Below are 72089 nucleotides of genomic sequence, written 5' to 3' on the forward strand. Positions count from 1 at the left end.
GTAAACTTTAGGTTTACTTTGTCAAAATACCAGGGACTCAAAGATACCTGCAACACTACGCACTAGTGAACTCACTTAGTAACCTAGTAAGTTGTATACAGACAGGCCTAAAAACTTCAGTACCATCTGTTTGAAAACACTGTGACAAACCTGTTGTCAGTCTAAGTTCTACACATATATTGTAACAGAGAAGTAAAAATTACTTTCTGAACCGGTATTATTAAAAAAATAGCACACATCACACTTTTTAGGCATTATTTATTGTTCATTGAAGTATTCATACATAAGTAACTAGATTTTTTTTTGTAAACATCATAGGGAATTAAAAACATTGCTTACTTAAAAGCAGCAGAATCCAGCCTGTAATTTTAATACAATTATATAGTACTTAAAAATATTTACTTCAGTTATATGCACATATATAACATACATAAATAGACACACGTGCACACACACGATATATATTCATGTAAGTAAATGCATCTCTGCCCCAGCCAGGTAGGGTATTAAAAGAAATATATGTTTTTAAATTCATTTTCATGACACAGCAAAGATACACTATCCATTCACCACAAAATCATACCTATACAATACCAAATTCATATCGGGCTTTTCTACAGTGCCAATAATCTTGTAGAGTCCCTTCACTGAGTATTGTAACTATGAAGTCTTAGAAATACAAACACTTTAGAAGTTTATGCAACATTTAACATGCTGGTCAAAAGTAAAATAATGAAATACTGACACTATTTTAGAGCAAGTAGAAAGATGAGGACCAATACTCATAAAATACCTTAAGACTGGGAGAGAATTTCAGCTTAAGTGGTAAATAATTTGCCTGCAAATACTTTATTTCCTCTTTTTAGATACACAAGATTCACCAAAAAAGTGCTCTAAATTACAGTACATCCTTGTTCATGTGCTCAGAGATACATTCTCCTACTAGCAACAGTGCTGAAAACGTTCTTGTGAAATGTTTTCAAGAGAACCCAAGAGCCATGTGTAAAACATCTTAATTCAAACTATGCAGAATGTATACATATCACGTTTTATACTAAAATTGAGTTCACTAAAGACCCTTCTGCTTCAACAACCTCTTAAGAGACAAATCATTGGCACCTCAAAAGAAAGGCACTAGACAAAAAATGAACATCAGTACAGAAACTACATTCACAATAATCTATAGCTTGCCACTACAACAGTAACAGCATATGCATGTATTCTTCCCTCAAAATTCAGTACAAGTTTATAGATCTGAGAAACATGCACTACTATACATGATTTGATATAAATTCTTATTTCAGAGAAGATGTATTAAGCTTCAGTTCTGAGACAGCTCACAGAACTGAAACAATTTACTTGATCATAACCGAGAGAAACAGAAATGAACCTATAGCTTTTCTTTTACAAAGAAGTTTTCTTTTACCACAAAGACTTGCTAATTGTCTCAAAACCCATTTCCCCTTTGAGGATACTCAGTCAGTAGTACGTGATCAATAACTTCAGATATTTCTATATTTGCAGAGGCGTAGCATGGCATGATCTCTAGTAAAACTCCCCATAGTGTTTCTTGCCTCATCTATATAAATGTAGTATGTCAGTCTAAGTACTGTAACATACTATAACAAGTTGAGTCAAATGCAATTAATTAAAAGTAATAATTACATATTTTTTTCAACTAGTCAAGAAATAATAGTGAAGCCAAAATGAAATAGTATCTGATTATTCCTTAAATTCCATTTCAGATCTGAAATTAATAATAAATATTCTTCCCTACCTCCCAATTTTGCTTGCACATTGGAGATGATTTTTTTTTCTTCCTTGAACTGTAACTGTAAAGTTTGAGGCAATCACCTTCCCCCCTCCTTCACCCCAAAAACTGTGCACTTGCAACAACCTTACTCTTTTGCATTCGTACAAATCCTCACCCACAGACCTGGTTTTGCTCAGATTTCCAAAAAGTTTCATGACTGCAGCAGCAGCCTACCAGTAAAATTCTCCATCCCCTGTAACAAGAAGTAGCACTAATATTTGCCCCAAGTATAGACAGAGCATTGGCTGGGCAGGTGCGGTAGTTCTAGTAGCTGCTCTTTCATCAGCTCTCAGGATTATCAAATTAAATTCTAAACTCCATCAGACTGCGTATTTGTATTTTAAAACACATCAAGCACATAAAATACAGCAAGTACTCAGGGGCAATTAATTTCTAGGCACTTAATTTTCATTCTTTTCTACAGAAATTCTGTAAATTCTTCTGAAGATCCCATTACCAGTGTGTCATGGTCCATACCACTTCAAGGCAAGGGCTAAATGATTCCTTTATTGCAATTACAGAAGTCTTTCAGAGTAATGAAGATCCATTACATTGTTACCATAAATGATATTTTACACAAGATAGATCACCTCAGTTGTACAACACTCTACCCCAAATGCTTCTATAAACAGTAACAAAATAAGCAACTCTTATAGTCACAGAGAAAACAAACTGCCACCAGGTGAAAGTAAGGAGCTGAAAGGTAAGTGCAAGGTTGTCAAGACTAATAAAGTGCTCAGACAGTTCTACAGTTTTGGATGACAAAAGTTTAAGCAAAGGGAAAACAGAGAGACTTGTCCTTTCAAAAGATTTGATTTCAGAAGATTTTTTATTAACATATGGGATATTGGTATGTAAAAATGTAATAATTCCCTCACATTTAAAATAAAGATATGAGCTCTTTGGGCTGTAAAAGCCTAATCATGTAACAAATTATAAACCCAAATTATGTATAGCTATTTAAGGGATTTATAGTAAAAATATATAAATCAGTTTCCTTAATAAAGAGAGTGGTTAACTTGGAAGTGGTAAAGTCTAGCAAGTGCTTCATACATCTCAGACACCATGGTGTGACTGGTCACACCTGTTATCTACTTCAGCTTATTCACCTGAGCATAAGTAAAACAAAATAAGCGTTAGCAAACATCTCTTTCAGAAGCACTTAAAAGTTTGCAGAAATGCAGTAGGAAAATGAAAAAATAATACAAAAATATATTAATAAGATTCCAATAGCTCTAGAGGCGCACTTCAGCATGCCAGGTTACGTATCTGTCAACCCAATTTCTGCAGTTTTTTCAAGCAGTTCAGGGCATTATATGACACCATCTCTTAACAACTGCAGAGACATGGCAAGAGAATTAAACTGTAAATAAGTGAAAGAAACATAAACAAACCTTCTTCATAACAGAAGGACTCCAGAAAATATTTGTAGCAGCTGGCTTATGTTTATTTGGAATGACAAAGGTTTCTGGAAAAAACATACTGGTTTGATTTGTTTTCTTTTTTAACCAGAAGTCCTCACATCTACCTTACAACTTCATGGACAGATTAGTGTGAGAACCAAGTAAGGAGTGTAATTTCCATGAAATCAATGGAATTCTAGTGGTCACAACAGTTCCAGCATATGAGCTAAACCACAGGATCAGCACCTCGCATACAAATAATAAATACAAAAAAAAAAACAAAGAAAGAAAAAAAAAAAAACACACACACACACACACTTTGCCACAGATTAAACACTTTGCTCCCAATAAACAGAACACTGCAATTTCTACAACTCCAAAGTTCAGGAATTTTCTATGAAGTTGTATGAAAACACCAAAAAAAAAAAGGATTGCTGAGGAAATAGGTCCATGTGACTTGATCCCTTCAAGAAAAAGTTAATAATCACAGTTTTTGACAGGTGAGATTACTAAGTCTGAAAGTACTTACTTCCAGCCACACCACAGTATTACAGTAGTGGTGGTAGGGAGCTGAATGATATCTGAATGGTAACATTTTAGTATCTACTCTACTGAATCCTGGAAAAAATGTATGAACTATATGAAAAATAGAAATCTTAGATTTCAAGTTAAACTAATGGAGAGTTGCTGTGATTGCCACCAAGCCAAACTGCTCCTAAATCTGAAAGAAAAAAGCATTTCCTAAAATTATAGTTACTGCAGGATTAGTAAGATATTAGGTCTAGGTTCTTTAAACATTTTGAGTAACACACGAGATCTGTGCCTGCAGTGAATTAGCAGACAAGATATCACAATGCAAGTGGGTTTTTTTTCGTGACTAGGGTTTTTTTTCCCCTGAAAAATATCTTTTCTACTCTCAGTTTCAAGGAATATTTTTTCAAAATTCAAAGTAACATAGAAAAAACTATGTTACTGGTCAGTATCCAGTAACATGCAAAAGTCTGTACCATGTACCAAACAGAAAAAATGGAAGTAAACTAGAAATCTTTCAGCAGTTCTTTGGAACTCAATCTTTCAAATACTGTTGGGTTTGTTTGTTTTTTTTTTAAAACAAAACCCACTAGTGTTGCATCACACATACCTCTTCAAAGTTTTTACCACAAGCTAGTCATATGTCAAGAACTCCCTGTGTGCAAAGCATTAAAAATAGTAGAAGTAGATTATTCCACACATTACAGACATGCATCCTGCAAGAAGCTATCAGGATAAAAAATTAGATTACAGCATCACTTTGATTAGAAACACAACTACAAGAATAAAGGAAGTAAGTATAACTATGCCAAGTTTTCGTTCTACTTTGGTCACGTAGAGTTATCCCACGCAGATGTTCCGGAAGCTCAGCATGCAAATTACGAGGTTTAAAAAAAACACAAAACCCAAATAAAACCCCAGCATCTTCCCTGAATATTCTTGAACTAAAATATCCAATAAGACAGAAATGTCAATATTCTTATCTTTTTACTCTTCAAAATGCAAATTCAGTAGTAGAGCATATACATTCAAGAGACATAATAATTTGAACTTATCTGTAATAAAGACATTTAATAAAAGATTTTTCAGCTCTCAACTTCTTTCTCAGTGTAGTCAACGTGTTAGGAAACAACTGAAGCAGCAACAGCTCACATAAGCCACTGTTCTTGTTCTTTTCTGTACTTCTCAGACCACTTCTGAGTAAGGTCTAGGTAAACATTTGGTTTATGGGGCTTATAATCAAGGTAAACCACCTGCCCAGTCCGTTTGGGGATAGCTTTTTCAATCTGAGTTCCCTCATGCCATTCATTAAAAGATGTAATAGAAATAATTTCTGGTCGCACCAAAAGGGCTGCACTGAAGGCAGTTTCATAGTATTTCCCGTTGACACGATTACGGGTGTTGTGGTTGTTCCATGGTCGGATACTAGTATCAATATACCCTGGCCCCACACTTGGAATAAACATTAAGTTGTTACTATCACAAAAGGCTTTTAAACTTGCCCAGTTATGATGAGAAGAGCCATAGGAGAAGCCATTGGTGGCAAAGTACGTGTACATACCATCAAAGCCACTTCTGTGAATGTCATGCTTATGTCTTTCTTCTACAAGGAGTCCAATGAATAATGCATCATATGGAGTATTTCGAATAGTCTGGGATCCAGAAACAGTTAACAGATTTGCCCATATTTCAGGAATTGTTACATAAGAATCATAAACATAAAACATGGGAAGAAATCTGCCTGTGCTGGTCTTATGTCTGTAAAAGGCTGGATGGCCTCCATATCTATAAAGCAAACAAGTATCATTAAGATAAAATTCGCCGTTTGGAAAATACTGGTTTACAATCCAAGCTGCAGACTTTTCCTAAAAGCTTATTTAAAAAGACAGTGCATGCGCTTCAAAACATAGCAATTCATATCCATTTTCAGTCCAATGAAGTATTAAATACATACTGAAGTATTAAATAACGAATTTTAAATTACTAGGACTTAGTAACTTAGTGTCAAACTGCACTATAGGTATTAGTTTTCTCTGAAGGGCAATTCGCTAATTCAGTATGAAGTAAGACAGTTAAAGTAACATTAATAAACAAAGCAACTAGTAGATGTAAAAAAAATTGTCAAGCTGAATTAAAATCATTAAAGGTCATTAAAGCCCTTGCTGCTTGTTTGTCACTATAAAAATATACGTTTAATTTATATATCATGTAGCTAATACTTTAACTGTTTTAATCTGAAGTATCATGACTTGTGATACTAATGAATAATGAAAGCAATTTACATTTGAGTATCTAGGTAAAGTCAACTTCAATATTTCTAAAACAGACTGAGTTTTGTACCACTGAAATACGAACAGTTTCTTACTCCTTCCTTCTCTCTCAGTGCACATTCTTATATATTCTTCCAAGCTTTAGGTAATACACAGAAGTACCCTAAACCAGCGTGTAACAAAGCACAAAGAAAACCAATCTAAGAGCACTCACTTGTCAATGATGTATTTGACATTGTGGTACATACTGCGATCATCTCTATCTTTGTAAGGTTCAATATGAAAAGTGACCTGAAAGATGAAAACAAAGTAAGAGCAACACTAACATAAAATACTATTAAATACATGGGCAGCGCATATTATATGAAGCAAGTACCAGTCACATTAAATGTTGTTCTTTACAAATCAACCATTTTTGCTAGGTTGAGAATAATCCAACCGTAGTTCATCTCCTGCACTGCTAGGATTGAAGCTTCAGATCCAAGGAAGTTTGGTAACAGCGTAAATATTTAGGTTTTTTACATTAAAACAAAACACTTTCTGTTTTCCTGAGGTTACAGCAAGCAAATATGCTTCAGAAAACTTAAAATACAGCAGAAACTAAAAAAATACAGTATCATCTATTCAAATGTGAAACAACTGATTAACCAATAAAGAATTTTAATATTAGATTTCTAAACAATGTATTAAATTTGCTACAGATAATTCTCCAAGGAGAGTTTTCAGTGTCAAAATAGATTTTAAGATACGGGATATGAAAACTTCAATTTAAAATGTTACAAATTTATCATCAGCAATAAACTCTTGAACTAAATCTAATATAATGTACTGCTGCTCTGAATTTCAAGCTTGGAGCTTATGGAATTATTCAAGCTATACATGTGAAGTAATTTCAATGTAGAAATGCCATTGTTTTCACATATACAAATGAATGAAAGAATATATTACGTTAATCGAAGCAATTAGTTTTTCAGAAGCAATTTTAGAGCAGAATGCATTTAATAAAGTCTTCAAGAACTCTGCGGCAGTAGCAGATTTCCACTGTAGAGCTAGTATCTATCTCTAGTAGGTACAAATTAAAAGAAAAATATAGTGTTAGACTAAATTGCTAGGACTGACAGGACAGGTTGAAGAGCACCGTAGTTTCCTATTTCATGTCCAACTATCAAAACCAGGCAAATCAAAAGGATGTATCTTTTAGATTTGTATTTAGCAGACACAATAGGAAAGTATTTCATATGTAGGTTTTGGTCTACTGACATTCCTAACACTCCACTGTAATAACTTACTCGTATAAGAACATTTAAAAACATTAGTGAAGGTAGTATTGCCTGGAAGCATCCATACATAATATCTGTATTTCAGTAATTATTCCAAGCAATAATAGCAGTTCCATCCAGATTCCAATCATTACCATAGTATTACATGTGGTTTTTTAGGTAGCTTATTTCATTTTGCCTTGGCTCCTTTGAGAGACTTGAATGTTAGCAAGTTATTTTGGGCAAGAGCAAGTTCCACCAGATGATTTGAAAATTTGGGGGAATAGAAACTTTTTTTTTGGTTAATAATTTACTATTACATATGTGCAACTTACATCACATAATGGAATTCACCCAGCATTTTTAACAGTTTCAAAATTACTTCTGTATCTGATGCAACCTTCCTATTTTCCTCCTGCTTGTCAAAAAACTACAGTCACAACCAGCAACAGGAAACTACTCTGGGAATCTGCAACATGCCTGAAAAACTGAAACCACAGCAAACGAACAGGCTGTATTTTTAGCCCCCTGTACAGACAACACCCTTCAGAGATGAAACATATACAGCTATTTATATAATTGAAAAACTCAAATTTATTACTTAGCAAGACTAAAGGCAATGCATGTTTTCTTTATCCCAAGGTAAAATACAGTTTTACTCTAAAAATAAACAAAATCAAACCATGATTTTACATTCTACTGCTCAATCTACCTAATCTTTAATTGATTTGATATTTCACCTATTTCAGGAAGCCAGTGATTTAGCCTTTCTATCCTGTCATGCCTGGAGTAACCTAAAGTCAGAACAGCACCTCTCTGACCTTAATGTCCAAGGCAAGTATTCCTGATGCCTTCTGGAGTAAAGACATACATTCAAACCAGAATTTCTGAATCTTTATTACTCATAGATACTATTCTCCTGACCTCAATGATCAGGGACAGCATGTTACGCTGTTAACGTAAAAAATCAGGTTAGTCTTCTCAAAGTTACTTAGTTTATAGATCACTGTATTCCACAATATTTTGAAATATGTAATACTTTCCTCAACTCCCAAGACACATTTGAAAACAACATGGTCTAATTTTAAAAACTGTTTGTAAAAATTAAAATAAATTAAAAAATCCACCACACCATACCTTAAAAGTCTTTAAGCTTTAGATCTGAACCAAAACAGAGAAAAAGGAAGATTATGGTATTTATTCTAGTCATAAGGCAATGTTGCTTAGGTCTGAATTACACTGAAATGTGATAAAAGGGCACTTACACCTGATTCTATGACCCAAAGGAAGTGCAGCATAACAGGAGACAGAAAGAAGCCACCGCTACATGACGAGCCTCCCTGCTCTACACCACAAGTCAAATGCAGTAAACTCTTAGCAAGGTTTACTCTCCTAAGTAGTCTTATTTTATGCACCTTAAAAATAGTTTACCTTTAGATTATATTTGTGTGCATAATCCAAAATAACAGGCACCAAATCATCAGTTGGTTCTCCATTTTCATCAGCCATACCCGGTGGGTACCATGAAAGCACTATTACACCTGAAAATACAAAACTTAAGTTTTAAAACATGTTTTTTAACATAGAACATGTATGTTAAAACAATAATTATAACTCATGAGAATGTTATATGCAAAAGCTACATCGTATAAATAAATGTGCACATAATATAAATAAGAATTTCAAATTACTTTTTAAGCAATTACAAGATCTCAGTGTTCTCAGAATGCATTTTAACTTCTCTCTCTGTTTAAAAGACAACAAACAGTGGTAAGTTCATCCCTCAAAGGAACAGATCCATACTCAGTGTCCCAAGCCTAACACTTAAAGCCATTCCCTCCCGCTTTTCAAGCGGTGTCCTCCTAACCTCCAGGTTGTACCAAGAATAGAAGAATGCTCCCAACTAAGGCATTATAGCTATGCCACAGCAGAGCCAGAGAATATCAAGATACATAGGGTTAGAACATACTCAAAAAGATGACGACTGTGCATGCAATGAAAGAGGTTCTTTATTTTATGAAACTTTATTCCCCACCATATTACTGCATTGCACCTTTGGCTCTACTATAATACAACCATTTCATACTAACAACAGTGACTGTATTTCCGCAACCTCCTTCTTGCTAAAAGAAGTTACTATGGTGTAAACTACCCTTCCAGTCACGTGAAATTAGTTTTTAAATTTATTACCTAAAAAAATGCTTGAGTAACTCAATAATTTAAGGATGTTACTATTTCTGTCAAAGACAATGACAACAAATAAAATGTCCCTGTACTGTAAATTTTCCTGATGCTCTCCATGAAAGCAAAAGAACACATAGCTTCCTCAGAAATGCCAAACCCTTTCCTTCTGAAATAAAATGCTGTGAGATAAGTAAGTTAGTCCTTTTAAGTGTGTAGCTGGAAACGGTATCAGGAAGAAGATAAGACAGAAAGAAATACACGAAATATCAATGTAAGAATATTTTCCTAACAATACTATTTAAAACATATGGAAGACTAAGTCAATGAGATTCTTTTTAACTAGGTAAAGATTTAAGTACACGGATCAGGTCACCGAAATAGGGAAGTATATATTTTAAATGCCATCTATGTTACTAACACTGTAACATTTCTGACTAACAATTTCCAAACAAACAAATCCAAAATTATGACAAAGAAAGCATAAATTAGAGTGAATACACAATCATCTTCTAACTTCAAAATCAGAAATTTGAGCTCACTACATAAAGTAGTTCAACTACCCTCAGCATATACTTCACATTTTTATCAAAAAGAGAATCAAGTCTGCTAAAGCACAAGAAAAATGCAGTATTTTATATTTTATAACCCTATATTCTATCTCACACAAAAGAAAAGGACAACATTCAAATGAGTAAGTTGTAAAGGACAAGTAGAACAGCAGCAACAAACTCAAGGTACACTCAAGGTATCCTGAACACAACATCTGTCAAGACCCTCTTCTACACGTTTAGGAAACATGGAAAAGTTCAGGAGACCAAACTGTTTGTTCAAGGAACCTAAACTCATGTTTGCATTGGTCTTCTTCTGAGAAAGACTACTTAATATTTGCTTCCCTATAGTTAAAATATAATGTACCACTTCAGGAGTCTAAAAAGGATGGATTCGATGCCAAAAACAATAGCATAAACATGGTTGAAACCAAAGTTGTCATTCAAGAAAAATGGAGAACTTCAAATTGGACTACCACAAATATAGGCTGGTGCAAAAACCATATATTTCTCCAAGCAATGTGAGGAATAGTAACTGTTGTATTAATTTGTTAAAAATCAGGAAATTAATAAAGAATTGTAAAATATAAGAAGAAAACAATGAAGCACTGTATGAGACTTCTGCTGCTCCAATCTCTTATATACCTTTGATCATTACACAATATTGGCTGAAAGAACCACTTACATTTTTCTCCTGTTGTAAGATCCTTGACAATGCCTCAAAAATGGCTAGAAGAAAAATTATTATTTTACAGAATGTAAAATCCAGTCATGGATTAGACATTGGCTAAGAGAAAAAAAGAAGAAACTGTAAATAGTCAACCTCACAGTACACAAAAAAACAAACAAAGCATAATTCTTATTAAAAAAAGATATACAATATTTGAAACAATGACCTGAGGGGGAAAAAAGCTCATTATTTATGTTGGTCAAATCTAGACAGAAGAGAACAAACTCAAGTGCACTTAAATCCATAGGTTAGAATAACAGCAGAAAAAAAAATCACTTTTGATTTTGATTTGAAGAAATGTGTTACAAAGACTACGTCATAGGAAGCAAGAACTACTCATTCTCATTGCTGAGTTTTGAATGGAAAACTAACTCAAGCTACTAAAAAAAAAACCAACCACCTAATTTTGCAAAGCATTTTTCCTACTATTTGGCACCTTTTCCACCAGCAGTTCAGCTTTATCAGACATTTGTATTAACAGGATGAGAAACACCACAGATTCTTCTGCTTTCATCACATGCATTATTTTGCTTTAGGTAAGACTAAAAAAGTGCTTACTGGTCACTAATACCTGAGATTTCTCTGCAACCGTCTTCCCACTGGCTGGTGTTCCTGTTAATAGTTATTGTATTACTGAAAAGGGTGAGAAATTTCCTATGTTTGTGTTAACCCTTGTACAAACAGGTTAAGTTAAAAACCAGGAGAAAAGTATAAGCAAGAAGTAAACACTATACAAGTAAACACCACTATTGGGAACAATTACATAAAACCTTAATGATTAGGTGAACCAAAGTGATTAAATTCAAAGTGAACAGCACTCTAAAAAATTCTATGAGCTCTGGTCACTTTGCTCCAACTACATTTACAGAAGTTGTTCAGAGCTTCGTATTAGCCTATATGTCTGCTTATTTTAAAGATAATGAACATCGTTAAAAGTTGACCAGAAAGCCCAACATCAAAGAATGAGACCCAAAATATATTGAATATTCTTATGTTTCTCATTTAAGGAAGGTAACATCAATTTGTTTTAGAAAAAATATAGTTTTGGACAAAGAAACAAACTATAATTAGGTACGCTGAAACTATCATACCTGAGTTCAAGAAGGTTTGGATTAGACATTTCCATAGCTAATGAGAACACCTATAAATACACTGCATAAAACATATATTGTATAAAAGCTATAATTCTACATGCTCTTTGACATATGAATTAATACAAATTATTACACACACAGAATTCAGGGGAAAAAAAACCCCACAAAACCCACTCCTATTTCAACAGCCATAACCATGTTAACATGATTTTCTGAAACCTGTTCTTAAAACTGAAGGATTCATTCCCAAAGATAAAATACATAGGCAACGTATCTAGTAATGGTTTCTCTATTTTCTACGTATGTTGTCAGTGCTTAACAGTAAGTCATAGAACATGTGCACCTACAGGATAACAAATACGGTTCTTATGTTTCTGTGCTGTTACACTCATCAGACAGCTCTGAAGATGCAGGTTTCAGTTGGGGGTTAAAACTCAGAAATACAAACACATTTCTTTGTTTCAGACATTTCCAGAATTACATAGAAAAATGGAAGAATGGGTCAGTTGTGTTCATTCACATATTTAAGGCTGGATAAATGAACAACATGCTGAAATGTTAACATTCATTACCAGTTGAAGCTGAACGCATTTGTTTCATGTGGGCTTCTATGACAGAAGGGTCTTTGGAACTGTAAGATCCAAGTTCAGGATAAAAGTTGGCCCCAATGTCCTCAGGAGGATTATGCCGTCCCTTTGGATAATTGTTCGCAATTTTGGGATCCCAGTGTGGCAACAACGGATGGTTCCAGTGAATATATTTACCATCAAACTGTGGATTCCCGAACCAACTATAGTAGAATATGTGAAAGTTATAATTAGGAGAAGACAGTTCTTCTTCTAGCTTGTTTATAGGAGGCATAGATGCTTTCACAGTATTGACTGTGATACTATGCAAATTACTGACACGCGTTACAGTATCTCCTTGAACCCTATTTAGTGAATTCTGTTTATTGTCTAAGAGCACCGTCCGTTGTTGAAGCTCAGGCAACAAACCAAGTCCAAATGGATCCCCAAAGCCAGCTCTGTCAGGTCTCAGAGTCTTCAAAGCCATCATTATGGAGCAAATAAACAAAATAAAAAGCAACAAAATGATGCATGTTCTTCTGCGAAATCTTGCCATGATGTCATAGTTCAGAATCCGAACAGAAGGAATCCGGCCGCAACTGATCAAAAGATAAATAACTTGAAGTCAGAATTTTTATTACTTAATTCAACAGTATGAAATGCTTCACAAAGTTTCTACGTAACAGAATTAATATGGAGACAAATGCATCTCATACACTGACTGCGTAACTAACCACCTTTGGCAGGGTGGGGACGGACATGGACAAAAACCCATTTCTGCAGTTGAGGCTGTGTCAGGTTCTGAGGCTCTACCACCAAGGACTCGCATGTTTTAGAAAACATTTTAGTTTTGAAATTCATTGTATTCCTAATGCAAATAAAACCCATGAAATGGAAATTCTGGTTACATTATTTCAGAACTACAACATTTTGACAAGTCTAATAGAAATAGCACAGAAAACAGAAGAAAAAAAGCTGAAGTCATGAAAGGAGAGTAACGTAGCAGAACTAAAGGACAAAATGGGATATGACAGAAGTACAGCTTATGTTCAGAATACAGGTTTCATTTACTAAGCTATTTACTGGCTTTGGACCAACCACTTTGTGTTTAGTTAACCAATACAGTGACTAAATACTCTGGCAAATTAAACTTAAAACAATGATGCTTTGCCACTTCACAAATCTAAAATTCTGATTTGTTTGCTGAATTATGCAAACAAAACCCAGCACAGCATTAAGGATGTACCTCAACCAAAAAGCCTGGAAGTTAGCTGCTGGCAGCCCATTAGTACAATGTCACGGCTGTGTGACACCATGTAGAATTCTAGGGCTATGTTCAAAACACCACCAATAGTATACAGGAAGATTTGAGCCCTGAAAGTAGGCGGAAGAAAGTCAGTATAACAGAATGCCTGATTACTGTATCTATTACTTTAATTCTTGTTCAACATTAAACACAAGGGAGCCAGAGAACAGGATTAACAAAATTTAGGTTACCACAGAATTATGTGGAAAAAGCATAAAACTGACAACACTAAACTGACTGAAAAATCTTAGAATAAATTTCTAATTCAATAGCCATTAGATGTAGTACAGTTGTGATTTTGTATTTCTGTCACTGACCTCCAAATTTTAGAATCTTACTTTATAAAATGACCTGTGTATATCTCAGTAAATCAAAATATCTCAACTTAATTTCCAAGAACCAAGGTCTTTACTACTGTTAAAGTGCATTAACACATTGATCAGTTGTCACAACATTATTTGTTACAACTGTAATAATTTTAGATAAGGAATTTTAAAACGTGCTTTTTAACAATACAGCCTGAATTAGATTAGCATTATGGCACAGCCAAAAAGTGAGATTCCACTTCCATTTCCAACCTTAATCTGTTCATACTGCTGTCTACTTTTAGTTACCTCCAGGATACATCTGGTTTTCACAGCAAGGTCACTTGTACACTTCCAACAGCAAAACCCTGTTAACACCTCAAAAATAAACAACAAAAAAAACCCGCTCTATGAACTTTTATCTTGTTAGAGAGCTGACTCAGCTGAGTGAATATCACAGCACTAATGCCAAAAGAGACAATAGCACAGATGGGGGAAGGAAAGAGCACAAAAATTATGCTGCTCATTTTGCCCAGCTGGATTGTGAAATGACACCTTTAGCTACTGTCAGGGGAAAATGATTTTACATCATATATGTTTATAGTACTTCACTGAAGACTTTTCATTAACAGTTCTCACATCAGTTTACATCAAATTACAGGTTTTTTGTCTGTAGCTCACAATTCATCCAAGATCCTAGAAGTCTGTCAAAGAGATTTTTTGGAGTCCAGAACATTTTTCTTCTAATAAGAAATTAACTTCAAATACACTCAAACTACTTCTACTATTTTTCCTGACTTTTTCAGTCTTCTTTCTAGTCTATCATGCTACCCATCCCTGGGAGTTTAACTCCGTTTTCAGATCAGAAAAACTGAAGTTTTTCTAAAGGGTCACGATTATTATTTTTTTAAAAGGAAACAGTATTATACACCTGGCTAATGCATTCATGCGTTCAGTTTTCTTTAACCCAGATTCTACCTATGTTGATCACACAACATACAGGACTGCCAGGGATAAATTACTTCTGCAAGTATTATTTTATCTCATCTCTTCTGTAAAAAAGAATTTATGACTGTAATGTCTATAATTGGAATGTTCATAAGGTTTTCCATTCAGGCTTTCCTGTAAGGAACTGTTGCTTTTTATTCTTTGCTTGACATATCTGCTACTAAATTCCTCCTCTATTACATCAAGATTTCATTATCATAAAGTGCTTTTTCTGAAGCGTCAAAAATTGACCTTAGTCCTCTATGCTTTTGTTTCAAAAGTATTTTTTAATGGAGCATTTATCATAAAAGTATACTAAAAAATGAGCCACGTGCTTACTAAAATTTGACTAGCATCAGGACAGACGCCTGTCTACCACAGCATATTATGAACCTCTAGTATGCTTGTAGAGAGACTCAGCATCAAAGGAAAAGATTTTTAGAACAAGTAAATGATACCTATGGTAAAGGCTTGTGTTTTGAGGAGACAGTCTCGATGATTACATAATTAGGCCCTGGCATTGATACCTATACTGTAAAAGCTGCATTGAAGAGATACAGGTTGGCAATGCCTGCATTATGTCATTTAATCTTGCTCAGAGCTACTCTTCAGAGACAGTGACAGATAAATTACTCTCATCAGTGCTAGTGCCATAGCAGAATGGTAATACTGGGGAAACAGACTGAGCAAACATGCCATGTGAAACAGCCACCTGAAGTTATGTCTATCCTTGGAACTGGAAAAAAATCTTAGAATACGTTTCCGATTCAAAAGCCATTAGAAATAGCACAGCTGTGATTTGCATTTCTATCATGGACATCCAAATTTTAGAATTTGACTTCAATTTACTGAAGTACACTGGTCATTCCTACACGCTTACGCAGTATCTTGCCCTGGACTGTTGGGTGCATTTCTATCTAACAGCAATTCCCTTTCTCAGTAGGAAAAAGCCTGATTAACTTCAGCTTTACACAGATTAAAACCCCACACACAGTTCCTCTGACTCGTATGATGTCCTGTTAACTAGTAGCAGCTTTTGGATTCTAACGCCAAGTTTGTTGACCCATGTTAGTGTACCAGCTAAAAATCTAAGTAGTTCAAACTCTTTCTCTTGCCTAGTGAATACATTTTAAAAGATAAAAAAAAATCTGTCTGTAACAGGTCAGAAGGAACAACAAGTTAGTTCAGATCACCAGTCTCTGCCTATGGGCAAAGAACAGGTCCAATGTACAGCAACGCTCTACCAGAATAGTTACGCTTCTTCAGCCATTTGTGGATCAGAGCTCCTGAACAAAAGGCCATTTCTTTGTAAAATATGAAAGGACACCTTCCATTTAGACATCACCTGCTACTTTAATTTGATGCCCCTAGTTCCTGAATTAGAAGGGATAGTAAGCAAGCATTTGTTTTCATTTATATATTATTATTTACATTTTCTACTTCATTAACGATTTAATTGCTTCTATCAGATGCTCTGAGTTTTCCTTTGGTGAAATTTCCAGTCTGTCTAGTCTGCATATTGCATCACTATCACGGGATACATTTAAACATTTTTGAGGTGTTTCTTTTCTGTACAGTTTCAGCTCTACTACATCCTTCCTTTCTGAGACTGAGGGAACACATTTGAATCCAGTGTCTTTCAATATGCATCCAGGACATAAAGTTACCCTTTTACCCTTTTTTTTTTTTTTTCCCGGTAGCTTTTGCCCACTATCCCTTTTCCAAAGATTTCTGCTATCAATTCAGCCCACCCGACTACAGAATTATCATCACCATCCCTAAATCTAGTTCCAGAGTGGTAAATATGTGCTCATAGTTCATTACTGTAAAATCAACATTGTTTTCTTCGTGCATTACACTTGGGATTTTTTAATCACCCAGTCACTCTATACTGGAAAGTTCTTCGGCAAATTTTCCACTGAAAGGTGCTTGAAGACGCCAGTATCTTCAGGTAGCTCTGTCAATGTACTCTTCACTACCACATGCAATTCTCCAGATGATCAATTGTTACCTTCAGGTCCAGACTGAAAGCACAGAAGTTAATTGGTATCTTTTGGTTTCTCCTTTTATCATTACAGACACTACAATTTCCTTCATCACACATCAGAAAAGCATGAAGCTTTACCATGAAAGGGTAGAACCTATATTTCTAGAACATTCAGTCCCCTTCAACAGGAAAACCTTACACAGCTATTTTACTTTTTGTTTACAAGCTGCTGTATAGGCTTAATGGCACATTCATCCCTCTATGACTATCCCTGTTCCAAATTAATTTGTTTCTAAACTGTTCCCCAATCTTAACAGCACGAGACTGGATAACCTCTCCCATTCAAGCTCATACTTTGATGTGGGTTTTTTTCATCCCTCACTGCTGCTTTTTATAGCTTTAACTTATCCTGCAGGCAAATCTGCTTGTCGTTTCCACTATGTGAGGAAAAAAGCATACAGATGGACAGATGACAACAGAGCTTTTCCTCCCATCCCATTTCCCAGAATATGGATGTTTCTTTAGCTAGGGAAAAACAAAAGGAGTTTATTTACTCTGGATCATTTTGGTGATATGGTAGCTCTATTTTCAACACCCTGACCCATCGGTTGTTTTTTTCCAGTTTTACTGATCCCGAAAGAGAAATACTCAACGCAAAAAAAGTATGTTCAGATAAAACAGATGTATCTATTTTAGTAAGAACCAGCAAAAATTGTAATTTATGTTTTGATGTTCCTTAAACATAAGAAATGAAAGCGCAATACAGAAGAGAACTCTGAAAACCTGACTATTGATGCAAGGGTAAACGCCATCCTAAAGTCACTGAGGTTGACAGCTCATGGCTAGTATCAAAGCTTCTCAGCTAAGTTTTCTAAGCTTAGCTTCTCTTAAGATTTCCCACCTCAAAGAAACTGAAAACCCTGAAGTAACAGATCAGCTCTAAACAGAGCGGAAGCTTCTAGCTAGGTCCTCGTTCTAGAGCTGCAGTGCACATGTGCACCCGGAAACACTGCTTTGGTTCCCAAGGGACTGACCAGGTGAGATTTTAGTAAACTTCCCTAAGGGCTGACAGGAGTCTGTCCAAACCACCACATTTATATAGCACATTCTGGCCCGGGGAACACAAATAATAATAATAAAAGTAACTGCAGCTGACCACCTTGGTGAGTGCCTCAGGAGTGTTTCTAGTATTAGAAAAACTGGGAAATTTCTCAAAACTTGCCTGAATAAGAAAGGTCTTTTTCTGAAGACTTTTTAAAAAAGCCTTGAAAATCATTAAAGATGGAAGAAGACATTACATATGGCACGCAGACACTTTAAAGCTGCGCTTACATGCTAAATACACACATTTTTAAGCACTTCCAGTAATACAGAGCTTCTTTTCGGTCCATCCAATTTAGGAAGGGGTACTGGAATCTGACCATTCTAACATGGGTAACTATCACCCACAAAACAGGGAACATGAATTTCTCACTAATCGGGTTTGAACTTAAGAAAGATAGCAGCAAGAACAAAACCCAACCCTGCTGCAACTTCTTTGTTCTAAACGTGGTGAGCCAGCCTCCAGCATTAAATTATATTTAATGTAGAAGAGTATTTGATTTCAACGTGCCAGCGTCCTCCTGCTTGGGAAGGCCACCGGCACACACACCTAACCCTGCGGGGCTGCCGGCCCTGACCCGAGCGCGGCCTCCCGCAGCCGCCCCGGCCAACCCTCCCGCCCTCCGGGCTGCGCGGCGCGGGGCCGGGCGGCCTGACAACAGCCCGACGGCAGCGCAGGGAGCCCCGGCCCGAGCCAGCCACGCTGCCAGCGCCCACGCGTTCCTCCGAGCCTGGCGAGCCAAGCGCCGGAGCTCTCAGCCCAGCCGCAGCCCCTGCCGCAAGCCGAGCCCCTCCGCGGGCGGGCGGCGCAGCGAGAGCCCTTCGAGGGGGCACGGCCCGAGGGGCGCGTCCGCACCCTCCGGCAACGGCAACGGCCGCGGGCGGGCGCCCTCCCCTCCTCTCTCGGCCCCGCGGAGCGCCCCAGCAGCGCCCACACCCGAGGGGCCCGGGGGCTACGTCACGGCGCCCGTCCCGACCCGTCTCCTCGCTGCCCCTTCCCCAGCCGCCGGGGCCGGCAGCGGCGCTCGGGGCGCAGCCGAGGCCCGGGGAGGGCCGCCAGGCCCGGCGCTCCGCGGGCCGCTGCCGTTACTCACCCGCCCGAAGCAGGGGCGCTGCCCGGCAGCCGGCAAGGGGGACAGGGCGGCGGGGCGGACGGGCAGGCCGGGGCAGGGCGCCGGGGCGCTCTCGCACCGCTCCGCCGAGGCGCGGGGCACACGCGCATGCGCCGGCAGGCGCGCAGGCGCGGGGCGGGGGCGGTGCCCGGTGCCCGTTACCCGCTACCGCCGGGTGCGGCCCGGCCCGTGCGCGGGGGTGCTGCTGCCGCGGGGGTGGGGGCCGGCGGGCCGGGGGCCCGGGCTCAGCCTCAGCCTCAGCCTGCCTGCGGCCGGGCGCTCGCCGCGGCTCCCTGGCTGTGCCCTCTGAGGGCAAGGGGCGTGAGCAGCAGCGTCTCGGGCCTCCTTGGCCTTTGGAACAGCTTTTTTACTCGAAAGGCCTAAAAGCTCTTCAGCTCTTCGCTGTTTCAGCAAGTTCTTTGCTGGATTGTTGGTTGCATTTCAGCTGGGGAAGAAGCTGCTCGATGGTAGTGGCTGGGTACAGCCTGGGGCTTAAATGTGTGGGCAGTGCAGGATCCTGTGTGCGAACCGCTGGGGTGGCGGTTGTCAGCCTGTATTAAGAGAGTGCGGTGCTCCAGGCGGCCGCGCCTTTAGATGAGCTCAGTGCATTGGGGAAATTGCCTATCTTTATACTATATACATATATATATGTATATACTATATAAATATACAGCTATATGGGAGTAAATCAGGAAAAAAATAACACGGATAGAAGCACGCCAAGTCTCATTTTGTAATTGCATATAATTGCAGTAATGTAAAAATGTTTTTGCTGACGTTTCATATGCTAATGCTTCTGTGTGCACCGCTCTCTTTTTTTGCAAAGCGATGAAAATGGGCTATGAGTAGCTGCCATAATGAGATTAGTAAGTGAAACAATGAAAAAACTACCCGTTTTCTACTGTAACATCAGAAATCTGTCAAGAAGAACACTTGTTGATGAGTGCTTCAGATTGACTTGATGCAAATTCTTGCACTAGGTAAACAGCACTCTTTTCCCACAGAATGAAAACATTTCTTCCCTTTGCCACATGAAAATCGATTGCAGCCCTGTGGTGTAGTTTGCCTGATTAGGTGGTGCTTTTTTTTTGAAGAATCTCTCTAAGCCCTGAGAGAAACTGAGTACAGTGTTCAGAATTGTGGTTTCATTGAAATCAATAGCAAAATTATTATTATTTTAAACAGAGACAGTATCTCACCTCATATGTGGACAAAAAGACTTGGATGAGTGTCTCATACTGTAGATACAAACAAGTAATTTCAACAAGTCCCGTAGCTCTTGAGTTCTGAGTACGTTGTCAGGCAGAATTGTTGCATGATGCTTTCTTTATGCTGTCTGAGTGTTCTGATAGGAAAAACATTTGTCGTAATACTTATTTCTAGTATTTCTTGCATATATCTGAATAATTTCATTAACAGGGAATATGTTGTAAATTATTCAGGAAGTCATGCTTCAATAATAAATGAGTTGGCATATGAATAGACTGGAGATAAAAATTTGAAAACTTGATGTTTGTATCATTTCCTTGTAATCTTACAGAATTTTTCTTTTACTGCATTTTCTTTCTTTGTCTTTTTTCTTTCCTCTTTTTTCTTCCATCTTTCTTTTTTCTTTCCTTCTTTTTTTTTCAAAATAAAATATAGTATAAGGTGCTCTTCAGTTCTGTTTTATGGAGGCCATAACTAATTTTCACTTCCTCTTTACCATGTGGAAGAAGTCCTACTGGAACTAAGAAAGTTTAAGGTACAAAAAGCTTAAGAGTGGAAAAAGTAAATCTGAAGCTTCATTTGTAAACATTGTACTGTTAAGAGTACATGTTTACAGGATAAAAATCTGCTATTGTTAGGAAATAAACAGGAAAAAAAAGAATTAGAGGGGAAAAACCCTAAAATTTATTGTTCTGACATAGTTCTATTATGTCAGAACATTTTTGCTGAACAGATTGAATCTACTGGCTCAGATTTAAAAAGCAACAACCCAAAACTGTTATATCACACCATTTCCTCCAGGCCTTTCTGCATAGTAAGGAAATTAAGTAATTATGTTTAATTTAAGTTTAGGTGGAACAGGGGAGGTTAATGTGATTGTGGTTATATTATTGGTTAACTTTCTTTTTGAATGTCTTGTGTTACATTTCTTTTTCCTTCTTGGTCTTATGTTTGCCTATTTTTATGTGTTAGATCAAGGTGTACCTTTCCCTAGCCTGCCTTCAGTGTATATCCTTATATTTCCTGCAGCTTCCATAATTTTCTCCTCCGTTATATCCTGTATCTTCTCACTTGTTCTTTATTTGTGGATATAATAGCTGCAATAGACTGTTCAGGCTTCAGAACAAACACAGAAGAAGAAACAGTCTGTGTTTGCAGCCTTTCCTTCTCTTCTTATAGTCCTATCTGTCTCAAAATCACGAATCTCTCTTCCTCCCAGTAATCATTCTTAACCCAGAGCTTCTCCTTTGCAGTTTTGTGGATCTCTGCCACTGTACCTGATATATAGCCACCTCTCTGAATCCTTATTCCCAGAGTCTCTTATTACTGCATCCCACGTTTTCCTGGGCAGAAGCTACAGACAACCTTGCTTTTATACCACAAAAAGCAGTGAAGTGCTGGTCCGTTTTTCAGTCAAAGTTTCCAACAACAGTAGAGATAATATTTTGGTGGGATTTGGATAACTATATGCCCACCTCCTAGAAGTTTTGAAGGGTTATTTTGAAACAGTAAAGACTGGTTCCACAGTTTATTTAAAGCAGTGGGAAGCTTTGATTATGAAGACTTCAATAGTACATGGCCAGATTACCTGGCTGCAGGCCATGGACAACTGTAGATCTTCAAGCTGTGAAGATAAACAAACCTTATTAAAGGTCATACTCTTTTTTCTGTCACAAAACTTATCCCTGGGTTTATTGAATGGTTCACTAAACCGTTGTGTGTAATAAAAGATTTGTTCCAGCCTTTCAGAAGTGAACCTATACTATACATATAGAAGTTATGTCAGTCTTAAAGTAATTTTGAAATTTAGAAAACCAGTGTTTCTCCTTAGAAAGCAGTGGGGTTTCCATATTTTTTTAAATTTTGTGTTCTGAAATTAACAAAACCAGGATAAGCTAGAAAAAAAGGTTGAAATTATAGCTATTGGAAATGTACTGTACTCACTTCAGAAGGTTCTGTTTTCTTTTTGTATGTCTAGACAATGTACACAAGTAGAAATTTCCTTTACAGAGAGAAATACTCTAATGCAGCCAATAATTTTATGAGGCCAAAATGTTGTATATTTTGTTAATACAGGAGTGCCTACCAAGTTTATTGAACTGTGTGCTGTTGTATGTATTGGATTTGTATGAAGGTTATTGGACAATGAATGCACATCACTTCTTTTAGCATGTATTTGGATGTGCTTTTTCTTTCTTTCATTTCTTACTGTTTTAAGACCTTGTCTGGAAAAGTATAGCCAGTTAGAATGTACCACTTTCTAATACCCTTTTGTTCAAAGTGAAGTTACATAATATGTTAGAGGCTAAGGGGAAACAATTTTTTCCCTCTGCCCATAAAGAAAATGGTACAGGAAGAATTTACATATTGTTTTCAAGATTTTCCCTGGAATACTTATCAATCTACAGATGTATTTGGTTTCGAGTCTCATCTCCTTCAGAAATTAGAAGCTTCATTTGTGCTTCCTCTCAGATTAAATGAACTGTGATGAGACAATGATGTTTTCTTCTTCTGGCAGCAAATGTAATTCAGCCTAGGTAGTCTTGTGCATTGAGTTTTTAAATTATTTTTTTCTTTTCAGCAATTGCAGCAAAGAAAGTTCTTCAAAGAAGAGGAATGTTTAGATGACAGGGTGATACATGCTTTAAAAATATCTCGAGTTAGGTGGTATTGGCAAGAAAATGAGCCAAAGCAAGGGAGAATTTAAAAAAGTATGACACACACAGCCTGTGGGTACTCTTTAAAAACATGCATTTGGATTCAGAGTGTTCCAATGCCGTTTAAGCATCCTTAGCTGGGTTAGTGTTAATAGAGGAAATAAATTAGCTGACTAATATTTCATCACACTTCTAAGAGTATCCAAGCATTTCAGTTGCTAGTCGTGCATTAATGCACACAAACTTTCAGAAGAAATAAGGACTCTTCTTACTGATGTAGAAGACAATTTACATATAAAATGCAAATGTACATGCATAGCCTTTCCTTACTGTATGTTCAAACAGGCTGTAGTCTTGCAGTTTTAAGACGCCCCATTTTAGATTGCCAATTAAGTTTCTCAAGATAGAGCAGCCTAGTGATTTTGTTTTGTGGTCGGGATAGCTCTGCGGGATGAAAAAAAGTTCTTCTAGTCTTGTAAGTGACCCAGTGCAGTTCAAGATTGTATAACCTACTGCACAGTTAAATGCATTATCCCACCAGTGTTCAAAACTGAGGTTCAAAGTGACCAGGTGCTTAATTTCTGCCTATACATGAGTGTTATCATTAGTGATATGATTTATTTTTTTGGTTTTTTTGTTTTTTTGGTGGAACATCAGTGATGAAGAAGTGCAAGTATAAAAAAATGTGCTATGTTTGCAATTCCAACTTTTTACTAGCTTGTATTTCAGGAATAAATGAAGCACTAATAAATTTCATACCAAGACATGTAACTGTCATATAAAGGCTGCTAATTTTCATTTTGGCCACTAGGTAAATGAATAATCTATAGGTGAATAAATAATAACAAATATTCAAAATTATTTTTTAAAGGATTGCTGGTTCATGTAAATTATTTGTTTCATTTCCCAGTAAACAACAAGTTTAAATTTCCTGTCATATATTAAGCATAAATATTGGCTCAAAGTCAGTCAAAGGTATGTATGTCTTAAACCACCAAAAAGTATTGCATGACCTGATAACAGTGCAGCTGTTATGACAAAAAGCTGCAAAGAAGTGTATATTCGGCCTAATCAGGCTGCTACATGAAAAGTGCTGGCACTGAAGGAGTCACAAAGAAATGGCAGGAAATATGTGGAATTAAGACTATGGAATGAGAACTTCCAGCATTGAAAGCACGATGAAACAGATTTTCCTCATAAAGAAACAAAAAAAAAAAAGATGTATTAATGTTAAAGATATTCCTGCCTTCCATTCCAGTTAGTTTGAGCTCATAAACTAGAATGGGGAGTGTTTTACCATTTTTATTGCAGTGTTGTTCTATAAAACAATGTTGTTTCCATCTGTGTATCTATGTGAATGTAATTGAGATGCATAAAATATTAGACGCATATTACTGACATAGAATCTTTGTTGTTCTTTTAGCCGTTCTCTACACAAGCTGCACCTGAACAGCTATTCTACCTACAAAGTTTTCCTGTATTGGGGGTCTCATTTTGTAACGTTGTTAGAATTTGGCATAGCAAAGCAAGATTAGGGAGAGCGGTATACATTAAGAAGGGTCATCAGTTCACAACAATACTGTTTGTACTGTATAGCCGAGCATTAGTGCCTGGGAGGTTGCCAAGCGAGTGCAGTAATTTCCGTAATTGTGCAGTTAAAACTGTCTGCATCATGAAGGCGTCTGATTAATTTGAAGATCTTACTGTTTTATGTGATGAGAGAGGGATAACTCCATGCAGTTAGTGTTGCACTCAAGACTGTAGGCAAACTTGGCAGCTGATTTATCATGCAGACGAAAGGAACCCTCACTGGGCTAGCAAATGATCAAGCACTGCAGCTTTCATTACAGTCAGTAACCATTTTTGACTTTAGATTGTTAACGAAGCATGATTCTCCATTGGTCAGTGCCTCTATAATAATAACAATAACAACAACAACAAAACAACAACAATAATAACAGTAATAATAGTAATAGTAATAATAATAATTATTATTATTATTAATTTTGTGTAGCACCTAACTGGATTAAAGTGTTTCTCAAAATAGATTTAAAAAGATACTGCCTATCCTGAGGACTTAGAAACTTCTCAAGCATGATTCAATGTAGTGTTAGAATTGAGGGGTAGTTGTAAGCTGTTATTGGCTTTATCCTGTCTTACTGTCATCTTATGTGTATTACCAAAAATGGAATAAACCAGAAATTTTAGTCGGCTAGCTTCTTGTAGGATCTGCAAAACAAATTGGTCTGAACATGGACCTTAGTGGCACTGCACATCAGCTCAGGAGAAAACACACAGAATACTGAAAAATACAGGCAGCTGCATGGTTGAATGTGGAAGTTGGTAGCAAAATGTCAAATGGGAGCATGGATTTTACCTGTTTATTTTTTTCTGCTGAAACAAGTGCAGTACTCAGGTATTTAGTTATTTCTGGTTTACTCTCAGGGAGCAATATCGTCAAGAAGTGACATTCCAGTTGGTGCTGACTTGGAAATATTTAGATAACTGGATCTTTCTAGGAGTAGAGTGTCCTTCTTCGAGGAAGAATACCTTTCTCTAGTGTCTGTAACGAAACACCCAGACTGTCCACTTTTAAGAGTTACTGTATGATTCCTTTTCCACCCACTTCTTAAAACACAGCTTATATGAGCCAGGAAGTTAACCAAAATACAGTTCACAGGATAGATGATGACTTGAAAATCGTTTTATAGTTACTGATTTTCTATTGTAAAGATAGTTAGTCCTGCCTAATGATACAGTATGATGCTGGTTGGAGGTTGATCGGCAGCTGTGATGCTGTGCTGAATTCCTTCCAGAAAGTCACTGGGGATAAACAAGCACATCTTAAGCAATAAATGTATCCCATGATTAAAAGCAATTCAGTACATTTCATAACTTCTGTAATTTTCTTACAAATAAATAGAAGATCATGAGAAATTATGCTTTCTGTATTTCTAAAGTGGAAACCATTTTAAAAAGCATTTTATCCAGAGGAACCAGCAGAGGGTAAGGTGTACTATGAAAAACTAACACACCTGTAGAAGTGTTCAAGTAAGCGCCTCAGCTGTAGGCACATTTCAGCCTCTACTCTTGGTTCAGGGACATTACTTTACATGAGCTTTTAGTATGAGGTCTGCACAGGTGAATAATCCTACTACCTTGAAGGTATATTAGGGAATAAAATACTTGTTAAACAGAGCCATATGTCGGCGTCGTACTATGTATATTAATGTGTTCTTTTCTGTTCCAAGGATGTTTTAGTATATGCTTTAAAAAACAAACAAACAACCAACAAAAAAACACAAAACAGACTTATTTAACTAGCACAAAAATTATTGAATCAAAGATAGTAATTTATAATCTTGCAGAATGGTATTGTGCAAAACAGAAGCAACGGGGCACAGAGAAGGAGAAAAAAGGAACAGGATGTTAACAGTGCTACATTTCAGTTGTTACTTTCTGAAAGTTAACCTTGAGATTTTGATGGCCTTATAGACTTCTGTTAATTTGTGAGTAAAAGCAACAGATACTTAGAAAAAATTGTTTACCTAAGTCTTATGGGAAAGATGAGGGAGGAAGAGAAAAGCAAATGATAGTTCACCGTATTTGCTTTTCGTAGTGGGGTTTGAAGTGACTTGTTCTCCAGTTGATTCTGAAAGAAGAAAATAGAAAAATACGTGAAAAGTTTATATATGGAACTTGATGTATTTCATAGATGGTGATTCTTTGTGGACCTATTAGTATCAGAGGTCAAATATACATTCTGACCATCTTTATAAGTGGATAACAACATGCTGGGAACTAAGTTACATGAGAGTGCATTAGAAAATAACCCAAAGAAAAAGCCCTTCTATTTCTTAACTTACAATGCATTATTTATCAGAGAAGCCTGGTGGACTGTAAAAATAAAAATTTTAGGGAGTAAAAAGTTGCTTTTTGTTCTGTACAGGTGAACTATGTAGAATAAGTAGGATTTAATCCTTGATTATAGCCTGTGCAGGCTACTGAAATTAAAATAGTGTGCTGTACACACATCTTTTTCTGTCAGCATTTCCCCTCATTACTCCTGTTTTTAGCCTGAGGCAGAAAATACTACTTTCAAGTCCCCATTCGTTCAGTTTTTAGACCATGTTTTAGATAGCATCTGTAGTGGCTTAATTTACCCCCACCACAGCTATGACAAAAATATCACCAAAAGACTTTTAAAATAAATTGTTTACCACACAGCCTTGTGACGTTTTTTCATTCACTATGTTCAATTCTGAGACACTGCTGTTTTATCGGATCGGGGCAGTAAGAATCTGGTGTGATGGACTGAAATGTTAGCAACCTTTCCAGAAGGAAGGATAAAAAATAATAATTTGTGCCTTGTGAAGGCACTGAAGACTTAAGGTATGGGTTTAGTTACTTAAAGACATCCAGGGCCATCTAAGATGCACTAAATTACCATAAAACCCCATCCATTTATAGCTGGAACTTTCAACACCGCTGCAGGAGACTTTTGCTCTTTGGTATGGCTCTTAGAGGAGATATCTTGAGCAACAAAAAGCACTGGATATGTATGTTTAGACAACTAAATTCCACATTAGTGCTTTCTACCTTCTACATGGAACACCAGGGCTTCAGTTCCCCTTTCAAGGGTTACATGGATACTTACGTAATCCTGAAAATCCATGTTCACTTTCTGGATAAGCCAAGGATACCTATATATTGTGTCATGTTTCTTCCTGAACTTTCACCTTTCACCAGGTGCCTTGAAGACTTCAGCACCTTAGCTCTTGCCTGCTGCCGTTGTATCTGTGACATTGAATAAAAGTTCAGATTTCAATGGGTGAATGCAAAATTCTTGTTCTGAGTCTAAATTTATAGTTAAATTAAGCATAATTTTCAGTTCTGTTCCTGTAAATTTATATGTCTTATTATAGTCCTTGGTAAATTACTTTGATGGTTAATTGTTAAAAGTTTGTGCTCTGTATTCAATAGCTGTTACAGTGCATTATATCCTAGTCTGCTGCTTTCAAGTTCCTCTTGTTTTTTAAATCTCTGTTCTTACAGAGGTAGAGAGACTAAGTCACTCTTTGTTCTTTCATTCGATAGGTTAAATTTAATTCTACTTCTAGAAGAGATGCTTCATGTGGCTTTGATCATTCTTCCTCAGATCTTCTCTGCTTATGTCCAGTGTGAACTCTAGGCATAAGAACTAGATACATTATAGCATCTTAAACCAGTTTTTCCAGTGGCATTTCTTTCTATAGGACCTACATTTTATAAGGATATATTTACAGGTATCTTTGATCATTGGAGTCATAAACAGGATTACAGGACATTATCTAGTCCTTGGATAAGTTTCTTGCATGAAGACAGTATATACTATAATTCTGTCATTCTTAAGAGGCAGTTGTAAAAAAATTCCTTTAAAAGATTGCACAGCCTTCCTAAGCAACCTGTTCTAATCCTTCACTGTCCTTACCATTAGATAGATTTTTTCATGATTTCTAACTTAATTCTCCTTTTCTTCAATTTTAGCATATTGCTTTTTATTTTGCCTTCAGACCACATAGAGGTGGATGAATTTTCTTTGATGCTTCTTCTTACTTTCTTAGAGATTTATCATATATGCTTTATATCAAGCTGTATATACCCATGATCATTTTTATTTGCCTCTTTTGGACTGTCTCCAATCAGTCCATATCCTTCTTGAACTGTAGTCCTTAAAAATGAAGAAAAAATAAAAGGCCAGCAGATACTTTAAGAGTACCAAGTTAACTAAAAAAAATGTATTCTGAATGTTTTTAATGCAGCACTCTTACATATAAATCCCAAAATTACATTTGCTTTTTATGACAATAAAATGATATTGTTAACCTCTGTTCAGAGACTGTGATCCCATGTAACATTAACTCCTTTTCTGTGGTACTGATGGCTATCCAATCTAGTCTTGCATTTTTCCATATCAGACTGTTAAGGTTGCTTTTCTTTTTGGTATCTAACATGAAACCATCATTATGACTACTTTGCTGGTGATCAGACTAGAGAATATTTTATTCACCAGCAGGCTAACAATAGTGACAGTTTATTTCTAAGCTGAATACTGCAGGTTCAAATATATATGTTTCTAGAGCTCCCTGGAAGCTTTTCTGATTGAATCTAATGTGAACATAATGGATGCAATTGCATTTGGTAATGTAGTATTTAGCAATATTTTTCAGTCCAGAATCCAAATATCAAAATCACAAGTCAAGTGCCATGTTATTAATGTAAGCTCTGTGATTTAGCATCAATGCAAGTAATGTCATTAGAAATTTGCAAAACTAGTATGACAAAGTATTTCTCAGAAATCAAATTGACATTAATTATATATCCTTCTTTAATTTTCAATCAGCCCTTTAAAATTATTTTGGCCTTTCCTACCAATGGAAACAAAAAACTCAAATGCTTTGTTTCAAGCCAAATTTGGAAAATCTGTATTTTACGTAGTAACTTAAAAATGAAACCCTAAAATACTGGGTGGTTTGTTGTTTGGGTTTTTTTTTTTTCGTTGAAAGGCCAAAATATCCTGATATTCTGGTAAATACGTCGTGTATTTTTGTTTCTTCCTAAAATGAATTGTCAAAAGAAGTCACAAATTTTCAACAAAACAGTCTCTGTTGAAAAAAAAAAAGAAAATAAAATTATCCACTAAAAAAAGACAGTAGTTGGAAAATGGTTCCTTAATTTTATTCTGTCCCTTAATTATATTAAATCTGAACTTGTAGAATTGGCATCTAAGTAGTTAGAAAATATTTTCTCTTAGTGCTGAGTGGTGACTTCATTATTATACTTAACATCTTTGTTTTGTGCTAAACACATGCTCACCTTTTATTATTACTTTTAATTCTTCTAGCTTGCTGTTACTCTAATAGCTTTATAATATCATTATGGTAAGGTTTTATCAGACAGTACAAGCTAAGAGGTGAGTTATATCTAGAAGGTGAGTTCTGTTTTATCCAACAGGATGTGAGGAGGTTTTAGTAATACAAGGAGCTATCACAGGTGATGACACTAATGTCTGCCTAGTCTGGTATTTCATCTGTACTGGTAAGTACCAGAAATTCTGTAAGAAGAAATTAAATTCGCTGTTTTCCAAATGAAGTCCACAAATATTTTTCATAAATCTCATAATAAATATATGGCTTATGTCATGAAAAGCTTGAAATGACATTTTTATTCAAATTAACTTGCTATTTTAATCATAGATTCTAGTGTTGAGTCTTCTTTGACATTGAAAGCTTCCTAGTACTTTGCATTAAAATAAGCTTTATTGCCTAGGCACAGAAGCCTAAAAAATAAAAACAAATCCCTGCTTTCTTTTTAACAGTTTAAGCCTTTGTCTTCTGAAATGCACCCCTGAAATGCCTCTGCACTGAGGTGTACAGTGTAGGGAGTAAACAGGAGGAGTTAGAAGTGTGTGCAGTTACAGGACTATGACCTCCCCGGGATTGTGGAGATGTGGTGGGATAGCTCATGAGTGGAGTGATGCAGTGGGGAGAGGCTGACAGGCTTTTTAGGAAGGACAGGATGGGAAGACGAGGATGGGGAGTTGCTGTTTATGTGAGACAGCAAGTGGAATGCATGGAGCTCTGCCTTGGGACACGCCTGGAGTCATTCAAGCTTATAGGTAGAGATTATCAGGCAGACCAATGGGGTGGATGGTTTTGTGGGTATCCGCTATGGACCTTCTGATCAGGAAGAATTTGATAAGGCCTTCTTCAGACAACTGGAAGAAGCCTCGTGTTCACAGCCCTTGGTCTTCATAGGGGACTTGAACCAACCTGATACCTGCTGGAAGGACAATAAAGCAGGACTCAACCAACCGAGGAAATTTTGTGACTGCACTGTTGACAACTATCTTGCATGCATGATATACCATAACACTATACCATATCCCTAAAGCACTGCATCTACGTGTTTTTTTAACACCTCCAGAGATCTTGATGCCACCACCTCCCTGGGCAGCCTTTTCAAATGCTTGACAACCCTTTCAGTGAAGAAATCTTTCCTCATATCCAATCTAAACCTCCCTGGAGTAACTTGAGGCCATTTCCTGTTGTCCCATTGCTTGCTACTTGGGAGAAGGGACCTACACCCACCTGTCTACAACCTCCTTTCAGGTAGCTGTAGGGAGCAATAAGATAACCCTGAGTCTCTACTTCTCCAGACTAAACAACCACAGTTCCCTCAGCTGCTCATCATAGGACTTGTGCTCCAGACCCTTCACCAACTTTGGGATGGGACTGGTCGGCATATCGAGCCCTCCATTCCTCTCAGACTGGTGACAACCACCTTTCTTTTCTTCCTAGCAGAGCTGGTCTTGTGTGGGTTGGCTGACTCTCCTTAGGAGCTCCTCCAACCTGGATGGGCTTTCATCCACATCATAATTTTCCTGGCCTTCAGGTTCCAGAGCTGCATACTTATTGTACAGGAGTACATGGGAAGGTGAAGTAGGCGAGGGGATGATTCTGGGTGATGGTTCTAAGAAGAAGAGGAGCCCAGGAGAGCTAGCTCATATTCAAGAATCACCTCCTTCAGCCTCAAAGAAAGGTTCACCCTGACAAGCAGGAAATCAGGCTAAGGCAGTAGAAGGCCTGCATGGATGAGGAAAGAGCTCCAAACTGAGGTCAGACATAAAAAGAGGTATACAGAGAGATGGAAGGAAGGAAAGGTGATCCAGGCAGAGTATGGGGTTGCTGTCTGATCTTGCAGGGATAGGGATAGGAAGGAAGACATCAGCCTGGAGTTGAATCGAGCAAGGGATGTGAAGGGCAACAGGGAAGGACTCTACAGGTACATAAACAGTAAAAGGAAGCTACTGCTGAATGGGGCAGGGGGAATAGTGACAAATGATTTGGAGAATTCTGAGGATCTTGATTCCTTGTTTGCCTCCATCTTTTTCAGTGAAACTGGCCTTCAGGAATCCCAGGCCTTTGGGACCAGAGGGGAAGTCTAGAGCAAGGAAGAGTTACCCTTGGCAGAGGAGGACCAGGTTAGGGAGCACTTACACAAACTGGACATACAGTCAATGGAGCCTGATGGATTGCACCCCCAAGTACTGAGAGAGGTAGATGCTATAATTTTGAGGCCACTCTCAAATATCCTTGAACAGTCATTGCAACTGAAAGAGGTTCTGGAAGACTGGAAGAGAACAGATACCACTCCTATTTTGACAAAGTGCAAGAAGGAAGATCTGGGGAACTAGAGGTCAGTCATCCTCACCTCAGTTACTGTGAAGGTGATGGAGAGAATCTTCCTTGGAACCATTTCCAAATACATGAAGGCAAGAAGGTGATTGGGAGTAGTCAGGATGGATTCACAAATGGGAAGTAATGCTTGACCAACCCGCTAACCTTGTCACAATGAAGTGACTGGCTTGGTGGACAAGAGGAGAGCAGTGATGTTGGTTACCTCAACTGCTGTGAAGTCTTTGACACTGTCTCTGATAACATCATCTTAGACAAGCAGACAAAGCGTGGGTTAGAGAAGGGAGCAGTGAGTTGAACTCAAAACTGGCTGAACAACTGGACACAAAGTTTGTGTATCAGCAGCAGGGAGTCCAGCTGGAGACAAGTCAGTGATGGTGTACCTGGGAGTTGATACTGGGGTAATACTGTTAAATGTCTTTGTTAATGAGCTGGAAGATGGGACAGAATGCAAACTCAGCAAGTGTGAAAATGACACAAACCTGGGAGGAGTGGCTATATCCCAGATGGTTGTGTCATCATACGGAGGGACCTTAACAAGGTGAAGAACCGAGCAAAGGGGAATCTCATTATGTTCAATGGGTGGAAATGCAAAGGCCTGCACATGGAGAAGAATAACCCAAATCACCAGTACATGCTGGAAGCTGATTGTCTGGAGTACCACTTGGCAGAGAAAGACTTAGGGGTCTTGGTGGACAACAAACTAACCATGAGCCGGCATCACCCTGGGGATGCGTTAGGCAGAGCTTTGCCAGCAGGCTGAGGGAGGTGATCCTTCCTGTCTGCTCAGCACTGGTGAGGTCACTGTGTCCAGCTCTGGGCTCCCCAGGACAAGAAAGACTTGTAGAGTGAGCCCAGTGAAGGGCCACAAAAATACCAAAGGGACTGGAGCACCTTTCATATGAGGAGAGGCTGAGAGAGCTGGAGGTGTTCAGCCTGGAGAAGACATGGCTTAGGGTGGGGGGAGGGTGTGCGTCTGATAAATATAGTTCGATACCTGATGGGAGAGAATGAAAATGAGGGAGTCAGTCTTCTCAGTAGTGACAGGACAGGAGGTAATGGACACAACTTGAAACACATGAAATTCCATCAGAACACAATAGAACACCTTTTAACTATGGGAATGATCAAACACTGGGACAGGTTCCCCAGATAGGTTGTTGGGTCTCCGTCTGTGGAGATATGAAATACCCAAGTGGATGCAGTTCTGGGCAACCTGCTCTAGCTGACCCTGCTTGAGCAGGTGTGTTGAACTGGATCATCTGAAGAGATCCCTTGTAACCTAAACAAATATGTGTTTCTGTATTTTGGTTATACTATAATAAGGAACTGAAACAACAACGAGTGCTTATTTTGGTATTTATAATAGATTCTCATCAAGTAACAAATCCTAAATCAGGAAAAATAATTAAAAAAAAACCCAAAATAAGAAGTCGTTTTTCCTTTATTGGATATATTTACATTTAGATACCATTAGAGTATTGGAAAAATTCTAAGTATTGTGAAATTTACCAGTTTCTTAGACTTTGAAAATATATTGGAATTCTCTTTCTTTATTGGTGAGATGAATCTCACTCTTTATTTCTTTCAAGGAAGAGTATCTAAAGTGGCCTTCTTCATCAGTAATTGTTATTGCAACTGTGACAAATGACTGTAAGCACATTTATTTCCATAGAAGTTTGCAGATGTTGTTATCTAAAATGGATGGAACATAGTTGTCTGATCTTCTCTTATCATATGGAGTAAACTCCTGATGTGTTCAAAGTTAATGATAATAATTTTCTCTGACTTGACTTGGGGCCAAGATTTTACTTTAGGGCTTCCTCCTTTGGTACTATTATCTAAAAAATGCATGAGCCACTTCAGCTGCTTTTTGAAAGCTCTTATATCTTCTGACTGTTATATTCCACTTGTTTCTGTTCCCTCGAGTTCTCCTGCAAGAGCCATCACTTTCCATTTAATTTTGTTTTCCAACAAAGACAAGCTACCACTCTGTGTAAATGATTGTTGAAGGCAGAACAGGTTTTGCTAGCAAGGACTTCAGCATCTTCTTTCCCAGTCTTGAACACTTATGAAATGTATTAAATAACGAAGGTCAGAGTGAGCTGGGACACTTGCTGCTTTCTTTACAATGTAAAGTGCTGTGATTACTTAAGCATGCAACTTGACGTGCTAACTCACATGGCTGAGAAATATAAGGGATGTTTTTGCCACAAAGTGCTCTGCCTGTATGTTCAATACAGTAATTTTTCGTAATCACTAGCATTCCAGGAAGAAGTCAAGCATGTTTCTCTTTCCAGGTCCTAAGCAGCTTCTACTTCAAGACAGCTATAGAAGCATCTTATTGTAAGTCCCTGTCTTCTCCAGTGAGCTGTGGAAAAAAAAGAGAATCATAACAAACAGAAAACAATTACTATTTCATGCTCATGAGCAGATCCTTTTTTAATACAGGAGCAACAGCAGAGCCATGATGCTAGTCAAATGCACTGGCAAGTCTTTGTGGAAGAATCATAATGTATTGGTTCAGTCTCAGGAAATCAATTTCCATTTCATTGGAGCCAGCTCACCTTGGATTAGCTCTCCTGGAAGACCTGCTCCCCAACAGCCTCTGCTGCAGCAGAGCGTTACAGCCTTTTTCACGTCATAGGTCAGAGCACTCAGCTTTCATCTTTCCCATGTGAAAGGCAAATCAGGCCTTTTTCACTCGTCCTGCACTGGGACTGCACTTTACATCATTTCTGTCTACAATGTGGAGGACTATGACACGCTTAGAAATTTCTTTCCTACTTTAGTAAGGGTGGGGAAAGCTATTCCCTTCCCTTATTTGCCATAAGCAGGATTGTATTTCCCTATTCCACCTATTGCCCCAGATCTGGTGATGCTCATTCAGCAGGCAGTCCCACAGAGGGCTCTTGCTTTTGGAGGACTGGTAAGTTCTATGTAGAATCATATGGAGGAATATCCAAAATGATCAATCAAGAACGGGAATAAAAATGCAATAAATTAAATTGGCAATCCCTAAGAAGTAAGTAGAAATACATAAAAGTAGAGTTCAAATAATCTATTTTCCATACTGACAAATACCTTCCCCCAAAGCAGGGAAATTGAATTCTTCTGGTCTTTTTGGATGTGTTTATCATAGTCCATTTTATCTGGCAGGACCTTAAATCACTCTTTATGTATAGTAAATCTACTTTAAATAATTTCTAAAAACAGAAACTGTATCATGTTGCCCTTTTCTGTCATGACAGTAAATAAGAGCACAGTAAATTTTGTTTTTCTTATTTGTAAAATAGTATGCCAATTAGGATTTCATACAATATCCTTAGCACTGCTGAATCGGCACCCCTTTTGCACAAATGTATGAGAAAGAAGAGTAGTTTGTACTTGCTGGTATTACTTTTCTGTCTCTTCCTGTCCCTAATGGTCAACAGATACATTTTTTCCCTTGTAAAATGCAAATTTGTTTTAGTAATATGGACTTCAAAGAATCTCAGGCTAAAGCTTTGAGGTAGGTCTGCCTGTTGTTACCAGGATTATTTACATAAAGAAGGGAGAGAGGGTTGCATGGCTAACTTTAGTTTTGTTAAACTAGGCAAAAGATAACTTGAAAAAAGCCACCTCACTGTTAGACTTTAAAAAGTGACTTTACAAATAAATCTTTGCATGCCACATACTACTTCGCAGAACAAGTACTTTCCTTCTGGCTTGCTACTGGTAAAGTGACTTTTACTGGTTCTCTATGTTGCAACAAACTCTTGACTGTCCACTTCCAAACCATTGGGTAAGTTTCTTTCTTTCCATTGCTTACGTGACTTGGCAATGACTACTTCCTGCCAGCATTAATAGTATCAGTTATGTTGCAGGTAGTTTGTGTTCTGGATATCAGCATTCTTTAATATTTTTTGATATCTCTATTGCCTTTCTTTGATCTCCAGATCTTTCTCACAATTGGACAGAACTACATGCAGCAAAACAAACAGGGTACCCTCTTTTGTTTAGCAGCAACTTTTAAAATTAAATATAATATATCCAGTACAATGCAAATTGCAAATAAATAAAGGAATATAAATTTGGCATCATTATTTCAGAAGCTCTTACTTCTCTTTTCTTATTGCCATCTGGGAAAGTACTCGTGTCTAGGTTTCTTAAGTCTTCAGAGTAGGAGATGAGGTTTGGTTCTGCTGGGTCAGAGGCTTGGGCAGCTGCAAAGGTGAGTGTATATGAGCAGCTATTTGCAAAGCCTGCCTGGTGCAAATTGGAGTGGAGGACTTGGAGGAGGGTAAAGAAGTAGGTTATGTGAATTCTGAGTTGAGATACTGGTGTTCTGAGGCAGAAAGATGTTGTTTATTGGGTAAATGAGCTTCAAGTCTGGAAAGACTGTCGCTGTGCAGTAGTACTGATTAGATGTCACCAGACAAATGGGCTTCTTGAAAGCATGTGACACACAAGGCTAGCTAAAAGAATGAGACAAAACATGGAAATAATTATTTTAGGAGGATTAGTGGTTGAGATGCAGCATAAGAATAATGAAAACAAAGTGGGACTAAAATGGATGAGAAACTAAACAATGCATTCAGGGATGAGAGTCCATTAGGATTTCTGATGCAAAGTAATATGGAAAGAGAAAAGAAATAATATAGCAGGAAAAAAAGAGAGTGGGAACTGAACTTTTCTCTATTCATTCTCTTCAAAGCATCATATCTTTAATTAATAAAAAGATAAAACGGTTTCAAATATTTTCTGTATTACCTCCGTTACAACTGACTCTGCTAATGAATACAGCCTAACCCATTACAAACTTCTCCAAATATATGTAAACTCATGATATGGTATAAAACTGTGTGGGTAATAAAGGGAATAATAAATAGATCATATAAGCAAGGAATTTGCATGTTTTCTGAGTGCAGTATTTAGATTTCTCTAACATGGTATTTACTCTGACAGCTTGAAAGTTGAAAAGTACAGTATTGCATTGTCTATAATTTCCTGCAAGATAAATCTGAACATCTCTGTTGAAATTGTAACTGCAATTTGCTAAAAGTATCATTGAAATCTACAATTACTGTTATTTTGTAAGGTATTTCATAGGACATAAGTAAAGTCAAATAGTTTAACGAAGTCATAGTCCCCTGAGAAGCTTCAATACCCAACAGCAGAAAATCTATTTTATAGAAGAGTTTCATAATGATTTTCTAGGCCATTGACTTGAGTGGAGAAAGACCTTACATTTTCCTTTAGTCTCACATAATGGATTTCGGTGTAAAGTAGAAGAAATAAGATATTCTCTAACTTTATTACTTTTTTTTTACTTTTTGATTCACACAGTAATTATGGTATGAAATAATAAGTTGATTCTATGTGCTTTACATAGGTTGTTGTACTGTATTTATCCCTGTAACTTCTAACTTTCATCCTGTGTTTCATTAAACATGTGGACAGTATTTGTCATGTGCTGCTTGATTCCCTTTCTTTTTCTCACAATGAAAAATTGTATGGCATATACAATAGTTGCTGATGTTGCAGCTGTGCTACTTTTTAGTGCACATGTTGCTTTGTACTAGTTCGGGTAAAAATAAAGTCAGAAGAAAGTGCTTGTATTGCTGCCAAGATTTGCAATTATTTTAGATGCCAGGGAAAATTATTTTTTGCAGACCTGAGTTTTGAGCTTTGTGAGTGACACATGAACTCCATGTAGAGAGACAGTAAACTGTTCATACCAGTCTTCCCTCCAGAACTTCAGAAGAGTTTGAGGAGACATCATCTCCTCAAGGATTAAGCCTGTGAAGTAATTTGGTATGCTTGCATTTTGTTTTTTTGTTTTGTTTTGGGTTTTTTGGTTTTTTTTGTTTGTTTGTTTGGTTGGTTTTTTTAGTACTGGAATGGACAAAAAGTCTTTTCTAGCCCATATTCTCTTTTTGCCAGTGACCAGGTAAGTAGGTGAATTGACCAAGCCTATGCTGAGTCCCCTAGAACATCCTGCTTGCTTCCAGCAGTCAGCTGTGAACCAGAGACTGTATTCACAGCTTTTCCACCATTAATTTGTCTATTTACCTTTTGAACTCTTTTATACCTTTTCTTTTATATCATTGACTTCTGCAAGTTTGTACGGTAATGTGGTTCTACACTTCAACATGTGGGATGGAAATTACAGTCTTTATTTTTTTTTAAAGTGTTGCCTGATAATTCACAGATAATTTTTTAGTTCTTGCATTGTGAGAAAATGGAAAGTAGCTATTCCTATTGTATGGTGTTCATATTTTTATAATAATTTATCTCCCACCAGACGTCTCTTATGCAATAAGAGAGTTGTTATCAATTCACTTGTAAAGAAGCTATTTAATTTCTTAGATCATCTCTGTCACCTATGTACTTTTTATATTTTTATTATATATTTTCTGAGATGGGGACATCAGGACCCCACACAGTATTTGTCATAGATACTCATAATGAGTTTACATCATGGCATGATACTGATTTTGTGTTTTGTTCTCTCTTTCTAACGTGCTATTTGACTTGCTCACATCCCTTGAGCAACAAGTTAACTTTTCCATAAGACTGCCTCTGCTGCATTTTTCCTTAGTACTAAGTAGTTAGTTGGTTTTGGGGTTTGATTTCGGGTTTTTTGTTTGTTTTAATTCCTTTTTCGGTTTTTATTTCCTTTTGTTTCATTATGCATTTGCAGGCATTATATTACTCCTCAGTCAGTTATTATCATAGGCAATTTTTTTTGCTCAGCTTTTCTTTTAATAATCTGTTCTCCTTCCATTGTCGAACCTGCATAATTGCTTTCACCCTTTGCTTCCAGTCTTGTAACTGGTTAGTAATCAATGAGAAGACTTACTGCTTATCCATGGCATAGATTCTTAAAAAGCCAATAAAATTTGACTTGAGCAAAACTGTTAGAAATTCAGGTATGCTGTACTGTTCTCTCATAATTCAGTTTTCTAATCTCTTTTTCATCCTAACCATGCTCTAGATAGTCAGCTTCTGATGCATTTTGAATATTTTGTCACCACAGAAAAAAAAAAAAAAATCTTTTTTACATGTCTATTGTTGCTTTCTTTTAACTTGTCAGAGCTTATGCTATGTTATATTTCGCATAATCATAATTATGTGATTAAAATTTCTAATTTATGAAGGATGCCTTTTGACTTCTAATACACATTTCTGTTTAGCTGAACTGCTAAAATAAAGTTTGTACACTTGTCCTTTAAAGCCTGTATTGATATTTTGGTCTTCATTTGCTGCCAGCTTCTAAATGAGTGCATTTAAACAATCTCTATACCACCCACATTTTTCCCTTTTAACCAATTCTTTAAAATATTTTTTTAAAATTACATTATTTTTATATATATGCATATATTAATATAGTGCATTTCTTTAACTTTTTAATTTCTTAGATGAAACTGAATTTGAGTATATTATAATCTTCAAATGTAGCATTCTCTACAAGGTCTTACGCAGTATTGAAGACTAATCTCTCTTCTGGTGTGTCCCCTTACTAATCACTTCAAGGAGTCCTTGACAGGAGACATAAATGTCACCACCAATCGATGTCACTGTTATGCAGTCTACATATGCCAACTAAATCTTTCATTAATACTATCTCTGATTTCACAGCGAATTACTCTCATTGTTACTGTCCTAGGTGTTTAGGCGACACCACTAAATTTTTTCCTTTATCTATACTGTTATGGGTTTCAGTACATATAGTTTCTGTGTTTCTTGTTGATACAGATAATTTATAGTTAACCTGATTTAATCTGTAGCTCCTTTCTTCTGCTGGCCTAACCTGTCTTTTGTCTCTATAAATTATACCCTGTCATCCCATTCATTATCACCTTCTAGTGAATTTCTGAGATGCATAATAAGTATGAGTTAAAAATAGTATTACATAAGATCTTAAAATATCTAAAGGATAAAATAAATTCATAACATATGTAGGCTTCGATCTGAATCAACAGACCTGTAAAATCTTTGAAAACTGTATTTGATAACTGCAGCCTTGACTTTTTTTTTGTGGATCGCACATTTTAACAGAGAAGTGGCTTAGACAATGTAAAACTTTCAGGCATAAAAGTAGGTTTTGTGGCTGCTTAAACTGGCCAAATTTAACACATCTACTGACATTACATCAAACTGAAGTTAGTGCCTCAAAGTGAAAATCACTGAGGAAATCACAGAAGATGAGGCTTGCATTAAAATATTTCTTCAGAGAGTCATATATTAAGCATGTCCCCTGTGTCTTACAAGACCCTGTGCCATAGCTGTCATCTATAACAGTAATATTTGGCCTTTACATAGCCTCACACATCTTCAGAACATTACATAAATACTAATAACCTTCACTAAGTCCCTCTGAGGTAGATGTATGTATTATTAAACAGGTTTTAATTACATGATTAGAAGATATTATAATAAAGTGAAAGAGTATCTGACAGTTGTATATACTTGTTTCTTGTGCACTTGGAGATCATTTCAGATATTAACATTTTAACTATTAGGTGACAAAATGGCTTCTTTGTTTCTTTCAAAAGCAAAAGGAAAAATATTCAACATGCTTTCCAAAAAGCTTTGGGAATATTCTTTATTGAGAAGAAATTGTTTTTACTGAATCTATCCAAGGGAAAAGGATATCTCATTAGGTCAAAGGGATTAAAAAAAAAAAAAAAAAGAGGCTCACTGAAATCTCTGCTATCATTGGTATTTATTGCTACTATCCCAAATGGTGTTTACACAAGTGCAGCTATAATCAGTACAGTTAATTAAGAAGTAACGGACTAGTTATGAGATAGTTTGAATAACCAGAAGCAAAATAATTGTTTAAAACTTTAATCATGTTCCTGTACCTCACTTTCCCCCAGCTAGTAATAATCAGTTCTTGTCAGAAGTTCAGCAGTTTCCCTACCAGGAAACTTCTCCAGTGCTGGACCTACAAATTTGAAACTGGGAACAGGAAGCTAAGGAAATGTCGATCAGGGAGATAGCTCCTCTGTACCTTGCAATCCCAGTGGAGGAAAGAAGCTTCTTAAGGCATTTATCCTAGGGATCTAATTGTGTTTGGAAATTGGTCTGGATTACTAAATAGGTATTTATGTAAAGAGATTTTTGTCACTGGAGTCATAATCAAAGAAAAAAATCTTAGCTTTGAAGGTTTTCAACATATATGTTTAAATGTCACTGTTACAATGAAAAAATAAGTTTGATTTATTCGGTAGAATAATATCTAGCACGATTTGTAAGAACTACTTTTATGTGTGTGGGTGCACTATGTTCAGCATATGAAGAATCTTCAGCAGTCACCACTTTCTCCACCCACACATAAATCTGTTTATTTAAGAAAGCACTGAATCCTTCTGTCCTCCATGAAAAACTACAGCTCTTCTGAAGACTGAGATAAGCCATGCAACTCATATTATCCAGAAGTAGTGCATTTGAAGATAATTAAGAAACTCAATGGAATGATATAGAAAAGATTAGCATGGCTCCTTCTCAAAGATAGTCTGCAAATTCATGGATGGTGAGAAGACTATGTCTTCCTTGAGAACAACTGACCTTACTTACCCGAAAACCTCCTGAAAGACAGGTTGGCCAGATAGGAAGTAGAGAAATTGGAATTTTGTAGCATGGTTGTAGAGAAGGAGAATGTTGAGTTGATGGAGTAGTGGACACAGATGGGTCTCAGAGGCTTGGAAGGGAAATCTGAAGGCATGGAAGTCAACAAGGAAGACAGAGTTTAATACAACCTTCAAAGCTACTGAAAGTTCCTAGGGTAAGGACTGACTCTCCAAACTTTCCAGCAGGCCTGGAAAAATTTGTTTTCAAATCTCTTGTTGGTCTGTCTCACCTAGGAGAGTCATGCTTTCTCCCTTTAAGAGATAATGTACTCTAATTTGTATTCTAATGAAGTCTGGGCATTAAAGATTCATACAGCCTTTGCTGTGCTTACTTTCAGAAAGAGTTGCTGGCGGCTCAGCCTATACATTTGATCTATACATAAAACAAAATCCTTTAGGGTGGAAGCTACAGCTTCTCTGTGTAATGATGTTTATTAATCTTCCCTAGCAGTAACAGCACACTGAAACATTAGACATTTCACTGTATAAGACATCATTTCTGTCCCTGGCTCAGATAATGGAGTTTCTTGATTGCCTTAATATTCTTAGGTGCAGTACACTGTCAGTAAGCAGAGAAGCCTCTAAAGTAACTTAGCCTGGAATAAAATCAGCAGTTTCATCATCCAGATGAAGTTATTTTAATAAAGGTGTTTTCAGTGTAAGAAACCAGATTGAGTTGCCAAAACAGTAAGATGGATGCTTTTGGTTTCTTGTCCATTAAGTCAAAGCTTTCATGCACAAGGCCATTAGTCTATTCCTACGTTTCACTCTGTTATAGATTTAGTATAAGTTATATCCATTCACCTATTTAATGATCAGACTTACATTATCAGTGCAGGTACAGGCATCAGCAAATTCACTTTTATCATAAGCTTGCTTCTGCAGTTTTTTATAAATATTATAAAATATTGTAAATATTGGTTTGAAATCTCTAGGTACAATCAATTTAGAACCACTTATGGAAGGGCGCTTTTTTTCTATTTCCTGGAACACATTAGTATTTTTCTGTATGTACACAGAATTTATTATTATTGCTGTGATTAGTATTAAGAAATTTGTGCCTGTAAGATGACAGACATTATCCTAAGGCCTCCACAATACTTTCTGTAGCAAAGCACAAGTCTCGTGTACCTCATATGTTTTTCAAGCACTAGAAATCAGCACACATGTTTTAGCACAAATTATAAATGAAATGATTCTCACATCCTTGGAAAGTGATTGCTGTCATGCTTTGCAGTAGACATGCACTTATTGCAAATTATGCTTCATTAACAAATGTGGAAGAGTACATGTTAAAAGCAATGCCATTCCTCAAAGCTTTTAAGGGTAACATGTCAGTTGCTAATGCACTTGCTGTAATTTCTCTAAATTTTTAGTGAGGACAAAATAGCAGTCAATATAGATTAGCATTGCAAATGAGAACAATGAAGTGAACACAGATGCATTCCAAGGGATTTAATTTAAAAAAAAACCAACAAAAAAAAAACCCAAAACCACCCCCCCCCCAAAAAAAAAAAAAAAAAAAAAGTAATCCAAACATTTAATTTAGGCAGTTAAACTCAGCTGTTCATATGATTTTTGTGTTTAACTGAACTAATGGTTCCAGTGCAGAGAAAACTGAATCATTCCATACAAGGATATATAAAACTAGGTGTTTCACTACACTTGTTGCAGATTTAGTAGTGATGTTATAAGTTTAGTGAAAAATTGCAATAGCTCTGTTGAATATCATTGATAAAGGATTAACTGTAAGTTTTAATACTTTGATTTAACAAATATAAAGAAAAATGGGAAAACAAAAAGACTACAGTTATCAGTTTAAGATGAAGGGTTGAAATGAAATCTTTGTATCTACATAGGTAATCCTTGCTGCCTAGATTTGCATTTTGGTGGTTGAGGGACACCCAGTTCTTGGTGGAGGCTGACATTTCATTCCTGCAAAACCCAGTGAAAGTTGAAAGGGGTTTGTTTCTTACTAGTTCTGCTCACTTTTAATCTAAAGAGCAGTCTAGCTTTAAAGAAATAGGTTTGAAAATTTTGAATTTCAAGTCTGATGCAGCAGTTTTCAACCACAAAGATAGAACCTATTTGTAAAGGGCTATTGCATTTGTTGCTCGCATGAGGAATCTGAGTCATGAGGTGTTAAGGTGACTTGGGTATGACTGCAGACTGGATTTGCAGTGAAGCTAGAAAGGGAATCAAAAGTCTTCTATTCCTTGATCAGTGTCCGGTTCATTGGACCACAGCCTTTTATCCATGCTCTTTCCACATGGGAGATTATTTAGGTGCATTAGGAGTTTCTTGTGTTTCTTGTGTTACGCTCTTCACGTTACTTCTTGGGCCTTTCTGAGGGTGAAATTTGTTGGCACTTTCCAGTGTCAATATACTTTGTGTGGTATGATAGCAGTGAAAGAAAGCAGCATTGATTTATTTTCCTCCTTTACCAACAAAAGAGACAGAGGTATGCTATGTAATTTTAACAGAGCACTGAAAGTAGTCATAGCAAATACCACAACCCCTTCACCTTTTTTACCTGCCAGCAAAGTCAGAATTTCGGAAACCTCAGTCGCATCATTGGATTTGAATGCTAAACTGTACCTAGAAATGTTGACTACTGATGTATATTCAGACTTCCCGAAGGCATTGTCACGGAAGGATTCAGACTTACAAGTTGTGACTTGCCTCTCAGGCTTGTGACACAAATATTATGTACCAAAGATAAAGCCCTGTCATTATTTTACACAGCAAAAAGAAAAAGAATTATAAGAAGCTGAAAAAATTGGTGAAGGAGAGGGCTAGGGCGGGAATGTTTATAATATAAGAAAGCCCATGCATCTGTTCTTTGTAAAGTTTACACATATTGTATCAATATATAACTGGAATATTGCATATTCTGGAACATATATATATACTCCAGAATTCTCAAGGTACACAGTGCCAATTCTTTAGTGTTTTACCATGTTGCTTACTATGGCTGCTAATCTTCTGGGGAAGAGGAGAGCAGAAAGGCATCTGGGACCTTGAGTCTGACTCACAAAGCATCATATATCCTTTATATGACCACAACCAGACTACGTCCTTGTCTGATGCAAAATACTGAAATTTTAGAGTCACAAGTGTGCCAAAAGAACAGGTGAAACCAGTGTTTCCTTTTTGTTCTCTAGTGTGGTTACAAAGTCTCCCTAAAAACTGAATAGCAACTGCACGGTGCACGTAGTTGAATTTGAGCACTGGGAGCGTGCCTGCCGACCCACACTGGGCAGAGTCTGAGCTAGGACACCACTAGCATCCGACATGTTTCTTTCTACAGACTTGTGCTTCCCCAGGTGCAATCTATTATTCCTCTGGGTTTGACTGAAGCAGAGATGCTGGGCCCCAGGGACCAGGTCTCCTTTGGGAAGCAGGCTGCAGGAGCCATCTCTTTCACTGGAACCTGCTTCTCCTCCCAGGAGCAGGGCAGAGTGGTACTGCTGCATCTGCACCTTGACCTTGGCAGAGAGGAGGGAAAACCGGCAATTTTTCATCAAACTTTATGCTTGTCTCCTCTTGGGATAAGAAATGAGAGTGAGCTCTGCAGGTGGGGTGGCAAAATCAACTGGGAAGTAATGCTGTTGCTTCTCACCTTAGCCTGACCCCAGCTGACAAGTGATTTTCCATTCTCCTGGTTTTAGGAAAGGGTAGTTAATGGATTCAAAGTAGCTTTCTAACTTGCTTTTCAATGCTGTTCAGCTTACTTACCAGCTTGGCATGGTAGGCCGATACACATGAGGTACAGAATCCCACAGAGTATTCAGACCTGTTTAACAGTGCGGAGACTGATACAAACCGAGGGTCAAACCAAGTTTAAATATGTGGTGTAGATGTAACCTAATTGCTAGCCATTTGCTTATCATTTAGATGTGATTGGCTGTCAATATAAGAGCATAGGGGGGGTCAGCAGCATGGGTATGATGTATCGCTTTGCCTAAAGGTGAAGGCAGCATAGATGCAGCTAAGGTAGGGCATGGGTAGGGGGGTGGTCATCTGAGGAATGAAACGTGTTGGGGAGAGCAGGAGGGTGGGTGAGGAAACAATTCAGACTTCCTTAGGTGCGTACAATGTTCCTGTATTCCGAATTCGAAGTGGAGAATGCCTGCTTGCCCCAGTGCTTGGTGATTTACAGCGTACATATGTGTATGCTGGAGGATGAGTAGATTGGGAAATCCTTGGTCATAGGATAGAGGGAAAAACAAGCTCAGCGTGTGGATGTGCTAACTAGATCATGTAGCTTTACCTGAAGTAATTTCTGATGTGAAGGTTTTGGTTTTGAATACTATATTCTGCATGATTAAAGATTCATTCTAATATTACCAGCAAAAGCTGTTTTTAAGCAACAGGGCTTTTTTCCACATTCTCTGAATTTTCCAGAAATAATTGTGGTTACAGTAGAAATTTAGTCTGCAATGTTTTAAATGAACGCAGCATGATGTCTGACAGCATATTATTTTCCTCAGAACTAAGGGAGTCATAGACACATCCAAACTATCAGTTGAATCCTTTTGGACTCTTTCTACTTATTATATCTGCCTGTATTTCTCCTTCCTTAGCAGTCTCCCTTCTGTGCCCGCCCCCTTAAAAAAAAAAAAAATAATCAAAAACTCAGACAGCACCGTGTTTACAGTGCTAAGAAAAAAAAGCCAAAATACTCTAAAAGAACAAGAGTAATTTATGACATAAAATAAAAAAGGCCCATGCATCCTTTTTGAAGTTATTTAAAGAGTGTAACTAAAAAATAAATCTCAGGAGGTGATTTTAAGGCAAGAAAAAAAATACTTATCTACTACTTAGGATGGGGTAGGGTTTAGCACCACTTATTTTTATTTCAATGAAATATTACTTCAGTGCTTTAACTCCTTTCATTAAAATTCACAAAGTTTATTAAAATGCATCATACCTTTCCCTATGGGAGCTTCTTAAAGCCTCTGAAGGTCTAAGAGTTTTCTTTCTCTCACTTCATTCTATTACCCCAGTGAATTCCCTGAGGAAATATGAATGAAAACCTGGTTTATGGAGCTGGGCGGCAGATAAGGTTTATTTTAGAGGGCTTTCTTTTTTTTTTGTCTTTAACCTAATGAAGATAGTGAATTTTTAAATATCTTTTATGATTTCTCCTTAATAAATACTCTGATTCTGTCCATATAGTTTCAGAATTTTTGAACTTTTTATTTTTTTATAACTTATGCACAGTCATTTTCTGTACACCCTCATTTACCTTCGCAGCTATTTGAAATTTAATGGAATTCTGTATGTTAGAGGGTAAATATAATTGGACAGAATTAGCAAAAGCGTATTTTTAACTTCTATCAAGGTAAAAAATAAAAGGGCTTTAGTTGCAAGAAACAAGTAGTGACAGTGGAAGAGCAGCTGCTTACTGTTTACTTTAATTAACACAGTTGGAACAGCCAACAGATAATTTAAGAATAATTAGTTTTGAAAGTGGTTTAATCACTATTTTGATTACCAATAATTGAATACAGAGATTCCAAAGGGAAACTAGAAATTATGCTTCCATTGGATACCTTTCGTTTTAGCTCTTAAACTATGAAAACTGATTTATTCACAAATTACTATTGGTGATTATGTTGTTTGGTAAAGTGACTTTCAATATACCAGAGTTTAAACTGCTGCACTTAAAGTCTTATTTCTAATTATTCTAATATTTTTTTCATTAAAAATTTGGTTAATTCAAATGAATTTCTAAAAAAGCCGCTACATACTACTGAATCTTTTTATACTTTAAAAAATAATCTGATTTCTACAGGGAAGGAAAGTTTGGCTATAAACTATCCTGTCCTAAAAAGGCACAGGTAATACAGATTTATAGAAATAAGACAGTTGGGCTGTACTAATTTTTTCTTTGAGCTTTTCTGTGTTGTGGACCAATTCCTCTCACTACTCGCAGAATTACATGGGAGGGGAGACCCACAGGGGATTTGGAACCACTGGGTAGGAGCAAGGTCTTTCAGGTCCCTTAAAACATCTCAGAGATGTCTTCAACATCTGGGAGCCTTTGTGATGTCCATGTCCTTTGGAGGCAAAATACTTGGCAGATGAGAGAGAGCAAATCTAAAACCTCCGACAGAATGTGCGCGGGGGCTGGATGTCAGAATGACCCCCGGGCGCGTGAGCTGCCTGGAGGCCTGGCTGGGCCCCGACTTACACAGCGGGAGGCTTGACTTCACAGAGTTGTCTTGTTAATGCAGTCAGCAGCAAGAGTGCAAAAGAGATATATAAAAAATATCCTCATTAAGAGTATTTTAGATGCCTTTTTTCTAAATGTAATCAGTGATGTAAACAGAGAAACACAGGAATGACAGTGTTATTATAAGTTGTCCAGAGTCACTGTTTTTCAGGAGGGAAATTCAAGCCTGTCTGGGCCCCTCAGGCTTTCTGATATAACCTAATTCCATTACAGACACTAAAGCTATTGGATAATAGCCAGCTTATCACAGAGGACAATTAGCCTGATTTGCCTTTTTTTGGTTCCTAATGGTGGAAAACATCATTAGCCTGAAGCTATGTTTTGCCTTAAAAAACCCACGACTTTCTCACCATGAGCTGATTTTTTTTAAAAAAATTATATATGTATATAATCATACTCCCTTTATAGACTGTTCAGTCTTGCATTCTCAGAAAGTAATTTAGACATATAATAACTTTGAAGCTGCTATTCTTGATATTCTATAAATGTGGTATCAGAACATGCCCACGGACCATATTTCTTGTCACTGGAATTACCTGAAGGGCTTGGTAAGTGAAAGTACGAGAGATTATTCTTCCAGATTTGAAAAGCTGTATGATTGAGTTTTATATATATTGGGTTTTTAATGTACATGTCCAATGTTATTCAGTTAGCGTTGCTGCTCTGTCCTTTGTCTGTTTGAATATTATGTTTGCTTTTTGCATTCTGCCTCCTGAAAGTTACATGTAGCATACTGGGAGGCTCACCATTCTGTCATAATTCTCTCATGTTCATAACCAGTTTTTGTTCTTTGTTGTAAATTATGATGTATGGAACACACATTCTTTTTCTTAGATTCGAAGTTTTGTCCCAGGTTTACATGTCTAAGATGTTTTGGTCATTCTTTAATTGTGTGAAGACTAGTAACTAGAAGTGGGAAGAACAGCATTTAATGAAGTATTATATATAATGTGACCACTGTCATAAATGTGAGTTACTACTTTTGTATCACAGATGTTTGCTTTGCTTTGGAAATAACTAGTGTGTTTCCTATGTCTTGAACTTAATTTTTTACTTAACTCCTCTTGTGGGAATGATGGGTATTCAGTGTTGCTGAAAATGTTGTATTGACTGACTGAAATTGTAACACCCAAGATTGGTGATAATGTTGAATAATGTTTTAGTGGGTTGTAGTAAGAATGTTTGTTACCTGGGCTGGATGTCATGATGTTAGCTTCTTGCAGTATTTGAATCCTGTAAGGAAGCTGTTAAATATCTTGAGTCAAAACAAACAGGATTTCCTTGGTTGTGCAGTATTAACTTGTATTCAATAAGAAAACAAGTCTATTGTCGGATTCATATTTAAGTATGAATTGCTCAGCTGTTCTAATCTGCTCTTCTTTTATCCTTGCTGGAAGAGCTTTCTTTTGTTACAACAAAAGTATATAATACAAGAGAATAAACTGTAGGTTAAACAAGTAGTCCACTTCTGTTATCCCAGGATACTTGTTTTGTCATTCATGTTTTCCTTCTTGTCTCACTGGTTCTTTCTTGTTATATCCTTGTAGCACATCCCCTTTATGTACCCCATAATTTACCTCCAGTCCCTCTCACGCATCCTGCTTTCAACCTCCAGTTCTGGGGCTGCCACAACTAAAGAGTCCCCAATATCTGTTGTCAAGCAGTAAAGTTAAGCTTCCTGATCCTCATCGTTCTCCATCCCACATTTCATTATCTTTTCACTTAACAACTTGCAAGTTTGCATATGTACTTCCACCTTCAGAAATAGATAGCAACATTAATTTGCATGAAAAGAATGTGTAGTGATTTAGTTTTGTTCATTGTCACCAATCTAGATCATTTAAGAAAATATTCTTTTGTGAAAGAATATCTGGTGCCTAAAATTCTGTAATCTAACTTTCCTGTGCTATCTTCGACAGTCCAAACACTCCTTGAAGTAAAACCCACCTTCTGAAATTATTAAGCCTTTCATGCTACACTGAGTTACTGTTTTAATTCTTCCGGCTATATGTTTCTTCCCTCTCTGTATCTGCTCCTTTGCATCTGTTAGCTTGATTATTATTATTATTATTTTTTTTAAGATCTAAAGCTAGAGGTAATGGACCTTTAAAAACATTGCCTTTCAACAGCAAAAATAATAAATATCCTCATAATTTGAGCTGTCATTACCAACAAGGAAGCATATGGATGGATAGTTTAAAATGAGTGCATTCAACAGAATAAAGTCTGTTTTCTTATTATCATTGTTCAGTGAGAAAATTACAAAAAAGCATAAGAGAAAACAATCCCACCACTGTGGGATTATTATGCAGTCAAACATTTGGTTAGATAGAAAATTCTAACTTTCTTTGCCGATTGTTAAAAAAAAAAAAAAAAAAAAGTATTGTGCACAATATATAAAATGGGTAGGCCAGACCCCAAGTTGCCTAAACACATCAGTACCTCCTGTCATGTTCTACTGCTTTATTAAAATTTAGATTATGTAAGGACTATCATGCCCAGTTTTCCTACAAAACTGATGATCAAATTTCAGTAATGCCACTATTATTCATCAAAATATCAAATTTATTTAGGCATCCCAAGTGTTCTGTTTGAACTCCATGTAATTATTTTTTTTTTTAAGTTAATCTCAGAACAGGAGTGTTGGTAACTAAATCTGTTCTTGGTTGACAAATTCAGAAAATGTAATGTTCTCCAGGAGATGATCTGGGAATGGAGTATTTAAATAATTCATAGTAAAGAAATCTCAATTGTTCAATGAAAAAACATATAATGAATTCTGATAGATGTTCTGCATATGTTATTGAATAATGTTCCTGGCTTTAAATGTGCGTGTCTTGCTCCTCTGGCTGTTACAGACACTGGGGTTAGCAAATTTATTAGCTTCAACCTTCCATTAAGGCAAAGTGGAAAAGTAATTTAAACCTCTGATACAAAAGCAGAAGCTGCCACAGAAGCACCCTAGGAAAGCCTGGGAAGAGACATTTCCAGAAGATTAGGGGTTGATTAACAACAGTTGTGTTAACCTTTGCCAGCAACACAAACCAAGACCACAGAAACAGTTACAAATATGACAGAATTCAGGAAAGTGGAGAAAAAAAAATTGCTTAGCGCTCATAGGGTTGTTATCTTCCTTGTTTAAGGACAACTCTAGAATCACTTGAGTGCCTATAATAAATTTTAAATTAATTTATAAAATTATGTCTAAAAATTACAGTCCAATCTATCTCTGTACGGTTGCTATCTTAAAAACTTAGGTGCCTCAATTCTGACTTGAAGCTTCAACTTAATTTATATGTTTTGTTCATGCCGAGAGTTCTCCAGTCCATAACAAGTGCAAAACAATGTCCTCATATTTTTATTTTTGTCTTCTATGAATGCCATTAATAATATAAACTGTGAAACATAGGAATGATTTTATATCCTTTATTTAATTATATATATAAAAGCTTATAAAGCAATTTTTTACTAATTCAATTCCTTTTTAACAGGGATGGAGGTGGTGTCACACCTGACTGATTTATAGAGATTCCAACCTGTCACAGAGTACAATCCACCCATTTTCAGAGGGCCGAGAGTGCTGTTGGTGTTGCCCAAGCACTAGCAGGACGTAAATTTTTTTTCGCAGTATTATAAATCCTTGGCCAAATCCATACAACATTTTCTACGACAAAATACATTTTCCTTCAAGTTCTCACGTCACTGCTATATAGCTGCTTTCTCTTTCTGAAAAGAAAAAAAGTCTGTAAATTTTTGTTTCCAGTTCCATTAGTGATTGTGTCAATGAGACAGCCATTGTTCCAGTAGGAAGGTTTGATTCAGTATTGATATTTATTTATGAAGCTTTTTTTTTAACTGGATGATGAAAGGAATGCTTTGCTTAAGCATTGGATATGTTTAAATATAAATGTCAATAATGTTGCTGAATATTACTTTGGGTTTGAGATTTAGACTTCTACACTACCATGGAAAAATGTTTCTCTTCTATTACAACAGCTACCATTAAGACTTGGTGTATTGTGAAAAGATACAGGTGTTATTGCCATGTTAGTGAAGTTATTAACAAATTATACAGGTATCGTGATCACTTATTGCTTGAGTATGAGAAGCTTTGAGTATTAAGAATGTTGAGTTATTGTTTCTATTCTTGACTTAAGAACTCACAGTACGAAATGGATGCTGAAATGAAAAAGGGTTCTGAGAAAATACTTTCATCTCTCTCCAGTAAACCCACTGTGGTTCCTTGTCTCAGCCTGGAGACTCTTGAGCACGCAGGCTGCTATGGATCACCACTGAAATGTCTCTCTAAAGAATGCTGGAGAAAAGTAAGTCTGAAATCTAGATTTGGATGGACCCAGCTCAACCTGCTACCTTAACTTAGTGTTTTCTGTGTGCAAGTACTGTGACGTAAGCCTCACTTGTAAGAAATACTAATTGTAAAAGCTTGTGTGGAATTCAGGCTATCTGAATTTGATCGGAGATATCTAACTTGGTGTTGTGTGTTCTTGCCATGGCAGCAGGGGCTGGAAAACGTGCTACAAGACTGGCCATCAATATTCCCATCTTCCTTTGTGGGCCCAGTGGCTTGTTTAAGCTTCTACATGTCTTTCAAGACACCCTACAGTTTAACATTCAAAGTATGTCATTTACTATTGAGTGCCATAAGGTTTAAATACAACTCCCAGAAATCTCTGTTACACTGTATAGCATTTTCTAGTACAAGTTGAATAGAAGTGAAGTTTCCAGACTCTTGGCCCCATACTTAATTGACTAGCCATGTTAACATCTCTTGATGTATGCAGTAGACTCCAGAATACCGACCTGCAAGATTCAATGTTTAAATGTAATTTGAAACTGAGAATTACTCAGAGTAAATTACCTCAGTAATTATGGTAATAATACATGTCTAAAAACACAGAAAAGAATTAACTTAGTTATATCACATGTTTTAATTACAAACATTAACTCATAATTTTAACTGCCTGCAGTGAGATTAGAGGCTGCTTTTGTTAGTTCAGTATGGCATAAAAGAATTTGGGAGTTCTGAACTGCCCCATGCAGGTGATGTGCCTGTATATAATAAAAGACGGTCACTCAGTTGAGTAGCTTGTCAAAACATAGAATGAGGCACAACTGGGAACATAATAAGATGACATGTGGTAAACACCAGCATATTCTTCCTGTTAAATGCCTGAAGTGAAACAGAGGGAACATTTTATTCTGGCTGTACATTTCCCTAACATTCTTCTTAAGTAGTTTTGCGGACCCTAAGTATCCCACATGTCCCAGGAGGAGATGTACTGAAGAGACGATGGCATTTTCACAAGGTGAAATGGGAATAAGATATAATCTGTTAAATGAATAGCCTAAACGTGGAAGTAAAATTTCTTATTTCTGCCACAGCTCTTCAGCCTAAGCTGTGCTCAGCTTGGGAGCTCTGTTCAAAGGTATGTGTAGATGTTTTAACTTCATTATCAGAGTAAATAAAGTATGGAGCAAACCTTTGCTTTTTGTGTGACTGGTACAGATAGACCCTGGCTGTCACTTGTAGGTACCATAATGGAGACACATTGAAAAAAAGTGTCCTAAAAGGGTAAATCAGGGGCTTAAGCATATGCATTGTTAACTTTGAAAGTTCTTCCGGTGCATGATAGTCGGTAAAGAAGACAACTGTCTGCATTTATATTATGCCAAAACTAGACATTCTAAATCAAATCTATAATTTCCTACTAATGTGAACTTTTGGTATTGCAAAAAGAAGTGATAATGACATTTTATATGTAGCTGTTGTATTTTTCTGATATATTTTGCCCTTTGTAATGATATTAGAAACCTGCAGCTATCTTAGCTGTGAGATAGTACATTGTGAAGGTCCAACCCTCATTTTGACTACTGCAGGTAACCAGAGCTAGACTGGAAATTCCAGGATGTCTTAATGTGTCCTGCATTTCTTTGCCATTTGTATCACTCTTCTTTCTCTAATTATTTAGTTAACAGTATTTCAGAAAAATAGACTAAATATTTAAATCAGACTGATCAATTAAAAAGCAACAAAATGAAAACCGGAAGGGAAGAAAGGAGGGCAGGGGGGAGACAGTGAACTCTGTTACTTACAGCAAGAACAAAATCTGTCTGCCCTTGTACTCCCTTTCCTGAATAATTCAAAGCAGTAAAGTATAACATCCAAAGTGTTATATTGACTATGTGAACTAAGTGGCTAAAAAGAAAATCTCAGCTTAATCAATATAAGTGAACAGTTAAGCTGAGAAGGGTCTTTCAAAGTCATTGTGTTGATGAAGCCAAAGCACTGTTGTATGTTACCTCTGTTTTGTATCAATTAAGTTTATTTCATTTGGCATTCTTTTCTAAAGAGACACACATAAGATGTAGCTTAAACTCAAAATATATCTTTTCTTATAATTGAGACCTATAGTTTCAAGATCATCATTTGGGAACCTGGTGATTTTAACTGGTATTATTTTGCTTCGCCCAATTGACCTTTCCAGGAATTGCCTTCTACTTTGCTTAGATGAGTGTAAAACAACATCATCCACTACAGAAGAACTTCTTATTTCATAGAAGTAACACAGCACTAGAATTCTAGTAATTGTATTCCTCCTTAGTAGATTGCATCATGTGCTACATTGTGTGAAAAAAATGTTGCAGGATATATAATTGCTTCAACACACACCTGTCTAAAAATATATTTGCCTTTAGTGATGTGCATGGGTATATCGAGGCTAAGAATCTGGGTTTTTTTTCCTTGTAATTGGATACCCTGCATCTTAAACTGTAGAACATCTTATGTTAACCATTCCCAAGCCAGAAGGTGATATGGGCGTGCATGACAGAAGCCTATTCCTACTGGTTTAGACAAGGCCCATTGCTTTTGCTGAACACTGAAAATAATTGCTAGTTTGCTTTGATATTAAAACTGAAAAGTGCATATGAACATGGGATAAGGACCTTCTCGGGTAGAAGGATTCAAATGGGTTCTGAATGACATGAGAACACTTCTGTACTAAAAAGCAAATAAACAAAACATTTTAAAGTGATACAGTTCACGGTGGTTTTGAAATGCCAAACATCAGATAAGACAGTCAAAGACTGAGTGTTGCTGTAAAGCACAATAGCAGAATAGATGAGGTAATGTTTCATACTTACAAATAAAACTGGAAGTGTATGTCTCTCCAGTTAAGTGAGTAGTAAGGGTTTGGGACTGTATGCCATTTGTCAGCATTGATTCCAATTAAACTCAAGAGATTCCCACTGCAGAGAATCGTGAGTAATCAATGAGCAATTAAGGGAAGAAGACCTTGAAAGTAACTTATTGTAGTAAATCTTGTATTGAGATGGTGCAGGCAGATTGCCATTAAACCACTTGCACCAGTGATAACATGCTGCAGGCAATATCATTTGTTGCTCCTTAACTTCTTAAACTCCTGGGACAACAAGCAACATCTCCCTGTAAATCCTGGTCTGGAGCTTGCTGGTTTGTCCCCTGTGACTAGCTGCTACGACTCCCATCTTTATTATTAGTAGCTTAGATAAGATAAATCAAATCCTTAAGGATCAAGTAAGCTTAAAGTTATTAAAGGCAGAAAAGATGTCAGTACAAGGAGCACCAAAAGTGAATTTAAGGACAACAGCAGCAGAAAGTTTGAATACGTTAACTTGCCCTTAGGTGTTGTAACTAGCTTTTATCCCAGGGCTGAGAAAGGGAAATACTGGTCAAATGAACTTTTGGCAAGGGCTGTGCAGGCAAATATTATTTGCATAAATATCTAAGATTTTATTTCCAAACACAGTATCTGTTTGAAAGGCGTCTCATCACTTCTTTATCATGCTGCCAGTATGGAATCTTGTTCGATTATTTATTTAAAAAAAAAATTCCTTCACCAACACCTAATTAATCTCATGCCTGATTTTATTTGTTGCTGGAATGTGTATGCACCAGCTTAGGAGCTGTTTCTTGAGTGTGTAAATGTTCCCTAAGATAACTACGTTACATGTATGCAAACTGTGAACATAAAAATGTAAGTATGTATTTATCACCGTAGACTGGATTTAGCAACTTGCCACTCTAACTGTCCACTTTAGGAAGTGAAGCTGGAAAGTGTTGTATGGCAGTACAGATTAATTAATGACTAGAAAATCACTAATCTGTCTGTATGCCTGGACATTTGTATCTCTTCTGTTTTTTGAATTGTATGTTTTCTATGTTGCAGCACTTTGTGGCATTTAAACGTTAAGTTTCTGTGTTTAACATATCTGCCCTAGTTGTTACACTCAAAATCTTCTAATAGACAAAAAGGGGGATATACCTTACATGTGAGCCAAAGACTTTATTGTTAGTCATCTTAAAATCCTAATAGACTTTACTACAACAAAACAAAGTTTATTAGTCCAGTTAAAATTATACTAATGGTTACAGTCCAGTTTAATACAAAATGGATTAGTAATATGGTTTAAAATGTTATACCAAACTTTCTATATATACCCACCTTTTTTCTGGTGTTATGGTCATCATTTTGCTGCACCTCTGGTCCTAAAGGAGTGGAAGAGGGGTTGCAGTGAGTTGTCAGGATGCTGAATTCCTGACAGGGAGGAGTGTGAAGATGGTAATGAAATTTCTTCCTCCTCTTTGCTAGAATAATATTTTCTAACATGCTTTACGTCTTGCTTTTTCTTCACTGATCTGCAACTCTTACATCTCAATTTACAGTACATAATATGCTTTATGTGAGGTACTTGATCTTTGGTTTGGGGGTTTTCTTGTTAGTCCAACAGTTTTTGACCACCTCCTAAGTCTCCATTTCCTTGACTGATCGCCAGTGAGATGTGTATAGCCTTGGGGGCTCCAGTGTTACTCTGCACCACTGTTTTTAAGATCCTCTTTTTGCACATAAAAGAAGATATTACCTTTTCCTAATGTTCTAAGACCATCAAGCTACAATGACAGTAACAACTTTGTCTTATGAAAAATTCTGATTATAGGTACCAGTGGAGTTTACCACTCAGCTACACATACCTACCCAGCTGAAAGAAAACAAAATTCATATTTTTTTAATGATGTATATACAGACTGTTTTGTTGTGGTTTTTTGTCTTTTTCCTAGACCCAAACCATATGCAGTTTGGGAAATGTACTATTTTTGTCACACACTGCAAACAACAGGATTTTTGTTGGAATAGTCCTTGTTGGAATGATGATATATTTATTAATGAAAACCCAGAAAGATTTGATTCCCATAGTCACATAAAAAAAAAAAAAAACAAAAACCAACTCTGGAAATTTGCAAAACTGGAGACTTAATTTCTTTAATATCTTGTTACTGAAACTGCTTATTTATGTTTGTATTTCCACAAGCCTGATGCTGCAATTACATACAGAAAATTGACTTGAAATTGTTCATGGGCAAATCAAGTCCTCCCTACTTCAGACACGTTGCTATTTGGTTTGTTATTTTCTCTAGCAAATTAATTGCATTTGTATACGCTTAAACAGGATTGTAATACTGAAGGCACAAGTATGTGTAGTTGGTAAGGTATTCTTTAAGTGGAAAATGAGAATTATGTGTGTTGACAGGTTTGTGTGCATTCTGTTTTATAGCATATGGTGGTGCTAATAAGAACTTGTAATACTCTGTCTAAAAACCTCACATCTTTGCAATGTGCAGTGCGAAGTGCCTGACATTCCATGCTCATTCGGATTGTTGGTAGGAAAAAAAGTGAAATACAATATCGGAGCTTGAATGATGGAAGTCATGAAACTTGGTGGCTTTTCCCAAACAAGGCTGACGGTGTGAAAAGAATGCACCACAAGAAACCTCTTCAGTTACTTTCTCCAGTGTCTTCTGTTGTGCCAAAATAAAAATTCATTTTATTTTGTAGACAGTAGAGAGAATTGATTTACATATCTAAGTAAACTTGTGACAGATTTTTAGTTATCTTTACCGTAGTGTGTCTATATCATCTGGTTTAATAGAAAGTGCTACATTTTTCCCTGTATCTCGGATGATCTAATATAATGACACTAATAATAAAGCTTTGTCTTGCATAATGTTTTGTGTGTAGCTTAACTGTTCTGCCTCTAAGGAGCACATTCAGAACCAACTCAATTTAAAATGTAGGCCAAGAAATTTCAGGCTTAATTCAGAAATTTATGGATTCATCAGCATCTCTAAACTTGAAACGTTAATCTTGTATACTGTATTACATTGCAATCATTGCAAATATTGTAGGTAAAAGACTGTCAGCAGTTTTAAGTCTAAGCGTCTATTTTTTTTGATGTTCCGACTTATCCACTGGGGAGGTGGAACAAATGGTGCAGATTGAACGATATGCCACTCTGGAATTCTTAGAGAGATGTGGCTGTTCAGGAGCTGTGAAAATAATTTGTGCAGCTTGGATGGCTTTGGGCTGGAAGCATAAGGAGAAGGAGGAGGAAAGAGGGGGAGTTATGGGGCAAGTGGGTGTCAACAGTTTTGTCCTTGATGCTGTGAGATATTGAGACCTTGCCTGAGAAGTCCCCAGAACCTGTAGAAACAGATTTCTCTGTTTATGTGAATGTGCCAAACTTTTGTCATTTCCTGGCTGTCAGGTTCAGATCTTGTAATGAAAGTTTCTTTGCTTTGGGATTGAGTGAAGGCAAGCAGGGTTGACAAAGGTGATTATGCTTCAGAAAATGCTCTGCATTCTCTACAACATAGCAGAAGGTTTTGGCATGCCCCTATGAGCTAGGAAATCTACTCAAAAAACCACAAAGAATATCTGTGGGTTTGGGTTTGTTTGTTTGTTTGGTTGGTTGGTTGTTTTTTTTTTTTTTGTTTTGTTTTTTTAATTTTAAAAAGGGTGGAGCGTATGAGAAAAGAAAATTTTTAATTTTAGGTAAGGGCACTAATTTGGATGACGACACATAATTAATTCATCAGGTTGTTATTTTCAGTGTAGAAATCTCTCAGCTTACTTGAAAGAAACCATTTCAAGCATGTCTGCATCGGTTGGTCGTCTGGACGTGGAGGTAGTAGTTAATATTGAAGGTATTGGGATGTCTTGTGTAAAAATGCATTTTTAATTTAATACCAGAAGTGAGGCAATGCTATTTCAAGGATTCCTTTTGGCTTGTATACAGGAACTGTTGGTAAATAAGGAGAAACACAATTTTACCTTGTATTTGATATATACAGTCATGCTATCTGTCACTACTTTAGATTACTAGTCTATATCCTTTTCTGCATTTAGTTTGTGACAATTATTTAGGAATGATTTTATGCACGATATCTTTTAATATTTTTTGAGGCAGTAAAATCATACTTGCTATGAAAAACTTAGTAACTTTTGTATATTTGTGACAAGATACTGTTATGCCAAGGACTAAACATTAAAAAATAGTTGGAGTACAGGAAATGGAACTTTAAGATGATAATCAAAGAGTAACATCTTAAGTAGAGACAAATTCAGATACTCATAGGCATGATCATTTGTAAGCTGAAGAGAGAACTTTGTAAAGAGTGCCCTTCTCCGACAGTTACACCTTGCTGTGGTTACCTTAGCCCTTTTCAGCTGACTAATGTGTTTCTTAAAACAAGGTCACCAACAGGATACACTGTTTTACAGATGGTATATTCATACCGAATGCAGAGATAATACAGTTTGTACAAAGTGCACACCTCATTGTCATCAGCTGCATTTACATTTCAAGGTCCAGCTAGGTAGCCTGAAACCACCCTTAAGCCCAAGTGATTCTTCTGAGTGTGGGCCTGCATCAAAGTACCAAAACCAGACGCAGACAGGCAAGTTTCTGTCCAAGTTGGGACATAGGAAGAGCAATGTTGTTTTTTTTTTTTTTCTTGCATTGGCTACACCTGCCATCATGTGTCCCGCAACAGATTGGTCAGCTGAGTCCTTCCTATACGGTTCTCAGCATTATGCATTGCAAGGTCAGACTGATCCTGTGACCGTCTGACCACAGGAGATAGAACTGTGGCTTTCTTTCTGTGACAGAGTGGGCAGTCAGACCAGGGAGCACACCACACATCAGCGAGCTTGCTCATAGGCTCCGCTGCTTCGAAGGATGGTTGTAGAGAGTGCGTCTGTCTTGGAATGTCACAGCAGTATTCCATTTCTCAAGTGGAGGGAGCACCTTTCACATTTACTTCATACCAAAATGTCTGACAGATTTCATCATCTTCAGGCCTCTGTGTTTTTAATTCTTCTTCTCTGTGTGCGTATTTTGGTTTCATGAACAGTTTCAGACAGTAAGAAGTGCCAATGCTCAGTGTGTCTTTCTCGCCATGACAGAAGGGCAGAAGCAGTGACAAATACAGCCGGCACAGAGAGGCAGAACAGTAATTCAGCTTCCTTTCTTCTCACACGGAAATTTATTGTCTCGCAAGCCTAGTGCAGAGAGAGGATCTGTGCCAATTCCAGTTGTGGGAAACATACTCTTGCAAAAGGGCAGGTGTCTTTCTGAGGGCACTGGTTCAAGAAACAGAAAATGGAAAGTAAGGAGAAATAGGGTATGAAGCGAATTGTTTCACAGGAGGTCTGATATTTTAGAGAGAGCAGATAGCTGTATGTGTCTACATAGAGGGACTGTAATATACCTAAATGTACCTAACACATGGGAATTCGGCACATGAGGAATTATGGTAACATTCAAACTTGGTTCAATCGTTACTTATCTTCATGTCCTTCGGTCTTTACCATTGCTATTTCAGTAGACACAGTGATGGAGAGTATTGGGCTGAAGTTCAGGGGGAAAAAAACCCAAACAATAAAACTCTTCCATCTTTAAGATATGCCTTGTATTACACACAATAAACTGAACAGGCCATTACTGTAGTTTTAATAAGACCATAAACTTTCTGCTCTATATGTAAAATGAAACAGTTGGTTTAGTTTATAATGATACAAACAATAAAAGCTCCTGTAAAACATATAACACTTTGAAGTATGAATGTGATTACAAAGAATAATGCTGACAAAATACACAGCATCTGATGTGGATAGACAAAAGTGACAGGAGGCTAATTAAAAAAAATGCTACACTAATTTATTTAAAATTTGAGGCTCTGATTTCCAATATAAATCAATATATTCTGCAAAAGCCCAGCTTGGAAGGTAACTGAATTTAGCAAGCAATACAAGCTTCAGCCAAGGCAAAATATGTATGCCTCTTCCAATCTCCTTGCCTGCAGGCATATGCTTTGTGCCAGTCATAGTCGATTTTGCACTAGAGATCCATATGGGACTGCCAGCTGGAAGCAGGGGGAATGAAAACAATGCATGTAAGTGCCTCAAAACTGCTGGAAATATGATGCTTGGCATTTAGATGTCAAAAAAGTTGCCATTTGTTTATTGTCAAATTAAATGCCCTCAGACTAAGAGCTCATCATCTATAGTTGAAGTTTACTTTTAAAGCACTCTTCAGCAATCTCTTTTTCTGCTCTTGCCACACATTTTTATTTTCCTGAGAGGGCCTGGAAATGTTTTGCAACACTAGAGAGAGCTGAAGCTTATGTGTCTTCAAGGAACTATAAATTATGATTAGACACTTCATCTCAAGGCATGAAGTTGAGATCAGCAAGTTTAGTAGTTTTCTCTCTCTCTGTCTCTCACATGCACACACCCATTACAGAATCACGGAGCAATTTGGGTTGGAAAGGACCTCTGAAGGTCATTTGGTCTAATCCCTGCTCAGAGCACAGCTCCATGTTGTTAGTGGAAATGATTTAAACAAAATGAGCTCAACACGGCTGAAGAAGGACAGCAGACTCACACCCACACACCCCCCATGCACCACCCCCCACCCACCCCCACACCACCCCCACCCCCCATCTGGGGTGGGTCTGAAGAGTTACAGATCAGTGCTGATAGAAATGGAATCTAGATCTGGAGAATGAAACTGGTGATGCTTATCTGAACCAGAGTTTATGGAAGAATTATTTTTTTTCCCTATCTACTGTGCCTGCAGAATTCCTCAGTCCCTTCTTCCCTGTACTTCTCTAAAAGTGTACCACAGCATGAATTCATGAAGGCTTTGGGTAAGTGGCAGACTCTTGTTTCGGCTTTACAGGTGGTGGTGGATCACAGTGGAATCCAGAAGCATCTGAAAATGCATTAGGTAACCCACCCTAGTCTGAAATATTTAAGTACACCTTCAGCTAGAATTCAAAGAGTGAGGTGGAGAAAAGCCTAAGAAGAAAAACAGGTTTGGAAAATGTTTTTTTTCTTTAAACTTTAGTAAAGTTTCTTATGCAGAGCTAGATCATTAGATTAAGAGGTATGTGCTCTAGTTGGTCTTTCAGTGAAAGTTTGTATTTATTGAATGGACTACCACTGTCCCTCGTGAGTAATTCCTCTGACTGGAAGGGTTTCTCTTGACAGAATCAGACCCTTCTTTCTAGCTTTTATTTTATGGTCTAATGGTCCATTCCAGTTAGTTGGCTCGTACGCATTCTTACCACGTCTTTTTAACATTCAGATTCAAGAGCAAGGAGTCTCAGTTACTCCCAGGCCTGCTATAGAAATTTCAACTGAAACTTTATGAAATTAAGTTTTAAAGCTGCTCAGGGTTTAAAGGCTGCCTCCAAGCTACCTTTGGATCTCCTCTGCTTCTTGTAGCAAAGCACTGCTTTTATGGGTACAGTGGCATGGCACAAGCACAGCTTTACAGGATCCACCCATCTCCACTAGCTTTTGGGGGATAGAGATGAGAAGGGAGAAATGTTGTACAGAATAAAAAGAAAAGGACAAACTATCCTATTAGTTTCTAAAAAATAGTATTAACCTTAGCTGCTAAATTGTCACTTCAGTGTTTATAAAACATCTTGATTTAAAGTAATATACATGTTCTAATCTTTTGTGCTTGTCCAATTGTAATAAAAAAATAATTCTAGCTGATTTAACAACCACTTAATTTTCTTTACAAAAACAAACAAAAAAGTGCACATTTTTACTATAACTTATGAAACTTAATACTGCAATAAATGAATTCTTTTTTTCATTTCTTTCAGTTTTATGATGCTATAATGCAAAGGCAGCCTGCCTGGGCTGGCTTATCATGTCAAGCTAGGTGATTCCAGTAACTAATGGAATCTCAGCAAACAAAAAACCCTAGCAACTTCAGACAAAGCAAATAAGGTCAATAGGAGAGGTGGAAAATAATGCCATAAAGGCACGATTCATTAGTAATGGAGGTGGGGGAGTGGGGAAATAGACAAGGTGTGGGGAAAAGGAAGCAGCTGAAATAGCTAAAACTGGTAAGGAATAACAGAAAGTTGGGAAGTGGGGCAAGGTAGAGATTCAAAGGGTTTCTGAACATATATTTTTCTCAGGGAGACATAGTACTCTGTTGCAGTTATGGCAGTGACGAACTTTGCTATTTTTATTAGGGAATTACAAAAATATTTGACTTCACTAGGATTATTGATTTTAAAGGAATGACTTCCAATCTGTCATCCAGATCTTGTGAAGATCATTCACAGTTTGACTTTTCTATATCAAGGGTCTTCAAATCAATAAGATCCATGTCAAGAATCATTATAAATTGTTTTCAGTGAGCCTGGAGACAGCTCGATTGTCTGAAACATTCCCTTAAAGAAGAGGAGCAGTGACCCAGTGAGGACATTCTTAGGGGGAAAAAAAAAACCCTAAACCACAGCCCATAAAAACTGCCACCAGAAAAATTTTCGGAAGAATATGTTCCTAAAATCTCTAGCATAAGTAGTTGGATAAATTATTTTATGGAGTAAATTATAAATTTACTTCTATAAATTTACATAAGTTATATGGAGTAAGTGAAAATTCTCATTTTTATAAAATATTGAGTATGTAAAAAGGACATCCAGTCTAAAAAATATTTCCTATAAATTTTGTCTTAGCCTCCTTTCATGGTAGCTTGTCCTCCAAAGAAGGATTGTACTGGGTCTGAATGAGGTGGAGTTAACTTTCCCCATAGCAGCCCCCACAGCGCTGCGCTTGTACTGGTAGCTGGAAAGGCGGTGAGAACACGCCGGTGCTTTGGCCGCTGCTGAGCGGCGCTGGCGCGGCATCAGGGCTGTGTCTCCAGCATTGCCCCCTCACCAGCAGGCTGGGGTGGGCAAGACCTTGGGAGGGGACATAGCCAGGACAGCTGACCCAAACTGCCCAAAGGGATATTCCATACCATATGACATCTGCTCAGATATAAAACTAAGAGAAAGGAGGAAGGGGTGGGGTGGAGCGACACTTGTTATTTGTGTTCTGGAACCACCGCTACGCGCACTGAAGCCCTGCTTCCCAGGAAGTGGCTGGACATTGCCTACAGGTGGGAAGTAGAGAATAACATTAGTTTTTTTCCCCCTTTTCTTCTGTGCATGGCCTTTGCTTTTGTTTTATTATACTGCCTTTATCTTGAACCACAAGTCTTTTTTTCATTTTTTCTTCCCCTATCCTGCTGAGGGGGGGAGCAGTAGAGCAGCCTGGGTCAAACCAGCCGAGGTAGACCAGCCAAGATCAAACCACCAAAAGGATTTATGTGGGAGTGCAGAAAAGTGTTACCTGTTTCTTCCCAGAAAATAAAACCTTTACACCAAGGTTAGGCTGAGGAGAAGAAAGCAGTAGAAAACAGTCATCAGGCTTAATTTTTGTTTCTATTGTCTGAAAGTGAAAGCTATCCTTTGCCAGCACAAAGAGAGAGATCCTGGTCTCTCTTTTGGATCCAGGTGTACCCCAAACCAGAAATTTGGTATTTCAGATTAAACCCATTGCTAACATTTGTACAGGACAAGGTCTCCTTCTTGCTCCCCCTCTGTTAGCAGGCACAGGTCATAAAGCACTTTCCTTTTTTCTTTTCACTGTGGCAGTATTCAATTTCACTTCCAGTGTGAAGTGACAACTCATGAAACTCAATTTACTTCACTTCGTGTGCACCATGATGTGTCTTTCTTTGCACTACCAATAAAATAAACAGAGCTTCAAAATGTAGATCAATTGTTTTGCAACGTATAAGTAACTAGATCATTTTACGTGCTTCTGTGTTAATGCATCAGCCTAATAGATAAAATTTAAGGTACATGAGTTTCAGCTTTCATAAAAAAAATAGACAAAATGCAAGATTCTTTTTTTTTTGTTGCTTTTGTTAAACTATATTGAAGTCATTGAATAGATTCATTGAATTCAAGGTAGATTCATTTTATTCATTGAATTTGATCTTTTCCTTATTGCAGCTGCTCTGTCACTTCACCCTTCTGTTATGTTTTAATATGTGCTGCTTTATCCTGGTGATAAAAAATTATTACCCCTTGATTTTTGTTTGTGTGGTTGCTGGGTTTTTTCCCCAATTCATCTCCTTTTGTTTCTTTTACAGTTCTATTGAGCCGGCAATGTCAATATAAGAGTTTTACTTAATTTCTTAAATCATTTGGGTTTTTTTGTTCCACTTGCTAAAGCTTGTCTACATTTGTCATTTGCAATCACTTAATGCTTATTTTTCATTAATCTTCATTCTTGTTCGATTCGTGTTCCAAATACCTACGTAGAAGTTGCTCAGTTTTTTTGTTAATGTGGAATATTTTGATTGTGATCATAGAGATGTTTTCACTTTAGTAACTTTTTTTATGCCCTGCTCAAAGTTGTAGTTCTGTCCCCTAAGCCTGAGTACTAAAGTGATGAGCGTAGTGTAAGAACAGGAGAGGGATAGTCATTTGCTTGGTCCAGTAGGTGTGCCTGCCTGACTTTTCTTTTTTTCCTACTACTAGGAAAATAGCTTTCTAAGCCCACAACCTCCTCAACCTTTTTTGTTTGGTTGGTTTGGTTTGAGATTTGGTGTTGTGGTTTTGATTTGTGTGGGTTTTTTGGTGGTGGTTTATTTTTGTGTGGTTTTTTTTTTTTTTTTTTTTGTTTTTGGAGGGGGGGCTTAGGTTTTTATCCCTTATCAAGGAAGTAGTTCTCTAGAAAGTTCATTCTGAGAGCAGAGAGATATAAGTTTCTATGTGTACTATTTTATGATAATATTCAAAAATTACTATAGCTGTCTAGTGCTGCAGATTTCTTCTCATTACGGGCAAGATACTTCTGGTGTGTATACAGTGCAAACTTCAGTATAGGGAGCCCTAGCTAGCTTGGCTAGTGGAACCAAAAAGCAATTTAAATGATTTATCATGCTGGAGCCATACAGTGCTGAGTAGTTTATTGTGCATATGCATAGTTCGCTGTGGGCTAGAATGCTTGACGGGCCAATGAGTGAAATTTATGCATCACTTGAGATCCTCAGATCTCTTAGTTGCTGCCTAACTTAAACTGACTAAATTTCCTCAATGTAGTGGTACATTGATATTGCCTAACTGTTCAAGTGTTCAAACTGTCCCAAGCATGGATATATGCCTAGATGGTAGCTGACCTCTCTGAGTACAGTCTCTTTATTCTTCTATTTATGAAACCTCAGACCATGCCCACAAGAGAAGACCAGGACTACAGGGGACACTGTGGATCTCTGTGGATGGTGCCTGCAACAGAAACCTATTTTCATAAGTATATCAAAGTCCCATCTCAACAGCAGACTTTTTTGCACTTCCCTTGCCCTCTCTTTCTGTCCCAGCTGCTGTTGGAAAGCTGCTTGAGGACTTCTGCTAACTTGCCTTTGACAGTTTATTCATAGCTGTATTTGTGCCGACATTGTTCCTTGGTTGAAGCCGCTCCTCCTCCTCCTTAGTGTTTATCTCCCTGAAAGACTTTAGAGAGAAGAGTTAATTTGTACCTCAGCCTTCACTTTGGTAGATTAAAAAAGCAAAGCTCTTTTAGTCTTCTTTCCTATGATAGACTTTTCATTGTCCTTATCATCTTAATAGTTCTTTCCTAGTTATCTTCCTTTTTATTTAACGTGTCTTAAGCTTGACAGTCACCAAATTCTTGATGATGATGTGCCAGTGTTTCATTTGCCTTTTAGATAGTTGTATCATGTTAATAGCACATTAGTTAACCTGTGATCAACAAATATGATCAGGTCTTTCTGCTTTCATGTTATAGGAATAAATTTAGAATTAAAAATAAGTTTTAATTTAAATAGTTTTAATTACTGAGTGCACAGCCATGTATTTAGTATTTCTAAATATCCACTAACATGGTCCTTCAGGTCATTCACCGCTGTGTTTTGTTAACAGTGTCTCCTATCTTTTGTGATGAGAGCTCCTTTTCTAGCAATGGAAATTTGTAAAGAGATCAAGCCCAAAGCCACTTGTTGCTTCCCCAATCAGTCACCCCAGCGCAGGAGTTTCCTGGTTAATCCTGTCTGGTGTTCTCTCCTGTTAGGCCAATTCCTTGCTCAAGTTAGACTTCTATTATTCTTTCTCTTCTTTAGGTAAGCTACTATATTTCAGAGTGTCCATGTTAGATGGATGAGCTTTTACTTCATTACTCTACTGTGGGAAATAAATTCATAGAAGCTCATGTTACATTTAACTTTTTTTAACAAACAAAAGTGAGTCTAAAGATAGATGCAAAAATGTGTCGTGTCATATGAAAAAGTCTGTACTTATTGGGCTATTCTTTTCTCTTGAATACAAGTAATATATTTTCCTATTCTTCAGAATTATTCCCTCCCCTTATGGAAGCTGTCTTGAATACATGCTGTCTGGCCTGCAACTTCATTTAGCAGTTCCTCCACAGTCCTGAGATGGAGTTCGCCTGGTGCTTGTAATTTGGAAATGTTGGGTTCCTTGAGATCTGCTTTCACTTCTGTTACAGTATTTTTAGTTTCTCTTATTTGACTTACTCTTATCTGCAAGGTCAGTGTCATGCTCTGCTAAAAACTGAAGAAAACTATCTATTTAGTTATGAAGCCATTTATTATACCTTGTCTCCACCTCAACATTTGCACTTTGTGGTGCAGTCTTCTAGATCTCAAAAACAAGGTTATGTATCTTCACATCACAAGGTCGTTTATAGCTGGCCAGCTGAGAACACAGTGACTGTACACATCTGCGCCTCTCTGTTGATCACAGAATCACAGGCTGGTTGAGTTTGGAAGCGACCTCTGGAGGTGATCTTGTCCAACCCCCCTGCTCAAGCAAGGACACCTAGAGCAGGCTGCCCGGTATCATGTCCAGGTGGCTTTTTAATATCTTCAATGATGGAGACTCCACAACCTCTTTGTCCAACTTGTGCCAGTGCTTGGTTACCCTCACAGTATAAAAGTGTTTCCTGATGTTCAGGGGGAACCTCCTGTGTTTCAGTTTGTGCCCGTTGCCTCTGGTCCTGTCACTGGGCACCACTGAAAAGAGCCTGGCTGTATCTTCTTTACACCCTCCCTCCAGATGTTTATATGCATTGATGAGATCCCCTGGGCTTTTCCTTCTCCAGGCTGAACAGTCCCAGCTGTCTCAGCCTTTCCTCGTAGGAGAGATTCTCCAGTCCCTTAATCATCTTACTGACCCTTCAGTGGACTCAGTCTTGTAAAAATGTATCTCTCTTGTACTGGGGAGCCCAGAACTGGATGCACAGCACTCCAGGTTTGGCCTCACCAGTGCTGAGTAGAAGGGAAGATTCATCTCCCTCAGCCTGCTGGCAATGCTGTGCCTGCTCCAGCCCAGGATGCTGTTCACTTTACTCATGACAAGGGCACACTTCTGACTCCACCAGAACCCCAGGTACTTTTCTGCAGAGCTGCTTTGCAGCCAGGCAGCCCTCAGCACGTGCTGGTACATGGTTCTACCTTTCAGCATCAGACTTTCCCCATGTACTCTGTGTGATGCCTGGCCCCCTAACTCGTGGCTGTAATTCAGCTAGAGAGAAAGATGCCTAGAAGTTGAATTTTGTAACAGCTTTAATAACTCTGTCCCTATGTGATTTTGGTCTCAGATTTTAATTTCCCTCTTGGAAGTTCTTGAGAACACTACCTCCTTAAGGATTTTGTGGATAGACACACTGATGACTGTGAAGAGCTCTATTACTAAAGCAAACAGAGGTCATAAATGCAACTTAGCTATACAGCTGGATCTTCGGAAAAGTGCAGTGTATATTTACTGGTGCAGCTGGCCAAATGAAAGTGCTAAACAAAAGCGTCACTCTTGTGTCTTTCTAGTTATCTTTTTTCCTCACTTTGGTAAATTTGCAGGCCTAAACAGGTTAATATTTCTGTTATTTCCAAATATCCTAAACCAAAAGTTTTAGAGAACACCTAAATGTTTACAGAAAGTAGCTGTTTTTAGAGATGAGAAAGAAGCAGCAACAGCATAGACGTGACCTCATGAGAAACATCATCCAATGATTGCCTTTCAGAGACACAGGTTAAGGGACAATGATTGTGTTATAAATCGATATTTTGATTACAAGCTTCTGTTTAATTCTCGGGGCGGGGGCCGGGGAAAGAAAAAACATGGCTATCTGGGGGGATTTTTCACTTCTGTTACTTTTCTCCATTTAAGGGTGCCTGGCTCGTGCTTTTAGCAATGGATGTTTTGCCCTCTAGTGGTTTCGTTTACAAAGTGTTCGGGGAAAACTTTTTTTACCCAGGAATGCTTGAGTTTGACTTTAATTTTTAAACCCTGCACTCAAATTCATCAGGCTCCACTTAGATTCTGGTGTGGAGCTGCAAAGCAAAGAATTTTAAGATTATTTTCAAAATTACGGGATTTTTTTTTTTTTTTTTTTTTTTTTTTTTTTGCTTTTGTCTCTGCATCCACTGATGCACCTTTAGGACTCCACCTCTAATTATAGTGTTTATTCACATATATTGTTGATGGGAAAGTCACTGTATTTTAATTTGAAAGTGGTGGCAAGAAATTAGTCGGCAAAGGTTTTGCTTTTAAGTGGACCTTTACTTCAAAACAGTGACACCTTATTGACATTATCAATAAAGTTATTTGTTGCTTTATTTAACAAAAGGAAGTAATAAAGACTTTATAATAACTGGATCTGTAAAATACTTGATAGGGCAGGATATATCTGCTGAAAGTTTTCCTTTGATTCCAGAACAATGATCCAATTAAGTTTGCTTGGGGTATGGATTGTGGATAGACAGAATGGTTTTAGGTTTTTGCTAAGAGCCATAGTCACTGCTTTGGTGTTCTAGGAGTATGAGAATAAAGTTATAACATTTATATTTTAATTCCTGGGACTCCAGTGTACTGGCTTTCTGTTGCAATATTTCTATGCATTTTTAATTATGTGAAGTTTTGCTGAAGTGAATGGTATGTTGGCACCCTCAATTTATTTGGAGCTGTGCAGAGGAGGAATAATACTGCATAAAATATGTAATATTCTTCTGAAAGATAAGGAAGAATCCTAATTAATATGCTTGGTGCAGCACCAGTTCAGATTAAATATACATGCTACTCAGGATTGTTCTGTTCAAGATAAGCTAAAAATAAACATTTAGAAGTTACTACAAAAAGACAATTTTAGTACAAAATGTCATTGCATCTGTGAATTCAAGTGCTTTTTGGTTGAAATAAGAGAGATTAATAGATTAATGCGCTTCCAATTCTCTGTTACGTGGTTCCCAAAATGTTTAGTTTAACTAATCCCTGAAAAGAGCCACAGATGGACTGATGATATCCAATGGTTTTAGAATTACTGGATTATAATAAACCTGGGTTAGGTGGTGCTTGAGACCAAGAACTGTAACTAAACTACAACCACACTTCCCTTACATCAGAATCAAGCAAATTTCCATTCATGATAATATTCAGGGGTGAGGTGGGGTGGGAAGTGGTTCATTTGTGCTTTTAAGACTTCGCAACAAATGAAAATGTCAGACTATTCTTCCCAGTGCTCTATTTTTACTTGAAAAGTGTTTGTTTATATTTATTAAACACTTTTCCTCCATTCTAAAATGTAGAAGACTGTGTCACCCAAACCATTTGTACTTTATGAAATAATACTGGAGGTAGTCTCACAATCACAAGCCTTGGTCCTCACAGGAAACTTCAACCTGCCTGATATCTGCTGGAAAGGCAACACAGCTAGGCTCACACAGTCCAGGAGGTTCCTGCAAAGTGTTGATGATAACTTTTTGACACATGTGGTGGAGGATCCAACAAGGAGAGATGTGCTCTGAGACCTTGTACTAACAAAGAAAGAATGGGTGGTTAGGAATGTGAAGGCTGAGGGCAGCCTTGGCTGCAGTGACCACGAGATGGTGGAATTTGGGATCCTGCATGGAAGAAGCAGGGCAACAAGTAGAATTGCAGCCTTGGACTTCAGGAAAGCTAACTTTGGCCTCTTTAAGGACCTGCTTGGGGGAATCCATAGATGAGGGATCTAGAAAGTAGGGGGGGTCCAAGAGAGCTGGCTAATATTCAAGCATCACTTCCTCCAAGCTCAAGATTGATGCATCCCCACAAGTAAGAAATTGAGCAAAGGGAGAAGGAGGCCTGTATGGATGAGCCAGGAGCTTCTGGCAAACCTCAGACAAGAGAAGGAAGTTTATGTGATGTGGGAAAGGGGACAGGCCATTTGAGAGGAATATAGGGACATTGTCAGAACATGCAGGGAGGAGATGAGAAAGGCTAAGATCCAATTGGAATTAAATCTGGTGAGGGAAGTCAAGGACCACAAGAAGGGTTTATTCAAGTATGTCAGCAGGAAAAGGCTGACTAGGAAAGATGTGGGCCCACTGCTGAATGAGATGGGTGCCCTGGTGAGGAAGGACACAGAGAAGGTGGAGTTACTGAATGCCGCCTTTGCTTCAGTATTCATTGCTAAGGACAGCTTTCCAGTTTCCCAGACCCTGGAGGCAAGAGAGAAAGTCTTCAGAAAGGAAGACTTTCCCTTGGTCAAGGAGGGTGACATTAGAGATCACTTAAACTTGACACCCACAGATCCATGGGCCTCGAGGGGATGCACCCCTGAGTGCTGAGAGAGCTGGCAGATGTTATTGCCAAGCCACTTTCCATCATCTTTGAAAGGTCATGGAGAACAGGAGAGGTGCCCAAGGACTGGAGGAAG

The 72089-nt window shown here is 37.4% G+C and overlaps 1 protein-coding gene across 1 annotated transcript; it reads right to left on the reverse strand.

Moving 5' to 3' along the window:
• Window positions 1-241: 241 nt before the first annotated feature.
• MANEA (mannosidase endo-alpha) lies at window positions 242-47348 on the reverse strand. The gene is made up of 5 exons (XM_080388077.1): window positions 19179-47348; window positions 12405-12997; window positions 8708-8817; window positions 6232-6308; window positions 242-5532 (listed from the first exon to the last, which is right to left on the reverse strand). Exons 1-5 carry the CDS (start codon window positions 19304-19306, stop codon window positions 4896-4898), a joined length of 1545 nt encoding a protein of 514 aa, XP_080244203.1. The 5' UTR covers window positions 19307-47348; the 3' UTR covers window positions 242-4895.
• Window positions 47349-72089: the final 24741 nt, after the last annotated feature.

This window comes from Falco punctatus (assembly GCF_963210335.1).
Source record: "Falco punctatus genome assembly, chromosome: 5".
Classification (NCBI taxonomy): domain Eukaryota; kingdom Metazoa; phylum Chordata; class Aves; order Falconiformes; family Falconidae; genus Falco; species Falco punctatus.

What these genes read in the sequence shown, in the direction of transcription:
- MANEA (XM_080388077.1), bottom strand. Translation starts at nt 19,306, where the DNA reads ATGCGCGTGTGCCCCGCGCCTCGGCGGAGCGGTGCGAGAGCGCCCCGG. An exon ending in AGCGCCCCTGCTTCGGGCGG is followed by an intron (nt 12,998 to 19,178) that starts GTGAGTAACGGC and finishes TCTTTTGATCAG; the next exon opens with TTGCGGCCGGATTCCTTCTG. An exon ending in GTCAAATACATCATTGACAA is followed by an intron (nt 5,533 to 6,231) that starts GTGAGTGCTCTT and finishes TTTGCTTTATAG; the next exon opens with ATATGGAGGCCATCCAGCCT.